This window comes from Pleurodeles waltl, chromosome 1_2, assembly GCF_031143425.1.
Source record: "Pleurodeles waltl isolate 20211129_DDA chromosome 1_2, aPleWal1.hap1.20221129, whole genome shotgun sequence".
Taxonomy (NCBI): domain Eukaryota; kingdom Metazoa; phylum Chordata; class Amphibia; order Caudata; family Salamandridae; genus Pleurodeles; species Pleurodeles waltl.
In genome coordinates this window covers 80,362,751-80,434,839 of record NC_090437.1, presented here as the reverse complement: position 1 = coordinate 80,434,839, position 72,089 = coordinate 80,362,751, and positions in this window count along the sequence as shown.

Below are 72,089 nucleotides of genomic sequence, written 5' to 3'. Positions count from 1 at the left end.
CCTTCATGGCCCAGCGGGGCTTTTGCTGGCGGTCCTTCATGGCCTAGAGGGGCTTTTGCTGGCGGTCCTTCATGGCCCAGCTGGCCTTGTGCTGGCGGTCCTTTATGGCCCAGCGGGGCTTTTGCTGGCGGTCCTTCATGGCCCAGCGGGGCTTGTGCTGGCGGTCCTTCATGGCCCGGCAGGGCTTTTGCTGGCGGTCCTTCATGGCCCAGCGGGGCTTTTGCTGGCGGTGGCCTCCTGGGCAGCTGGGTTGGTGCTGGCGGTGGCCTCCTGGGCAGCTGGGCTTGTGCTGGCGGTGGCCTCCTGGGCAGCTGGGCTTGTGCTGGAGGTGGCCTCCTGGGCGTGTGCTGGCGGTGGCCTCCTGGGACGCTGGGCTTGTGCTGGCGGTGGCCTCCTGGGTAGCTGGGCATGTGCTGGCGGTGGCCTCCTGGGCAGCTGGGCTTGTGCTGGCGGTGGTCTCCTGGGCAGCGGGGATGATGGCGGTCTTCTCCGCCGTGCTGCTCTTCCCAGACTTGCCGGGTTTCTTGTGGCCCTTCCCCACCTTGGAAGGTGTCACAGCTGACTCCACACTCCCACTGGGACCCCTGGGAGCGGCTTTGGTGGCTGGAGTCTTCCCCCTCTCCCGCCGGGCACTGGCCAACTTCTGATGCTTGACAGGTGGGGGACTGTCTGTGCTGTGGCTCCATGCCACACTGGCTGCGCTGGTGGCTGGTGCACTCCAGATTCCGGTGACTACAGGCACCACTGGTCCCAGGGAGTTGTGGCTGAGGTGCTAGTTCAGGACCTAGGAGACGGACGGGGTGGGGGAGGTGTGGGAAAGAGGTCAAGGTTGAACAGGAAAAAGTTTATTGGACACACTTGGACGGGTAGCTGGAGGGGGTTTGGGAGTGGAGGAAGAGGTGGTGGTTGTAGGAGGTGTTCGTTTGCTGACTTTGGGTGAAGGTGCATGCGCTGGAGGCTGTCATGAGGTGGATGGCTGTTGGGTGGGTGTGTGCCTGCGTTTGTGTATCTTGGGAGGGGACATCACGGATACAGTGGGAGAGGACACAGGGGACGTGTGAATGGTAGTGGGAGTGGTGACTGCACGTGAGCGGGGTGTGGTGGTGGGTGTGCTGGAGAGGGACGCAGTGGCTGTAGAGGTAGTGCATGCAGGTGTGAGTGTAGATGAGACAGGGAGGGACGAGGGAGACGAAGAGGAGGGGTCACAGTGGAGGCAGTGGATGTTGGTGTGTCTGCATGTGTGTGATGCTTGCTTGAGTGCCTGTGGGATGTGTGGTGCTTATGTTTGCCTGAGCTTCTCTTGTGTGTTGACGCGTGTGCATGCTGGTCTGTAGGTGTGCTTGGGATAGGCTGAGGTAGAGGGGATTGGGTCTGGGTTGAGGAAGTTGGAGGGAGGAGGCTAAAGACAGGGACAATGACTGCCATCAGTGCTGAGGCCAGAGTCTGAAAAGCTCGCTGAAGGGCCGCCTGACCAGAATGAATGCCCTCCAGGAAGGCATTGGTTTGTTTCAACTGCCTTTCGACACCCTGATTGGCATTCAAAATGGTAGACTGCCCAACAGTGAGGGACCTGAGGAAGTCAATGGCCTCCTCACTGAGGGCAGCAGGGGTGACTGGGGCAGGGCCTGAGGTGTCTGGGGCGAAGGTGATGCACACCCTCCCGGGTGAGCAGGCACGGGGTGAAGGCTGAGGGGATGCTGGGAGGGCGGTGCTGGAAGGGGGGGTGGCGGCTGTACCTGTAGATGGGGGCGGCACAGATGTTGCCACCACCACAAGGGAGCTCCCATCAGAGGACGAGTCTGTGTTACTGGTCTCAGCTCCTGTCCCCGCCGTGGAGCTCCCCTCGCCTTCAGTCCCACTGGTGAACTCCGAGTCTGTAGTGTGGCCCTCCATGGCCATGTGGGATGCAGCCCCCTGGTGCTCGGGTGCCACTGCTCCTCTGCCTGATGATGCTAATGCACACAAGAACAGGGAGACCACAAAAAGGGAGGGAGTGACAGAAGAAAAACATGTTGAGTGCATGCATTACCGCTACCGTTGGCGGACATGACAGACACAGAAGCCCCCTGCACTACGCCGCGCTCTTGGGCTCCACTGTTCAATTCCTGGGAAATCGCCTACAAGGCTATGGACGACATCTGCACACATAGATGACACAGGGGCATGACTAGGTGTACTTGGCACTCTACAGAGGTGGGGTGCGGTGCCACATGGCCTGCCTTATGGAGGGACCTTGCCTACGGAACTCGCCCTGGCCTAGGGAAACCCACAGCCCACCTCCCCAACCCATGCCCCTCCACTGCGCACAAAGTCAGCAGAATGAGAGTGTACTCACCCCCTTGTGGCTGTTGTGATGCCCGCAAGCGCCCATCCAACTCCGGGTAGGCCACCGCCAGGATCCTGAACATCAGGGGGGTCATGGTGCGACGGGCACCCCTCCCACGTTGGGAGGCCATCCCCAGCTGAGCCTCCGCCGTCTTCTTGCTCCAGCGGCGAATGTCCTCCCATCTTTTCTGGCAGTGGGTGCTCTGTCTGTGGTAGACCCCCAGGGTCCGGACGTCCTTGGCGATGGCACGCCAAATATGTTTTTTCTGGTAGGTGCTGACCTACATGAAATGTACAGGGGGAAGAGAAAGTTATTACCAACTGCACCGTCAAAGTAATTGTCCCCCATCCCTACCCTTGCCATGTGGCACATGCATTCACTGTTGTTTCATGCACGCCGCACTCTCCCCCCTTCCTTCTTACATCCAGCCCTCTCCACACAGGCATAGCCCATACATCATGCTCCCAGTGTACTTACCTGTTTGTCTGGAGGACCGTAGAGTAGTGTGTACTGGGGGAGGACCTCATCCACGAGTTTCTCCAACTTCTCCGATGTGAAGGCAGGGGCCCTTTCCCCAGACACTCGAGCCATTGTCTCTTCCAGACCGAGGTCACAGCAGCACTTACAGTGTTGGTCCTCTCCTGTCGAAGATCAGGTATCGAGTGATTGAACAGATAGAAAATGGCGGTCACATCCGCGGCGGTGCGTACCGTCACCGCCGGCGTACATCGTCATTGGCTCCTGGGACCCATAGGGTTCAATGTTAACCAATGCAGCATTGCGCTGCGGTCCTTGCACGCTGTTGTCCTTCATAGGCCCCATCCGCTGGGACATGTGAGGAGATGGCGACATCCTCCAGTGTACCGACCGTTGGTGGACGTGTCGACAATGGAGGAAAGACATGTGATTATCACACACAGGCTTGACCGTGCCACAATCCAGGAACTGTGTACCCAGTTGGAGCCAGACCTGATGTAAGCTATCCGCCATCCCACAGGAATCCCCCCTCAAGTCCATGTGCTGTCAGTGCTCCATTTCCTTGCAAGTGGGTAATTTCAAACAACAGTGGCCATATCATCAGGGATGTCCCACCCTATGTTTTCCAACGTGTTGTCCAGAGTGTTGTCTGCCCTTCTGAAACACATGCGGAGCTACATCGTTTTCCCTCAGGTGGAGGATTTGCCTACAGTGAAAGGTGATTTCTATGCCCTGGGACATATCCCCAACATCATAGGTGCCATTGATGGGACCCATGTGGCTTTGGTCCCCCCCCCCCCACAGGAGTGAACAGGTGTACAGAAACCGGAAGAGTTATCATTCGATGAATGTACAGATGGTATGTTTGGCAGACCTGTACATCTCCCATGTGAATGCCATGTTCCCTGGCTCAGTGCATGACGCCTACATCCTGCGGAATAGCAGCATCCCTTATGTGATGGGTCAACTCCAGAGGCACCGTGTGTGGCTACTAGGTGAGCACCTGGAAGCTAGTCAGTGGGAATGGTTGTCTGGGTCTGGGGATATCCTTCCAGGTTAGTGTGTGTCTAACAGTTGTCCCTCGCCATTTGCAGGTGACTCTGGTTACCCCAACCTGTCATGGCTACTGACCCCAGTGAGGAATCCCAGGACAAGGGCAGAGGAACGCTACAATGAGGCCCATGGGCGAACTAGGAGGGTGATCGAGTGGACCTTCGGCTTCCTGAAGGCTAAGTTCCGGTGCCTCCATATGACAGGTGAATCCCTATTCTACTCACCAAAGAAGGTGTGCCAGATCATCGTGGCCTGCTGTATGCTTCACAACTTGGCTTTGGGACGACAGGTGCCTTTTCTGCAGGAGGATGGTCCAGATGGAGGTGTTGTGGCAGCTGTGGAGCCTGTGGACAGTGAAGACGATAAAGCAGAGGAAGAAGACATGAACAACAGGGACTCAGTGATCCAGCAATATTTCCACTGAGACACAGGTATGAGTACAGACCTGCCTACTACATGTACTTAAACACTATTGCCTCTTTACTGTCTGTCGTTTTCACCCAGTGCATGGTCACTGAGTTGTCACTTTCCCTTACGATTTCACAGATGTGGGTCCCACTGTGTGACATCTGCTTTGATTCCTCATGGACTAGAGCTGTGTGACAAAGGTATGTTGACATTACATTTGAATTAACATTTTGCCACTGTAATTGCTAATACACTATTTCGAATTCACAGACAGACTCCAGATTGTTTTGTGCTTTAAGTGTGTTTATTTAAATGCTCAATATTGGAGGGGGTAGTAAAATGGTGAGGGGTGATGGTGGAGGAATATCCATGCAGAGTCCAGTCTATTAGTCTCACAGGTGCATTGTCCAAAGGGGCATAGGAAGTGGAGCTGGGGCAGTTTAAGTATGGACAGGGTGACAAAGTGGGACAGTAGGATGACAATCAGGGTGGTCTCATTTCTTGGCGGGGGTCTTGGCATCGTTCTCTGTCTTGTTCCTGGATCTCAGGGACCCTTTGCGAGGTGGTTCTCCCTCTACAGGGGGTGGGGTGCTGGTGTGGTGGTCCTGTGGCTGGGCGTCCTGTCCCCTAGCACCGGCAGAGGTGGTGGGCAGGTCATCATCCAGGCTAGTGTCAGGTGCCCCTTGTAGTGCCACAGTGTCCCTCCTGGTGTTCACCATTTCCTTCAGCACCCCTATGATGGTGCCCAGGGTGGAGTTGATGGTTCTGAGTTCCTCCCTGAAGCCCATATACTGTTCCTCCTGCAGGCGCTGGGTCTCCTGAAACTTGGCCAGTACCGTTGCCATCGTCTCCTGGGAGTGGTGGTAGGCTCCCATGATGGAGGAGAGGGCCTCGTGGAGAGTGGTTTCCATTGGCCAGTCCGCCCCCTGTCGCACAGCAGCCCTCCCAGTTCCCCTGTGTTCCTGGGCCTCCGTCCCCTGGACCGTGTGCCCACTACCACTGCCCCCAGGTCCCTGTTGTTGTTGGGGTGGTGGGTTAGCATGGGTTCCATGTAGTGGTGGACACACAGCTGATTGACGTGACCTGGGGACGGAGGTATGGGCCCGCTGGGTGGGTGCTGTGCTGGGGTTTCCAGAGGGGGGAAGCTCTGTAGTGGCCTGTGACTGTGTCAGGGGAACCGACTGTCCAGAGGTCCCCGATGGCCCGAGCTGGTCATCTAGATCCAGTTGGACAGAGGTGCTGTCATCACTGTGGGCCTCTTCTGTTGGTGGTGTGGACATGTGTAGACCCTCCTGTCCGGTGACGTTTGGTAGGGGTCCTGTAGGGGTATAAAAGGATGGTTATTACATCTGTGTGTGCCATGGTGTGCAATGGGTGGGTGACTGTGTACCCCAGTACTTGCATTCCTGTGTGCGACCTCGTGTGATGATGGTTTAGGGGGGTGTTTGGGTGTGTGCAGTGGGCATGCTTTAGTGATGGGTGTCCATGCTTTGTTGTTGCATGCAGGGCTTGGTGTTGGGATGGGTAGTTAGTGAAATTGGGACATTTGTGAGGAGTAGGAGTTCTGGGGGTGAGGGTGAGGGTGGGGGTATGTGCTGGCATGCAGGTAGGGTGGGGGATATAATAGTTAAGATTTGTCTTACCAGAGTCCATTCCTCCACCTACTCCTGCGAGGCCCTCAGGATGCAGAATCGCCAAGACCTGCTCCTCCTATGTTGTTAGTTGTGGGGGAGGAGGTGGGGGTCCGCCACCAATCCGCTGAACCGCGGGGTGGTGTCTTGAGACCACGGAACGCACCTTCCCCCGTAGGTCGTTCCCCATCTTCCTGATGCCCTCCCGATTTCTTGGGTGCTGTCCCACTGCGTTGACCCTGTGCACTATTCTTCACCATAGCTCCATCTTCCTTGCAATGGAGCCGTGCTGCACCTGTGATCCGAATAGCTGTGGCTCTACCCGGACGATTTCCTCCACCATGACCCTGAGCTCCTCCTCCGAGAACCTGGGGTGTCTTTGCCGTGCCCTGGGGTGGTGTAGGTGATGCGTGGGGTGGTGTGTGGGGTGATAAGTGTGCTGATATGTAGTGGGGTGTTGTGTGAGGTGCGTGGAAGTTCTGTGGGTGATGGTGTTGTGTGCCTGTGGATGCTAGTGTTCTTGCTGGTGCTGTCTCTCTCTGGCTTTCGTTTGTGAATTGTTGTCGTAAGGGTTTGTGGGTGATGCGGGTGTGTGTTTTAGATTGTATTGGGTTTGTGGGAGTGGTGTGTGTATGTGTATCAGGTGTGTGTATTTGGAATTGTCCAATATGGCTGTGTTTTGCAAATGTGTGTGTATTTTGAGCGCATCGGTGTGTACCGCCAATGGAATACCACGGTTGAAAGACCGCCACGTGGATTCGTGGGTCGTGATAGTGTGGGCGTATTTCTGTTGCCGTGACGGTGGAGGTTTTGTTTTCACCAGTTTATAACTGACCTTTGGTGTGGCGGACTTGTGTGGGTGTCTAGATTTTGGCGGATTCCGAACTGTGGGTCATAATAGCTGTGGCGGAATTCCGCTGCCGCGGCGGTGTGTTGGCGGTCTTCTGCACGGCGGTAAGCGGGATTTACCGCCAATGTTGTAATGAAGGCCTCAGTTTTTTACCCCACTCTTCTGTTTTTTTTGTTTATGTACAATTAATATTTTTTGCCGCTCAGAATTTACTGCAATCAAATTCCTCCGCAAATGCACTGCTGAATGCGCAGAGTGTTATAGTGCTGCTTTTCAGGATACGAATGCTACCATTAATTCTTCCATACAAAATACTATTTGAAAACTGTTTACTCGATAACTACAATGGAAAGTTTGGAAACCCTGATTTGCTAATCTTTAATTTCCACTTTGGGACACATTCTGAGCACAGTCTGGAGAGGTTTTCAGAAGTACAGTCCTATAGTTCCACTCACCCATCACAAGCACCTCTGCACAACACCGCCCTCCCCACCGAGGTGGGCACGGAGGGAGAACAGCTCCATGCTGACACCAGCTCTGACCAGGGTGCTGGGGTCTCTCTTGCTTCTCTGGCCCTTTCTCAGCTGTCTCTTCTCTCTCTCTCTCTAGCTCCTGTATTCCTTGGTCCCTGAAAGGGCCACAGGGTATAGAGTCTAGCCCTGTCTAGTTTCTCCTGTGTGCAGTAAATTAGTTAATGCATACCTTATCTTCTCCCCCGGGACTCACCTCTGTGGGCACTGCTGGGGTGGATCAGGTTTGTGTTGCGGTCTGGCATGTGGTGGTGGTTGTGGCTCCTTATTTGTGTGGCCCACCTCCATTATCTTCCTGGATGGTGAGCACCGGCCCAGGAAGTGTCTGGACTGGAGTAGTAGGAAGAGAAAGAGCAGGACCAATGTGAGGTGACTGCATTTTCACTGTCAGTTGGGAGACTGTTTCACAGGTTTCACAATGCCTAGCCAGGAAAATAATTATTTGGCTGGTCTTCGATGAATACTATGATCTCTTCCTGCAGATGAATTCGGAGGAAGCAGGCTACAGAAACAAACAGTAACTCAATAGAGAGGTACTGGTCCCGGAAAACAGACTCTGTACTACCAAGTAGCATAGAAGTGTTAATGGTCCCCTAGCGCATTGGTTTTGCAGGAACAGTAGCCCTCCCTCATCAATAGGTGACATGCTTCATCATTGCCTGACAGGCCCTCCTAGAAGGTTCTTTGCCGGAGATCTTTTGAAGATCTCTGGCACATCCATTCATTACATCCATCTATTCATTACCAACATTTTATTTTTCAAATGATCTCCGGGAAAGATCCCTCAAGCAGGGCCCATCAGGCATTGCAGTGCTGTGCCGGCCTGACGAGGAGCATGGCCCGATGATGAAGCATGTCAATAGTTTGTCCAAACACCGAGATATGAAGGTCAGCAAAGGGGAATATGCTATGTATCTGACACCTAGCCAGAGTCCGCAGTGATGGCTGTGACGATATGACGGAATGCATTTGAAGGGTTGACCAGGAACCAACTGAAGGGAAGTAGGATTGGGAAAGAGAGACTGATGGACTAAGACAACTGGTAAATGAGTTCTGACGGCAAAGGCTAACATAGGACATGTTTACTGAAGGGGTGGCAAGTGTGCCCTGAATGCAGGCAGCTAAAGTTCAAGGGCCATTAAGGGGCGTTGAGAGTTTGCATATCAACAGTTTAGCTCTGAGACTCTTAGGAGGTCTGAAGATTGACAGAGTTTGGATCAGGTATGATTTTCAAGTGGCCCTCTGTCTTGTGTGCGCAACATCTTTAGCTAGCCCTCAAATGGTAGTTTTAATTTAAACATCGATAACACTCTGGCACCCTTGGGTAATGTTCGTGCTGTATAAAATTGCAAAAGTAATTAAATAAATATGTAAACAAGGAGTGGCTGGTGATGTCTCAGATCACTGGAGTGTGGGGAAGAGCATTTGATAGTCAGGCTAAGAGACAGCAGCCGGGCTCTGGAGACCAGGGTGGAGGAACAAATCTGTTGGTTGCCTGTGGGAAGGCTCAGATTAAATGATGAAAAAACAATTGTCTGAGAATGGATAGACAGCATCATAAGGGCTCTGAAAGTTTGAATAGGGGAATTTAGGGGGGTAGAGAATGGGAAAAGAGAGCTGTTAGTATAGAAATGTATGGAATTGCTTCTGAAGTCAGGTAAGTTGCTCAAGGGTTACAAAAGGAGTTCTAGGGGCTCATTACTACAGCAGTGTGACAATTAGAAGAGGAGTCAGGGAAGTAGCATCTAGGCTCAGAGCGCCATCAGTGGTCACTCTAAGATCCAAGGCCATTGGTGATATCAACAGAGTGGTCAGAAGGGTGGAGGCAAATTGGGTTGTGAGGGGAGTGTAGAAGTGTTTGAAGACCAACAAAGTGTTTGTCAATTTCAGGGTTGACGGAAGTGTATCACGGCTGGAAGAGGTGGTGTAAGTGCTGGCTCTGTAGCCTGAAAAACTTTGATGGCCTGAAAAATGTTTACAATTGATAAAGAGAACAGAGGGAATATAGCCACCTAAGTGCTACAGATGAGATGGTCAGCTCTAATGGTGCTGAAAATAACTGTCAAAGTACACGTAGGGCCTGAAAGATAGAGTTGAATTGGAGGGATCAGAGTGCCGTCAGAGGGGCTGTGAGAAGCATTTGAGAAGTTTAAGGGATTCTTGGGTCTGTGAGGGCTGATAGATGGGATCAGGGGTCTGTGAGCACTGGTCAAGAGGCTCTCAGTCTCTTGAGCAGAAAAAGTGGGGTCTGAAGCCTGGCAAAGATGAGATTCTGGGCACCGTTTATGCAGGCCATGTGGGGGTAAGCGCTGACAGAAGGCAGTTTGAAACTCTGAGGGTTGCGGTCACCATCAGCACAAGCAGTGAACGGTAGTTAAAGGGTGTCTACAGAAAGAAGGGCCTCCAAAGGAGGGTCCAAAGGTAGATGACAGAGGCTCTGATGAGACGCTAAAGGGCTAGCAGAGGTGGCTCTGAGAGCAAAGGATTGAAAAGATTGTCTGAGCATCAGTGGAGACTCTAAGTGCTGACAATAAGGGTGAGCGGAAGGTTTGTAAGGTCTATGGCCTGCTGAATAGTTGACATACTAACAAAAAGAGTTGATTGTGCTCTGAAGAAAACAGAGATGCAGTCAACACTGGCTGGCTTGTTGTGATATGTGAAGCTGGTAAGATTGAACCAAGCATTGGCTGAAATTTTGGTCAAGTTCGGAAGGGCACGAGATGCCTTATATCCTGGCTGAGCAAGCAGGAGGTTGGATAAGCTCGTACGACTTGCAGAGATTGAAGAGTTCTCAATGCAACAGTAGAGCATTCCAAGGACCAATCCGGAAGGCCAATGTCTGTGAGTACAGTTCTGAGAATTAGTGGATGTTGGGGTTAGCAGAAGTGGTTAGAGACCTGAAGAAATGCATCTGATTGTTGATACGGTGAGTCAGAAGAGGTAGTTTGTGGCACTGGGGGTAATCAGAGAGAGCCAAAGTCACTAAATGACAATGTGGTAGAAGGGTCTAAAGGTTGATAGGTGACACTTGATGGGTATGATGGCTGTTAGAAGGTGACAAGAAGAGGTCTGAGGATTAGTGCTCTCCAAGGAAGTCTAAACACAGGTAAAATACTCTTTGCCAGTTAAAATGGCTTCTTTCTAGGTCACAAAGGAAGTAGGAGCTTGAGGGCATTTGGACAATAGACATAGGGAGGCGTTATATGATGCACAGAGTAAATTGACTCTTGGCCTCAGTAGGAAGACCAATGAGGGTATTGGCGTGGAAGGGCAGAGAGCAGGAACACATACATGGATAACTGGTGTTAGGGGAATGAAGAAGGGCATCTAGTGGACAGAAGGAGTGAGAAGCAAATGGGGTTTATAACAGCAGCAGTTGAGGAGTGGACATGGAAATGGGTGTATAACATACAGATGGAGAGGGGAGCCTGTGGGCAAATTGAAGCACCTGTTGTGAGCAGAAGGGAAAAATAGACTTTTGGGCTAAGGAAGGGAGCAGTTGGCGTTGCCCTAAAGAGGGGAATCTGAGGAACAGTGGAAGAGGCACCTGGGATAGTTGAAAGGACATAGAAGGGGCCTCTAGTCCCAGGGTGAGCACCTGAAACACTATGGCAAACATTAAGGGTGTTGAGAAAAGCCAGCTTCCAGGGGCTGGTAACTGTGGAAAAAGGACTCTAGCATCAGAAACAGAACTCTGGGGTTCTAGGGACTGTGTTTAGGAGGCAGTTGGTGTTAAGTGAACTGAACTGGAGAGAACTAAAGCTCAGTAGAACGTGGCACTCTCAGAGGGCAGTTGGTGGTAGGCCCATGCCAATGGTGGATTTAGTTACAGTGTAAGAAACAGTACTATATGACCCTTAAAGTGGGCAATATGATTTAGAATGCATGAAGAGGTGGCATCTGGGGCACAGAGGAACAGGTGGACTTCAACATTAAGAGAAACCTGATGGGATGTTGAAAAGATGTTGGCACCTCTGAAACAGACAGGAAACAGGTTCCGGTGGACACTCAGAGGATTATTGGGGTCAGGAGTCAGAGACTTTCAGCACCTGAGACACAAAGAGGACACAGGAAACACCTTCAGGCACTTAAAGATGGCAATTATTTCAGGGTAGCACACTTCTAGTAGCTCTTGAAGGGGATGCACAAAGGGGATACAGACTGAGACTGATGCCTGGGGCATGTGGAGGGGATACTCGGAGTTATAGACATGATACAGCACTTGAGGGGGCTAGTAAGGCAAGGCCATTTAGAATGGCCTGCTGGGACTGCAAGATGGTTAGTGGGGAGTATAGAAGGAGGGATGACATGACTGCACCAAACATTGCTAATAGAGGACCAAGAAGGTTGCATCTGGGATACAGAGAAATGTGGTGTCTGAGATAATTTATGAGGAGTAATTGAGGCTATGGGCATCGTGCTTGGCAGAACTTGGCGGTTACACAACGCACGGAGGGTGTATGTAGGGGCAATTGGAAAAGAGGCATAGTGCCTAGGGCAATTGAAGCTTGGAATAGAGGGAACCATGCATAGGGGAAGCTAGGGACATTTTATAGTACAGTAAGAAGGTTTTATAGTACAGAAAGAAGGTGGGAGTGTTATCTGGTGGCCCATGTTTTCTTTGTAAGCCGTGGTTGGGCACAATTGGGATGCAGACAGGGAGCATTATTTTATGGTAACTGATGGTACATACAAACCAATGTAGAGTGAGAAGACCTAAGATCTCATTCTAAGGTTGGTGTAACTACTACATCACTATTCCCACTTCTAAAACTACAAATATCATAGGTTGCAGCAATTTGGAAATACCACAGGAATCAGGGTCGCTGAACCAATTGCTGTGTTAATTCAGCATTTCTGACACATTTTCACCCAGAAATTTCACCAGCTTGCAGTGGAAAGGGTAAATTGGATATGTAGTAATCCTGCATGTCTTCGAAGATGCAACTAAGTCCTGGAACACAAATGTACAGGCATATTGAGGAGCACATGGAAGATGAAGACACTGCCTGGACAATGCAACTGGTGAAAAGGTTCATAGAGTCAGTCACATAAAAAAAGCAGTTGGTCCTGGCTCCATAGTGCCTAGGCAATTTACTGAAGGGTTTTGGGGGGCGAAGACACATGGGACCATTCTGACATGAAAAACAGCCCAGTGTGGCACTGAATAGATGTCTTTAGCATTGATAGGTGCCACTCGAAGGATAAGAACAGGACACATCTAAAGCTCAAATTGAGGAGGCACCAGGGGCCCATTGGAAGAGGTAATTAGATTTGGGACACAGCACCTCTGGGTACTGAGGTGGGATATTGAGGCTGGAGCTTCACCACTTGAAAGTATGTGAGGGGGCAACTAATGGTGTCAGTGGTGCTCTAGGATTCACTGTTCACTGGGGAGCACAGTAGAAGAGAGTTCCTGAGGGCACTGATATGCTACTCTGGATGTGGGGCAGGACGAGGTGGCAATTAGTGGCATATACTTGAGGTTTGACAGGGCAACAGACATGACGCACAGGTGCTACTTGAATGAGACTATGAAACTACAGCTCCAGGGTTCAAACAGAGGGGCAAATGGGGCTCTGGATCACAAAAGCAAGGGTGCAGTTTTGTCCTTGAAATTGCTATAGTATGAAGTGTGCTAATGACAAAACTAAATTATGTAGATGGAGTAATTGAGGTCATGGGACATCAGGGGTAAAGACAGAACCCAATAAAGGGCCTAATTCAAAGACTAGTGTGAGGCTTTTTACCTGAGCCCTGTAGCAGTCCAAAATTACCAGGCAGTAGACCTATGACTGCCACAACATGCAGGAAAAAGTCTGCACACTGTTCATTCGATCTACTTTAGGGACAGTTCAAAACACATCTTTAAAACTATTAGGCCCGTATTTATACTTTTTTTTGCGCCGCATTTGCGCCGCTTTTTGACGCAAAACGGCGCAAACCTACAAAATACAATGGCATTTTGCAAGTTTGCGCCGTTTTTGCGTCAAAAAACGACGCAAATGCGGCGCAAAAAAAGTATAAATACGGGCCTTAATCTTTAGTCCCTCAACACTCCTGCATGCACTACTTTACATGCTATCTCCTGTGGGGCTGATGCTTTATGAAATCTCTTCATATCCTTAAAGTGTCATGAAAGACTGTAGGAAGCTGGCTCTTTATATGATATATCAAAGAGTACAGGGGTTCCCTTACAAGTGGACAAGGGCTTGCTCTAGCAATCATAAGGTGCTCTTGTAGGGGGTAGTGTGGTCAACCAGCCTTAAGTTTATCAGAGAGGAGTGTGGGACATTTGCAAATACACACACAGTCAACAGATGAGACACACAACTCAAGAAAGAGATCCACACCAATTCACAAAAGTAACAAGTATCTTTATTTATGTTTGGCCCCAGAATCAATTTGTTCAGGTAAGTGCGTTTTACAAGAAAAATATTTACAGTTTTGAAAAGCCAACACAGTGCAATTTTTTGAAGCTGAAATGTTATCTTAAGAAGGACAGACAAAGACAGCAAAACAGGCACACTACAGTGACTTACGAGGCCAATCTCCTGGACTTTAGGTAAGTACTGGGCAAGGGTCGGGACCACACCAACAGGTCACACTGGGAGACATTGGGGCAGCTGGGTGCAGAGGTGTAGTATGGCGTTGGGTGCCCAATTTTATTCAGTGGAGATTGGTCTGGTTGAAAAGATTCTGCAGGTGAGGACTGGCAATCCAGTCGGGGACAACCAACAAGGGGACTCCACTCTTGAGATGTCCGGGGACGTGGCAACACCTTGGGTCCTCTTCTCCATGCGCCAGGGGCGAGGATACAGAGGTGTCTTGAAGTGTCAGGTTTTCTCCACAGGAGTACTCGTGGCTGAGGGGGCCTGCGTGCAGAGGCTACGGTGGGCAGATCCAAGATTGGCTTCAACTCTCGAGGGCTGGGGAACCACACTTGCACCATTGGTCCACGATAGCTCGGTCTGTGCAGCACAGGCGCAGTAGTGTTTTCAGGTGACGGATTTTAGTTAGTCTGAAGTCCTCACAGCTTGTCTTGGGATGCCTGCACAATGCAGGGAAACATCTCCAGCTACTCCACAAGAGTTCCTGGGCCTTTGTTGAAGGCAATCTATCCACCCAAGCTTTGGAGGGACAACAGCTGTAGGAAGACATGACTTTGGCCCAGTTTGGCAGGAGCAGCAGACAGGCCGGCAGGGCTGGGTCCAGGTCAGGTGCTTCTTTCTTTGCTTTTGCGGCTCTAGAGTGCCCTTCTTCTTAGGTCAGCAGAAATCTGCTTTCCTGGTGCCAGGGGCTCCCCTTAATACTGCATTTAGAGGTGTTTCGGGGAGTGTAGGGTAGTAGCCAATGGATTGGTTACCTCTGGGGTCACCACACCCTCTATCTGACCACTTTCTGTGGGGAGTGGGCATATCCCTTTCCCAGAGTTTCTAAATCTGCCAGCACCACAACTGAAGATTTCTAGACGCTGTGTCCACATCAGACAATGCACCTTAAGGGTGGGACTGACTTGAGGGGGGACACCCTTCACTGAATACTAAGGCCCATATTTATACTTTTTTAGCGCCGCACTTGTGTCATTTTTTGACACAAAAAGTAGTGCAAACGTGCAAAATACAATTGTATTTTGTAAGTTTGCGCCGTTTTTGCGTCAAAAAGCAGTCCAAATGCAGCGCTAAAAAAGTATAAATATGGGCCTAGATTTCCAGCCTGTCCAGATGCTAAATGGGGCATGGGGCAGGTGGTACGGTATCTCTCCTGTGAGTAAGGCCAGGTCTGCATACCAATGGCGGTAGGCTTCTTTGTAGCCCTCTTCATTGGAATGCAGTTTTGTAGCTCACCCTGTTGAGTGGGGTGTGTAAACACCTCTCCCATAGCAGGCTTTGTGGTTGGCCGCTTGAGAGCAAAGGCTCTCACCATAGGAGGTCAGACTCATGTCTGGTGGTGACAGGCTGGTTAAAACTAGTCAGTCCGCACACAGGTAATTGGTAGGTTTTCAGGGGGCACCTCTAAGGCACCCTCTGAGTGCATGCATTAATAAATCCATCTCTGGCATCAGTGAGGGTTTATTAATATGAGATGTTTAATACCAAACATCCCTAGTTTCAGTGAAGCCTTCATGTCATCACGTAGCTGAGGAACTCGTACTGACGAGTGTCCAGTACATGTACTTAAAATGGCTTCCCTGTTCACTCACTATGTCTGAGAATAGACAAAGACCTAGTATGGACATATCTGCTCATGCAGATATTTCCTCACATGCAATGTAGTGCACCCTTCCTTAGGGCTAAAAGGCCTGCTGTAGTGGTGAGTTACATATATTGCACACAATGTTAAGGGGCATGGCACACTGGTGGTGTGCCATGTCGTGTTTTCACTTTCAGCTGCAGCAAGATGTGCAGCTTGCAATGAAAGTCTTAGGGACCCTCTTTGGTACCCAGGCCCTAAGTTCCTGGGTACCATTTACTAGGGACTTAAGGGGGGTAAAGCTATTGCCAATCAGGGAAAATTGCACAGTTTTAGAGAAAGAGATCTGGCACTGGGGACCTGGTTATCAAGAACCCAGTGCACTTTGAGCCAAAATTGCATCAAATACCAGGCAAAAAGTGGGGGCTACCATTGCACTTTCCTACTTGGCCATGGGTTCCGGGCTCACTATGCCACTGGATTCAGGCTAACCTGGCTGATGAAGGGTGATACCCTGAAACCGGTCCCAGGATGCCTGTTTCTGGTCCAGGGAGTCCCTGGCCTGGCAGTTCGGGCTGGGCTGTTCCATGGGGAACAGGGTCAAGATTGATTTGCATATGGCTGGTTCCAAACTGGGGTGGCATGATGAGCAAAAGAATTGATTTATTAAACCCTGATCTGTGACTGGGCGTGAATGTTTGATTGGTTCCACATTCCATCCATCATTTGTGTTTGTTTGCTTTTGACAGTGAGGCCTGCGCCTTGCACAGCTTCAAGAACCTTGTCAATGAGGATCAGGTGATCATGCCATGTGGTGCTAAAGACAGTGATATCATCAAGATATACTGCACTAAAGGCTTCCAACCCAGCAAGGACTGTATTCGCTAACCTCTGGAAGGTGGCAGGGGCATTTTTTAGACCAAATGGCATAACAGTGAACTGATACTGTCCATCTGGGGTCGAGAAGGCTGATCTTTCTTTTGCTCCTGGGGTTAGACCAATCTGCCAGTACCCCTATGTCAAATCAAAAGTACTGAGAAATGTGGCTGCCCCAACCTCTCAATCAATTTGTCTGTCCTTAGAATAGGGTGTGCATTTGTGACAGCACTGATACCCCTATAGTCCACAAGAAACCTCAGCTCTGGTTTAGCTCCCTTGGAATGAGGCGTGGGGACTGTCAGAGGGCTAAATTACCACTAAATCCAGCATCTTGCTTACTTCAGCTCTGATGCTATCCTTCACTTGTTCAGGCTATCTGTATGTTTTGCTTTTGCCAGAATGTGTGTCACCAGTTTTCACATCATGGACACACTAGTTGGTGTGACCAGATGTGAGGGAAAAGAGAGTGGCATATTGCTGTTGGACTTACCTGCAGTTAGCTTGCTGCTGGGCGTTAGGGTGTCTGAATGGACCACTCCATCCACTGACCCATCTTTGGGGCTGTGGGAGAGAAGGTCAGAAGCTCACTCTCTTCTTCCAAATCCTCATCAGTGACCATCAGCATGGCCACATCAGCCCTGTCACGGAACAGCTTAAGGCGGTTCACATGGATAACCCGTGGGTGTTCCTAGGCGTGCCTATGTCAACCAGATTGGTGACTTCACTCTTCTTTTCAAGGATAGAGTAAGAGCCACTCCATTTGTACTGGAGTGCCTTTGAAGTCACAGGCTCAAGTACCCACACCTTCCGCCGTGGTTGGAGCTCCACCATGGCAGCCCTTTGGCCATACCTGAGCATCTGGAGCTCTTGACTGTTCCCAAGCTTTTTGGATGCTTTTTCCATGTAATCAGCCATCCTTGAACATAGGTCAAGCACATAGTCCACAATGTCTTGTTTGGGTTCTTTGAGAGGTCTCTCCCAGCCTTCCATCACTAGACACAGCGGGCCCTTTTCAGCATGTCCAAACAGAAGTTCAAAGGGGAAAAACCTTCTCCCTTCTGTGGCTAAAAGCAAGCATGGTGAAAGGATATCCCATCTGTTTTTTAGTTTTTCAGGAATTCCTGCAATCATGCCTTTCATGGTTTTCTTGAATCTCTCAACTAAACCATTTCCTTGAGGGTGATATGGAGTAGTGAACTTTTAAGTCACCTCAAATGCGTTCCACATGGCCTTGAGGTATGCAGACATGACGTTACTACCTCTGTCTGATACCACCTTCTTCGGGAAGCCCACTCTAGTAAAGATACTGAGTAGGGTCCTAGCAACTGCAGGAGCAGTGGTAGTCCTAAGGGGTATAGCCTTAGGATACCTGGTGCATGATCCACTATTACCAGTATAAACCCCCAATACTTTTGGAGAGTCTATGGGGCTAACAACTTCAACCCCTGTCCTTTTAAATGGAACCCCAACCACTGGAAGTGGATTTAAGGGGGTCTTTGGGTGGGTATCTGTCTTGCAAGTGGCTTGACAGGTGACACAGGAGTTACAAAACTCAACCTTCTGAGACATACCTAGCCAGTAGAAGTGAGGTACCAACTGTACATCTGGAGCACTACCACTCCCGTAATGGCACTGGGTTCGAGGTCTCTGGCCTCAGTATACAGGAGTCTCTCCTTCCAGTAGGTTCTATGTGAGCCACTGACATCTCCCCTTTCCTGGCTAGCAGCTTGCTGTCTCAGGCTCTCAAGAGTGGGCTAGATCCTCTGTCCCTGTCACAGCTCTTCCCTAGAGGGTCCCCCTGGGCCCAGACGTTCCACTGTGTTAGGACCAAGTTCTGGGTGCTCAGATCCCTCAAGGGCTGACAGGTCTTCTCCCTTAGGAGAGGGGACCTGAGCTTGGGGCTGCTCAGAAGCTGGCATACTAGACTTCTTGTCTTTTCTCTTGGAGTGCTGGGCCATTATTCTAGGCTCCAGCACCTTTTTTCACCCCGGGCTTTGCGCTGCACGGGTCTTTTTCTTTCAATCTTAGCCCATGCTGAGGACTTTTGATCATTTCCTAGCAGATAGGCTACAGGAATTACAAAGGATACCACCACCTTTTTCTGGCCAGTAACCTCTTCCCACTCTAAGGGCAAAATTGCCATGCAATGGACCTTAGCTTGGTTGGCAGCACTGATGACTGTGAAAGGTTCACTGGTCAGCTACTGTTCTGGGGAGATCAGTTTTTCATTCAACATGGTGATACTTGTACCTGTATTCTCAGTGCTTCAACTCTGATCCCATTAATATGAGGCTGTTGTCTGTTCTTCAGATTACTAGGCTAAACAGCAAGGACAGCTATATCCACCTCACCCTCAGAGAGTAGAGTCGCTTCTGTAAGCTCTCTGACATGGTCAGGGCCCACATGGGATCCCATCTGGAGGCTTACCACTGCAGCAAGAGCTGCAGGTGCAAAAGGGGGTTTCTTTCAGGGACAGGCAGGATCTCCAGTTCGGTGCCCATTAGCTTTACAATTGAAGCACCAAGCCTTCATAGGGTCGAAGTTCTTGTCCTGGTGCCTACACCTGGTCTGTGATTTGTCTAAGGCCCACCCTCCTGAACTGGTTTTCAGGGGTCTTTAGAAGACTCTTTGTTTTGATATCTTTAGACTGGTCACCATCTTTCCCTTGAGGGGGCTCATCAACCCCTTTTTTTGGTCACCCCCACCATGAGTTGTCTTGGATACCCTAGCCATTACCCAGCAGTCTGCCTTCTTTCCCAATTCTTGGGGAGAAATTGGTCTACCAGGTCAGTTAGTTAACAGATTCTCTTGCATACTAAGAGTATAAAGCCCATCATAGCCTTGCACATGGTTCCCTTTCAACCAGATACCCAGTGGTTTGACTGAGAAGTCAATAAAATCTACCCAGGATTGACTAGAGGTTTTCCTAATCTCCCCAGATCTAATCCTGCACTCTTTCAAGCTTTCATAAGACTCCACATCTGCTCCAGTCAGTGTCAGGAGTCTACCCCACACATCCCTGAAAACAGCTCTCAGAGTAGAGAACCCTGATACTTTTGGTTGAGTTTCCTCATGGCACAGGTCCTCCCAAAGGCTGTGAATCATTTAGTGATATCATCACCCTCTGAAAAGTTGGGGACAATTCCTTTGGGTATTTTAGAGTCAAGTGTTTTCTTTCTCACTATTTAACAGTTTGCTGCCACCAGAGATGGGTCCGAAGCCCATCTCAGATTCTTCTTTCTCTATACTCAAGAGACTAGAGTCTAACTCTGTCCTCTTGGCTAGATTCTGGAGTTCAGCATCTTCACCGTCTCCATTTACTGTGGTACATGTTAGAAGTGCCTCCAGTGGTGTTACTATCTGTGGGGTTGTGAACAGATTCATCATCCTCTTCCACCTTCTCCCCCTCCTCACTCTCAGGAGGGCTTACTTTGTTTGCCACGATGCTGTCATTTTCTGCAGGCAGCCACTAGATATGGGCTTTTGTGGGCTTAGGGCCCAAGGCAAGTTTCCATGCTTGGCAGAGGGCCTTCAGTTGGGTAACTTAAGGTTTGTGTAGGGCCCCAGGTTGAGCTCCTGAGATAAACTTGCTGCCTCAGTCACGATTTTAACAAAGTTGAGACCTTATTGGAACTTTAAAAAAAAATCTAAGTGACCTACTAAAAAAGGCCCAACTTACCTAAAGTATTTTAAATTCTAAACAGTTTGGACTGGGGGACTTAACACTAGCCTCTACAACTAATTTTAAACAATTTAGAAAAGATTGGAAAAGTGTTTCTTAACTAAAGACAATTTTGGACTCCTTCATGCAATCTCCTATTAACTGAGTTTTACAGCAAATGTCAAAGCCTTGTATCCCACCGCTGTGCCACCAAAGTAAGAAGCTGGCTTTTAATATGGTATATCAAAATGAGATATATTGTGCAAAGAGTCTAGGTGTTTCCTTACTGCAGAGGTGTTATGAGGCATCCGATTTTCTCCATCAAAGCACTAGTGGTTGAGTGGGCATGCATGCAGAGGCTGCTGGCGATGTCTGGGAGTCCACAGTTGGCAAGTCCAAGATAGGCTTCATGGGTGCAGAGGTGCTTTCAGGTGTTGGGTTTTAGGTGGTCCAGGGTCCTGGCAGTTTGTCTTGGGGTGCCTGTAAGATGCAGGGAAGCAGCTCTGCTGCTCCACAGGATTTCCTGGGTCTTTTTTGAAGGTAGGCAGTCCTCCTAATCTTTGAAGACACAACAGCTGCAGGTCAAGACAACTTTGACGTAATTCGTCAGGAGCAACAGACTGGCCAGCAGGACTGGGTCCAGGTCAGGTGCTTCTTCCTTTTCTTTCGTGGCTCTTCAGTGTCCTTCTTCAAAAGTCAGCAGGAATCTGCTTTCCTGGTTCCAGGGACTCTAATACATACTGAATTTAGGGGTATTTCGGGGAGTGTAGGGTAGTAGCCAATGGGCTACTTATCCCTGGGATCACTGCACCCCCTAAATCACCAATTCCTGTGGGGAGTGGGCATAACCCTGACCCAGAGTTCCTTGTCAACACAAAGATGGCAGATTTCTAAAAGTTGTATCCACATCAGGCAGCCTTGCAGATGGGACTGACATGAGGGTGGGGACACCACCTTGAATACTGAATTTCCTTCCTGTCCAGGTGCCTATTGGGCCCTGGGACAGGGAGGTCAGCATCTCTCCTATGACTGAAGCCAGATCTGCATACCAAGGGTGGTGGGCTTCTTTGAATGCCCCTGCCTTGGAATGCAGGTTTGCAGGGCATCCTGTTGGGTAGAGTGTGTAACCACCTCTCTCAGAGCAGGCTTTGTGGTTGACCGTCCGAGAACAAAGGCTCTCACCCTAGGAGGTCAGACTTGTGTCTGGTGGTGGCAGGCTGGCTAAAACTAGTCGGTCCCTACAAGGGTGGTTGGTAGAATTTCAAGGGGAAATCTAAGGTGTCCTCTGGGAGCATGTATCAATAAATCCATCACAGGCAACAGTGAGGGCTTATTAATTCGAGATGTTTAATACCAAACATTCCTATGTTTCAGTAAAGCCATCACATAGCTGGGGAACCTATAGTGACCAGTGTCCAGCACATGTACTTTAAATGTTCACTCACTATATCTGAGAATCGACAAAGACATAGCAGGGGGCATATCTGCTCATGCAGATATGTCCCCACATGTATTGTAGTGCACCCTGCTTTAGGGCTGGAAGGCCTGCTGTAGGGGTGACTTACATATATTGCACACAGTGTTAGGGGACATGGCACCTAGGCAGTGTGCGATGTTGTGTTTTCACTTTTAGCTGCACTAAGACATGCAGCCTGCAATAGCAGTCTGTGTCTGCTAGATGAGGGGTCCCTTAGGGTAGCACAATACATGCTGCAGCCCTTGGGTACACTCTTTGGTACCCAGGCCCTAGGTACTATGGGTACTATTTACTAGGGGCTTATGGGGGGCAAAGGTATTGCCAATTGGGGAACAATTGCACAGTTTTAGGGCAAGAGATCAGGCACTGGGAACCTGGTTAACAGGAACCCAGCGCACTTTCAGCCAAAATTACATTGAATACCTAGTAAAAAATGGGGGTGGCCATGTCGAAAAGGGAAACTTTCCTACAAATTCTGTTACACCATAGGACCACTGTGTCACACAAATTGAACAGGAAACCCATCTTAGGTTCAACAGGATGTCCACTGTCATCAGCATCAAAGATGTGTTCTCTGCAGCAATACCCCAGTTATTCACCCTTTTCCTCTCCACTCAGGTGCATACTAAGGTTGAGCTATGCGTGCCTCGGCTGATTCCCAGACTCTGTTGGTGCTATTCCCAGTGCTGCTTGCTGTGAGGAAGTAGGAGCTATGGTAGTACACAACAGTGCCCAGGAATAGGAAGGGACTAGGCTTTCATTTGTCATCACCACACGTCAACTGAGCAGCAGTCTTGGAACCGAGCAGAGGCTTACTAACAGTCTACTCGTGGATTACCAACAGTCTACTCTGAAGGCATCAGGAGGTAGTCTCCATTGGCAAAAGGAGAAAATGCCAGGGGTGTGCAAGGTATCAAAGCATTATCGCTAGCAATGTTCTGACGTTTTGTTTTACTTCTTCAAACTTTGTAGTTTCCTCTTTTTGCACAGTAACTATTCCACTCAGCTGTTTTTGATGAAACCTTTGCCTATAGGGAAAGTCTTTGATTACCAAATTTTGGTGATTTCATGAAGTTCAAAATTGTTGCCAGCAACCGTGTGAACGGTGAACAGTAGAGAAACCTGTACCCACATACAGGCTTAGCAGCCAAAGAGATTCTGTACTGTTTGGCTCGTCGCTAGTTAAAGAGTACAGCAGCCGGATAAATAGTGCAGTTCCTTTGTTATTTGCTTTGCTGTTTGCTTGGCAGTTGGTCAGATGGTACAGGATATCTTCCCTGTAGCCAGCAGTGGGTGCTATTTAAACGGTCGCGTGCGGTATAGTACATGATCTCTGTTGTTTAGCCAGCAAATAAGTAATTATTGAAGTTTCTCGGATTTTAAGCTGTCAGCACAGTAAACAGAGAAAATCTGGTTTTACGTCGGAATAGGTATAATGTATTACTCAGAGAATGAACAGAAGATGAAGCTACGGTGTAAAATGCCTGTCTGTTTTCCATAACTCTGTTTATATAGATCCTTTATAGTGCATGTACATTTGGTTCAAATCTTTTAATATACGATTTGTGGCCTCCGATGCTTTTGGTAATGGGGGCTGCAGTGTTAGAGAATATTTCATGGTGTGTCAAGAGTCAGGCTTTCCTTAGTTACTCATCCTGGCTCTACTGAGCACCTCTCACTAGAGGCTCGCTGGGTCACCGGGTGCCAACAGAAAACATCCCCATGTGCAAACTCTACGAACCTCATAACGAATGACTCACCGCAGCACGCCGAGAGTCCTTCTTAAGGCTTTTGTAGAGAAATTGCAGTGAAGTTTCTGGTAAATACTCTTCAAATCCACCGAAATTGCCTTGACCTTTTAAAGGGGATCATCCTGTCACTCAAACTATTCAGCAGCCGAAGGAATCCCGCTTTACTCCGAATATCTGAGTACTGCCCTCCTTAGCAAGACCCCTTTGGGCACCACGGACCGCCAGTGTTATTTTGATTCATGTGAGGATTATCACTGCCGGTTTGCATCACCTGAAATTGTTAGGTTACTGTCATCAGTGACAGGCCCATCCAGCAGTGCCTGTATATTTTCCATCGTTCACATGTGCAGAGGAGAAACCTCCGTGCAAGCCTTCATCCGAGTCCTACCCCTTCTCAATCTTTGACTGTTTCATTATTTCCTCCCACAAAGCTGTGCTGGCTTGGTTGTTACATCTTTACTCCATGGCCATTCACTGTCACTTCATGCTCTCCATTTTACACACTCCATTTTTTGTCTCATTACCCCAGCTTTCCTACGTGGTCCTGCAGATTCATCGATCAAAGTGTAACAGGATCCAGATATTCAGTAGATAAATGATAAAAAACAAATATCAGAATATCAACCTCTACAGTGTATTTTGCACAAGAATGGTAGCAAGAACTAGCAAAGCCCACAAGTCTGTATTGAATGTTTTTAAATGTGCAAATGCATTTGAGCATGTGTAACAATGCACATTAAATCTAGACATACTGGCTTTGCCACTATTTCAATACTTTAAGACACTTCCTAAGTGAAACTCGCACATTCTGCCCCTGCCTTCACACGAGATTGAAATCACCTGAAAAGGCCTACAGAGAGCTGGTATGGTTTGTTGATGATAGCGTCACACACCCACGAGCAAAGGAACTGTGGAAGTCTGGGGGATTTTGGAGTGAGGACACACTGGATTGGAAGTATAAACAGATGAATAAACAGTGGAGAGCATAACGAAGCAATGACATATTAAGGGCGACATGGGCTCTCATGCAAGACAAGCACTGGGAATGCCAATATGCCTGCCTTTAAAAAATATTGTATTCTAATGTGAATCATTACAAGTAGATAGCATGGGAATGGATGTGTATTTGTATGTAAGCAAAGAACTGTAGAATAATATTGATGTAGGTTAAAAGGACAGGTGTCAGACCTAAAAATCCATGTAGGTTAATGACCTCTCTCCTCCCATCTTTGCTGCTGCCTGAGAAACACACCATAAATTATCTAGTTAGCTGAGGCACTTTAGTAGCATTGCACTGTTATTTATGTGTGCACCCCCAAAAGTTCAACTTCAGGCAGCTGGACAAATAAACAAAATGATCACAGCTGTGTGGAAAGCAAGCACTTTTTTGTGTGGAAGCACACAACTTCTGTCCGAAGAACACATGTACTCAAAGCTTCTAACATGTGGGTGGAGCCAAAGTCCCTCTCCTTTTGATTTTTTTCTCACCTAATTGTCTATCAACACCTGCGCTGTCAAGCCATACTATAAATAGGAAATGTCTCCCCTTGCCACACTGTGGTAATAAAATACATCCATAATTGGGGTCCATATTTTTTAAATAAGTAACATTTTTAAAGACTTTCAAAGCAAAGAGGGAGAGTGTGTGTGCGTTCTTGTCTGTGTTCATGTATGAATTCTTGGTGAAATCCAAAAGACACTTCACCATACTGATGAAGCAGAAAAAGAAAGACTAACAAATATTCATATATCATGTAACAAAATCATATAAGGTAGTGTGATTTTAGTAAAGAAAAATAATGTACGTGGGAAATTGTGCCCACGAGGTAGTTCACCATTATTATAAACAAGCTTAATTAATCATGAAGAATCGATAAATGTAGTAATCTGTCATAATTGCAAATGTATTCTATGATTTTCTTGTTGAAACTGTTTTATGCTTAGCTTAAATTTAGCAGAGGCTTTGGCCTAGTTGCCTGGTCTCAAATCTAACTGCGTGGTTTTCACTTGTATTAACAAAAACGTATTTTTACTTTAAGGTTGTATTTTTCCAGTAAAAATGACTAATACACTTATCTCAAGGTTTCGTGTGAGGCTAGTTTCATCCCCTTTGAAGCAAGGTCAGTTTCTGCAGGTGCAGACAATAAAGACTCTGATATAGAAATAATTGGTAAACTTTGTTGCAACTTGTGTTCCAAGGCTCCAAGGACACCTTATGCATAAATGAGTACTAAGAGAAAGACACTATTCATTGGTCAAAAGGAAGCCACCCTATGAACCCTCCAATGAAAGACCCTGAAGAATTTGGAATGTTTCTTACTTAAACCCACCAGACAAAGAGAAGTCAGCCATTTTCTTCGATGCCATTTTGAAGCCAGATTCAAGACGCCATTTTAAATGACACTTTGATGCCTTTTCTCTGTCGCAGAGAAAGAGACTTTTATGAATTCTCACCCTAGAGACTTTAATTTTAATTTTGCCCCGTCTTGTCCATGCAGTAACTTTTGCCCCATTTTCCTTGCTGTCGCAAGGAAAATTTGCTTTAACTTTGCCCCTTTGAAATCCGCCCCATGCTGGTCGAACCGGTACCTGAAGGACGAAGACTTTTCCTTGATTGCTGATTGTATTTGGTAATTATGAAAGGATAATTGTATTATGCATTGTGTTTTCCTTCTTAGGTACCAACTGCTTATTTTGACAGAGCCCAAGCTAGAAGTTTTCTAAATTCATGTTGACTAAATTCGTTTTGCATGAAGCCCCACATGCCAATGCTAATTAGAGGTTAGTTGAGGTATTCATTCGATGCACCATGCTAAACTGAAATATTGTTATGCTGACCGATGTATGCAATTAGTCAAATTCAGTTGCTTATATTAGTGATTTGCATTGCTATAATCGAGTGCATTATAATCCAGATTGTGCGTAGATTGCGTTTCTTCCGTCGCTATGGACAGCTAGTAATGTTCGTATACGTATATCATTTGATTTTGAGACTCACCTATATTGTGCTAGCTTTGTTAATATAGGGAAATAAATTCATTAACTTTTAATAAACTGGTGTGGTTATTCATGACTGAAAGATCATGGTGTGTCAAAATACTGATTGTTATTGATTCCTAATGTGTTGTTTGATCTATTAATTAAGTATTGGGCATTGATTATAATGGTTATTGATTATTGATTCAAGTGATCCGACTATTCTTGGATGAGGAGAACCCAACTCGGTTAAAAGGTTCACCGACCTCCGGCGTGTCCAAGTATAAGAAATTTATAAAGACTGGACGCGCTATCAATACCCAACTGAAAGCACCTGCACCCAACAATTTGCCAGATCATACAATTATTAGGGGGGTGTAACACCCCAAACACCCCCTCTGAAGCTACATCCCTGGGACTGATCAACTCACGTCTGGATTACAGAAACCCCCTCTACATGGGGAATCTCAAATGTGTAACAAATCAACTGCAGGTAATCCAGAATGCTACTGCATGGATTTTTTACAAAATCCCCAATTGTATGTCTTCAGCACCAGTGTTAGCAGGCCTGCATTGGCTGCCAATCCAGAAGAGAATTCAGTTTAAATCTCTCTGCCTGGTCCACCCCGTCATTAACAAAAAATGCCCCTAGCTCGTTCAATGCCTGGTGACTCCTTATGTGCAAAGAAGATCACTACTATCCGAGGGTCTCAAGATACTTCAGGTTCCATGGGTCAAGACTTGAAGATGCGGAGGAAGTTCCTTTGCATGGCTGACACCCAAATCCTGGAATGGACTCCCAACACACATCAGACTAGGCAAATCAGAAATCTGCTTCAGAAAACAGCTGAAAACATTTCTATTCTATCTTAAGGCATGCAGACCGTACCAATAGCGGAGGTTTATCGCTAGCACTGGGAGGCCAAATGGGTAGCCATATGCTCTACAATTTCCAAAGAATGGAATAGAATAGAATGTATATCTGTTTATATGGTGTCATTTTGATGAAAGATGTAATAAGCACGTTTTGTAACTCTGTATACTAACACTAATTTAATATGAATAATTGAATAACTACACAAAACACCAACCTTTGGTGTTATATGGAAAAAAGAAGGATGTAACTCTACAGTCTCTGAATGGCAGTCCTGGACTCAAATTCCAGCTTCCCGGTTTGACCAAGTTGTATGATCCATGGCCTACCACTTAACTTCAATATGTATCATTTCCCTTAGCTATCTAGTTTGAGAACACATTGAAGTAAGTCGAAACAGCACCTGCAGGCTACAACAACCTCACTTATATATGGTTAATGTAAAATAATTTTGCTTCATATTTAGTATCGATATAGGCTATGTAAGTAGAGAACATGACAAAGAGACACATTTTAGGTAGGTCACTGCAATGTCATCAGAGCATGGGAATATTCTTGAATGTTTCATGTTTAAAGACTATTACTTTAAAAAAAAGTCACTCAATTTAGTAATATAATCTTGTGTGCTTAATTGAGACTGGCAAATGTTGAAAAATATATAATTTTTCATTTTAAAGTCTTTATCATATTTTCTTATTACATGTGTTGCCTGTTTTAAAACAATAATGACTCTGCTAGTGCTATGGCTCGTAGAGCCAAGGCAGATTGTTGCCTCTGCTCTCTCCAAGTCTGTTTAGGCCCCCCACACATTCTACCACACATTTGTAGTGTCTCCTACGCCCTTGCACACACCTGACATGTGGCTTCCAGACACTATGCTACTGGCAGACACTGACCCACATATTCTGCCTTCACTGAGCTGGGACACCATCTCTGGTTTTTATGGTGAGCATACCTTCAGATGAAATTAGAATAAACTGATAACCTAGATTTTGTCCAGCATTTCTTAGAATTATCCCTACCTAAGACACTGTGAACCATATTTGTTTAGAAACTGTGATGGTTTAAAATTAACACATCAGAACAAAGGTAATTGCATTGAATGTTCAAAGGGTGACTGGGACACCGAGGTACAAGAAAACGTCAATGACATGCTGTATTTAGAGTAAATTGAACTTTACACATCTATAAATAAATGTTCTATTGTATTTTCATTAAGCCAGTCCTTTAGATAGCTCCAATGCTTAATTTGTAAAAGAACATGTGTCAGTGCCCAACATTTTGCTCAGAAGCCTGCGGCCAGTGCTATTGAATGTCAGCATGTCAAATACCAAGGCTGCATGGTCTTGATTCCACCTCATGCTTCTCTAATCCACCACCCGATTCTCCCTTTCCCTTTGTCTCGCCCTTGTAGGTTCTTTTTCGTAGCTGATTTCTCTCTTTGTGAAGGTTTTTCTGTCTTTCTCTTTTTCCTACTTTTCTCTTTGTGTGCTTCTCTATTCTGCTCAATATCAAAGTCTGATGAGTAAACATTAGTGCCTGTCCCCAAAAATAAATGCTGATAGGCCCCTATGACTGGCTCAAATTAAGCAGTGGATAGCTCACAAACAGACACAATTTATTCTTTGCACTCAAGTAATAAAATGAGCACTTCTGGATAAAACGATTGAAGTTAGAACCCAGAGACCAGACCTCTTCTCTCAGAATACCATTTCATCAGTGCATTGTGTGATTCTGGGCAAATCACTTGGGGTGCTCAACAATGATGTGGTTTGTGCTGTCCAGTATTGTCCAATAACATTCTCATCTTTCTCTACCCACAAACGCTGTTTTCTGTGCTTATGTTTCAACTTTACCTCACATACCATAAAGCTCTATGCACAACACTTCATGTTTGAGATGTTCCTATTACAATAAAGGAAAGACTTGTAAAGCCAATAGGTCCGGAATTGGCTGGCACCTTTTGGCCTTTTCTATGATTGTTTTGTTATGGTATCTGCAAAACTTATAGTCGGGGAGTTTCCAAGACCTCGCTAACATAAAAAATGGTTGGAAATAAAAATAATTGTTTTGAGCTCAGAAAGCACGCCTTGCTTGTGGACATGCTTCTATGAAAGAACATAATGTTGTCACTCACAGTGAAGTGAGCAAGTGGCTGAAGTGGGATGATCCATTGCCCCATGCATGCTGTACACTGTAGTAAACTTAAAAGGTAGTGATTAATGCTAGATCTAAACAAATCCCCTGTAACGTGAGTCACTGTCCTCTGCCAGATCTGCACTAAATTAACTAAGCATATTTTATAATTTAATTTACTATATAGACCAATAAATAAATACACATTTAAAGTTTTTGCACATCCAGGATGAACCAAAAAGTGGTTGGGTGTATTATTGTGTATTTTAAGATATATTTTTTTAAACATAGAAAACAAAAACTCACAAAAATCATATCTAAAACAACTACTATTAATTTAGAAACTACTTCGCTCCACCCCTTTTTGATAGTGTGTGTATACCATATACCCATAAGAAACATATCTTACTTAAATACCTCTTCAGGGAAATCTACACAAGCACATTCAAGTTGACTGGCTGCTTGTAGATTAACGTTGGGAATTGAAGCCCCTAAAAAAATTTCGGTGCTCAGTCCGAGCCTGCACCGTTGGAACAGATATACTTTTTTTAAGGGATTTCGGCTGCTGCATGTGAAAGCTTGTACTGTGATGTAGCATAAGTGTAAAACAGTTGAAGGCTTGTATATGTGTCAGAAATTAAGTTATTAATATAGGGAATGGGTAACCCCTACTAACTTAATAAATAGAATCTGTTTATGCCAAAGCACAGGGGCATACTTAAGACCCTAGTGCCATTCTAACACCACATGAGCGTCATTTTTTAACACTAATGTTGTGTTAGAAGGGCAAAAACAAAAACACTGCACCATATTTACAAAGTGATGCAATGCATCCATGCACCAGGCATAATGTATGCAAAGGGGGGGCGATCCCCGTCAGGTGGGACGAAAAATGATCCAAGGAAATCTAACAGATTTCCTTGCATCATGTTTTTTCGGCACTTGCAGGCACTAAAAGGGGGCATGCTATTGAATACAATGGTCCCTATGTACTCTACAGGAATAGCAACAAAACTTTGGTGCTACTCCTGCAGAGTACATCAGTAGCGTAAAAAAAATGATGCTATTGACCCCCTGCCCTGCGCTATGGTGCGTCGTATTTTAAATCCGCCGCATATGTGTTGGCAGTAGGGGTGCAGTAAAGTGTGCAAGAAAAGTGGCAGTGTGCAGCACCACTTTTCTTTAATATGCCCCACAGTTTCTAGAGGATCTCTGCTCAACCCCTGGTAACTACTGCACAAGCAGCATGTGAATTCCCAGAGAAGTGCTTTAAGTTCATGCAATGGCAACAGTTTTAAAGTCTAGAAAACAACAGGATCAAATTCCTAAAACAATTTAGCCCAGTACAGAACAATGAAATGAGCAAAGTTAGACTAAAATGGATAGAAACTAATAAGGGGAACCACAGGTATGATTTTTTAAACTTTTAAAGCAAAAGGCACCTAAAACAAGTAAAGCACTATTGAAAAATAAATGTTCACGGTTGACCATGACCTAGATACAATTTCAGGCAGACCATGATGTTGCTTAAGTTGGATATACTAAGCAAGTTGTTCTGGTCAAAGTTTTATATCCTGCATAAGTCCATTTTTTCAGGAAGGTCAAATACACTATTCAGGTAAGGTGCAGGGCTGAAACTAGTAAGGGTCCCTCAGAGTGATATAACTCATCCTTGAATTCCTGCTAGAGCCGTTTACTTTAATTCAAAAGCTCTGTGAAGAACAAAGCTGCATTTCCTAGTCGTCTAGGTTGCATTGCTGCTACAATGAATTTGCTGCCTCTCCCTGGTCCAATGCTTTGCCTTCAGAGTTAGAGTCTGATTTAGAGTCTGGTGGATGAGTTACTCCATCACCAACATAATGGATATCCCATCAGCCTTATTACAAGTGCATTATATTCCATGGACGTTGTAATACGTCAGATGGGAAATCCTTTACATGTGTGATGGGTATCTGTTTGTCAAACTCTGAATCAGGCCCTTACTTTTTTGTTCAAAAGTCCTCAAACAGAGCAAGGGTGGCAGTTGTACACAAGAAGGACTCCACAAGACCAGATATGTTTTCTGCAATATCCTGCAGAACCTGTTTTCAGTGCTTCAGAAAGCTCAGAGTAGAACAAACCTAGTTTTCTTGCCTACCCAGGGTAAAACCTCCCCAGGAAGGATTCAGCACATCATCATAGTCCTCCAGGGGTGGAAAAAAGTACTATGTACTACTTTTCTACAGCTGTCAGAAAGGTTGCTTCTGGTAATCCCTGTAGCTCTCAGAGCAGACTCTTAATTGGCCAGTTTATTTCTTGCCAGGGCACCTACAGGGTCCAGTCCTCAATTGTCAGCTGGGTCTTGTTGGTTACAAGAATCCTTCTGTTTTTTTGTGCTGCTGGAGCAGGCAAACAGAAGGTCAGGAATGTTCACTCCACACATAAATGTCTATTGATTCTCTATAGGTAAGACGAGTGGCAAAAATGGTTGTAAAGCAGTTTTCGTTCATAAAGAACCAAATACATTTTTATCACGTGACGTTTCAACTTTTAATGTTGCTACTATTTTTCCAGCTCCGAATAGAATGTAAAGGTTTATATTTTTTCTTAATTGCTCTCGTGCTTCAGGAGAGTGTAGCCTAACCCCACAAAGTGAAAACAACCTCTGGGCATTCAGTTACTGCGAGGGTACACTATTTTAACAATGTAGTGTGTTTTTTTTAAACCAATATCAGGCAACCTGCCCTGTGGGCTTACAAGCCACAGGTTAGGAGTGACTTATTAATAGTTAGAAATATGGTTTCCTACATGGTTCAGGGTTTAATTTCCATGTATCACTGCAGTGCTTTTAAACTTCAGGTCATATACATTTAACATTTACCATGGCCCTATAAGAAAGTAAGACAGACCGATTCAGTGAAACCATTTCAAAAGTAAATTTTTTGTATAAGCCACCTGGAAGGTGGCACTGACTGGCAGTGCCACAGCACACTGAGTCGTATTACTAGCAAAGATGAGTCCAGAAGAAGGCACAAAATCCAGGGTGACCATGCTGAAAGGCAGATTTCCTACAGTAAAACTAACTTTTAATTGTTTGATAAATAAAGACTAGAGATGTGTAAAATATTCAGACATGTTTTTTCCGAGACTCAGACCTATACATTGCTCCAACGTAGCTGAAAGGTGTGTCTGAAGTGTCCTTAGCTCTGCAACTTTACTGAAACAAAAACTTGGTAAATAGTTGAGTGTATTAGAAAAGTGTCAAGTGATCTTCTTTTGGTGTTCATTTCTAAAACCATGTAGATAAAAAATAAACAATGTATACAAACACGATAAAATACATATAAAATAATCAGAACTAAGTTGATACTATAAACCAGACATTCCCCACACAAATACATAATCATTTTAAATGGTTTAAATATAAAACAACCTAATCAATCTTGAAAAGATTATTCTACAAGCAGTTAAAATCGAGATATAAGGTTGAGCTCACATGAATAGTATCCATAAGAAAACAAGCAACCGCCAAACATATATGCTGGTCAGACAACATTTTCAGAAAAATGAATGAGGTCTGGCCATTTTAAAGTTATTTTCTTTTAAAATATGAAAAAGGCACTGAGAGAGCGTAGTTTAAATATTACATATTTTAGATGTGAAATGCTTATACCTAACAATGCTGCATACAAAACGATCATAAAATCTTGTTTACTTAAAATATTCCTAACATGATTATAAGTGTGAAGAAATCATTGTACACATATACTAATGTCGATTATAAGAAATAATTGCTTATGATTAATGAAATACGTTAACATCTGCGAAAATTGTGTCTATTAGAATCCATAAGTCTTAAGTTAGCGTGAGTTGAAAACTTAGCAGTGTAGCTCGCATATTAAAGCATATTTTTTTCTGTTTCTCCAGTGTGCTGATTCGCAAAAGGCCATGACCCAAAATGTGTTCTTTTTCTTTGTTTCATGTTGCAAGTGAGGATCTTTCTCACCCGCACGCTAGTTGTTTTAGTATAAGTTTTATATGTTTTTGCAACATTAGTTGAAACATCCAAGGACAATCGACCATGGAAAAAGAGAACTTTTGACCCGAAGAACGTGCCAGAGAATGAAGTAACCCCGGATGTGCCACCTACGAAGACGTCAATTATGAAGACCAATCAGAGTGTTATAAATTATCATGAGGTGACAATTACATTACTTAATATATAATTTGATAGGTTGAAGATAGTGGGGTGTAGCGACTATCCAATAGAATTTTGGGGGAATGTATTGTGAAAAAGGGATAAAAACCCATGACACAGGAGACTCGAGAGAACTAGGTAGGGAATGATATTGATTGCATCGAGAAACTCTGTCACTCTGTTTATTTGAGACTTAAATAAACCATCCTCATCCATAGACTGCCCCTCTGCACTCCTCCTCCTTATGAGGGAAGTGTCCCCTGTCCCTCAGATAAAGTAGACTGATGGCGATCTAACTGATGTCCTGAAGATGAAGACTGATCCTGTATGCTGACTCAATCTGAGGAGGGTAATTATGACAATTGCTATTGTAATTTGTCTACATGCTTTTCCTTTCTAGGTACCAACTGCTGTATTTTTGGATAGAGTCCTTAGTTAGATGTTTCTAAATTGGTGTTATAAATTGTTTTGCATGAAGTCCAACATGCTGATGCTAATTAGTGGTTAGATTAGGTGTTCACTTTTGACTGACGCAAACGGACGTGACTGACATTGTGCTATGCTGAACTGAGATGTATACGTTATTATATGTATTCTAACCTATGTTTTTCTTATGTTGGTGTTTTTATGTTTGTGATCTTTGCATTGTCAAAATCTTATCACAGTTGCCATTGAGATTAATACTTTTGCTATTAGATTGTAATCAATAGGGAATAAAATTAAAAAAATTCCCATAAAGGTGTGGTTATTCATGACTGAAAGGTCATGATTGCGTCAGTAGTTTAATCAATGTCCAAAGTAAAGTATATTGTGGTGATATATGTTGATAATATCATTGATATATTGCTTGACATATTGATCAGCTATCTCGTGCTACGGTGTCTCACCACTGGGTCAAAAGATTCATCGGCATAAAACGAGTCCTAATGTGTATAAATTGACATAGAGGGACACGTTAACAGTTCTGGTAGCAGAGCGACGGTTAGGCCCTTGGGGGCCCTAGGACGCAGTTTCATTGTTTAATTTGTTTTTCTGTGATAATGCAATTCGGAGGTATGATGGGTTTCTAAGTTCACCATGGCTTTCCCGGGATCTCGGAGCCTGCCTAAATGAGTTGGGAATGTTCTCAGCGCCATAGTGTGTGTGGTTAGGGTCTCTGCGCTTGCCAAAGCTTATGCATCTTGCAGGTGATTGTGAAAATTTGTGTGTATTTAGGCCAAATTAAGTGTTGTTTAGCAGGAGTGGGCGTACTCCACAGTAAAATGTAACGCTTGTTGCTCAAAATTATCCACGTGGTTGGTTGTTGTGTACGGACCTGTCGAGGTCTAAGACTCCGGAGTGTGAAGATAAATGTGATTTATGTTATAATCTGTGCGGTTTAATAGGCCAATCGGGCGTGGTTGACAAGTCGAGTTGAGTTATAAGGTGTGTATGAAACCTTCGATGGAGATTTGACAAATTCTAAAGTGCACTTCAAGGAGTCATTGACAAGTCGAGAGTAGAATTTGCGGGTCGAATTCTGCTTGCGTATGCGGGAACTGATAAGGAGAGAGTAGCGGCTGAGGCTTCAAGTGAAATCTCTGTAAAGTTCTGAAGCAAATGTGTTACCCTTCCTGTAGTAAACCGACAGATTTGTGTTGTCATTTTAAGGTGCTCGCAATAATTTGTATTAGTTTGTGAGAGTTGTAAGGGTCAGTAAGGAGCGGACAAGCCGCAAGACTTTGTCAGCCGCAGTGTGTGAGTGTGACGTTAGTGGTGCCGCGCTGAGATAGGTCAGATGTCGAGAGGGGTCGCGCACGGATTGGCTGCCGTCCGTGAGAGGCAATTGGCTGAGAAAGGCAGGTGAAGAGTATCTTGGGAACTAAGCCATTTCTGATTAAATACGAAATAAGAGAATCGCAAAAATGAATTTTGTCAAAGCATTCAAGAGCGCTCTACAGGGAGATGTATATATTGTCGCAACCGATGGGGAACCTACACCACCTGAGGGCACACCAGCTTATACGGTTATGGAAGAAAAGGGTGTTGCGCCTTGTTTATGGATGAAACAGTGGCGAAAATTAACAGAGAAAGAGGGGTGTCTAGTGTTCCAAGAACATGGTACGTTTAATCCAAAGGTACTAGAAAATCTAAGGTGGATGTTAAGTACGCAGAAACCACCTCCAAGACCGGCACAATATGAGGCATTGCCGATTTGGGACTTGATGGCTCTGAAGCATAGACAAGAAAGGTTTCAGAGAAGACTGAGAAGGGCGGAAAAATCATATGCAGAGGCCAGATGGGATAATGAGAGCAAAATGTGGAGACGGGGAATTGTAGACGGGTTGAAGTTGTTCCCAGCAATAAGACAGGGAGAAGAGACGCAGGGAAAGAAAGCCTCCTGTAAAACCGACAAAGATTCAGGCATATCTAAAGAAAATAAAAGATCCTGGGAAGAGGAAGATGATTCAGATGATGAGGAATTTATGGATAGATTGCTGCATGATTGCCCGCCACCATATGCGGTGAGCGACAGCGCTCCAAGTACTAGTCTGGATCCTAGGAACCAGACGCAGGAAAAGGGAGTTGCTGATACAGTACAGACTAGCGATACAGCCTTGATACAGAATGGTGACAGTGTACCCACTGCACCAGACTTGCCAATACAGTTGCAGCATCCACCACAGATAAAGAGAATCTACCCTGATGTTCCAGTACTTGAGGCTACTACAAACTTGATAGTGTGCCAGACCCGATATACACAAAGCCAAAGCTAATACAGATTGAGTCAACTCCGAAATTAATGTCTCAACCGCAACCATGGCTGATACCAGGGTACAACCCTGTAGCTAGTCCACCATTAGTACCGGTTCCGGGTACATTGGAACAGACATATGGAGTTGAGGCTCCAAGAAGTCTGGGTCCAGGTCAGACACCTGTGCTATATCGTTACCCATTACTGTTGGTCCCCCAGTGCCATTGTATGCACAAGGTAAAACAGGGGTGTGTGACCAGGGAGTGATGACACAGGAAGCGATAAGAGGAGGGCCGATGGGAACTCCACAGATAATGGCCCCTGGAGAACAAGTAAGTGAACCACGCAGACCCTTAATGGACCTTAGTCCAGTGGGGGCACCTCTCGAAGCAATGCGTCAAGCAGAGTTGGGAGTTTTAACTCCGCAAACCATGAGTACGAATACCTCACATTCTCCAATGATACATGCAAGGAACATTTCACTGCAGGGTTTTACAGTGCAACAGTTAAATGAATGGTTAGAGAAAACTTATACTTCACAAAAGACCGCAGTAACTACAGTTGAACCTGAGAAAGAAAAACAAGATGAATACCTGAACTTTACACGACCAGGGGTAGAAGCTGCCGAGTTAGTGGAAGGGACAATGGGAGTAAATAGATTGGAATCATACACAGAGGCAGAACTAAGATACTTGTGTCCCAAGATTACCAAGGAAGTAGGTAAAGTACATCAGAGATTAGCGAACCTAGCAGACAAATACAATATCGACATCAGAAACACTAAGCATTTGAAAAGAAGTTACAGATTAGATTTTGATTCAAAAGATTTTGAACACATGAGGTTGGCAGGGATGAAGGCACATTTGAGAGAACTGTTGCAAAGAGCACAAATCTGGGGTGCATTAGAGAAATGGGAAGGCCGATGGGCAAAGAAAAGAGATAAGGGAAAGGGTGATAGCCCAGGGTCTAATCAAGCTAGAACCTCACCAGATTTAGAATCAGTAAAAATATTACCTATGAGAGAAACAGCTGGTGGTGTTTTAGTACATGTGCCATGGACTAGAGGAGATATTCTATCCTTTACTAATGATTATCCCAGATTGAGAGAGAAACCGATCGAATGGTATCAACAAACGGACAGGTTTGTGAAACTTGCAAAATGTCTTTGGGAAGACTTGAATACCTTGTTTGAGATCATTGTTCCGCCTAATTTGTGGCTCGAGTGCAAGAGATGGGTAGATTGGCCGGCGAAGGAACCGGCGAGAGATAAGGTGACCGGAGCGCCTTCAGAAGAGGTGATGAAATATTATCATAAAGTGATTGAGTTTTTGAAACAAAAGGTGTCACCGAAGGTGACTGATTGGCAGAAAATCGACCGGACTTCTCAAGAGGTTAAGGAGTCAATACATGCTTATTATGAGAGGTTGTTAAAAGCGTTCAAGCATTACAGTGGTACTGAGACTATCGAGCCGAAGGATATGAATCACCTTGTGTTTAGATTCGTCGAAGGATTGAGACCAGAGGTTAGCCAAATGATTAAGAATCATCTGATCAGTTCAGCAGAGTACTAATGTTGGTACATTACAAAACTCACGAGGTCCAAAAATAAGACATCAAAATCAAAATGTTCAGAATAATTTGGTACAGATGCAGGGGGTACAGCCCATCCAGCAGACACAAATGCCACGTTTTCAGTCGAAACAAATGCAACCAGTACAACAGCAGATTCCTATGGTGCCTAGACAGCAAATGCAATTGCCAATGGCTCCGATGGGACAGCAACAGGTGTTGCTTCCTCAGCAGGTCACAGGTCAGGTAACAAATCAAAACAATACTGTACAACAGATCCCACTACGAGGTAAAAATGGGATGAATGATGAGTGGTCAGATGATAGTTCAGACAGTTAAGAGTGCAGGCTTGCAGCATCCCTAGAGGTGGATCAGAGAGGCCCATATGTAGAGGGAAAGGTGATGGGCTATAAGGTTTCATTCTTGGTTGACACAGGAGCCACACGCTCCACAGTTCGAAGTGCAGAAGTTCCAAGATTGCCTCTCTCGGGGCGTACTATACGAGTGGTCAGAGTAGCAAATCGATACTTGACTAACCCGATTACCGATCCGGTACAAGTTGAAATTGGCAACTTCCAAGGGCTACATAGATTTGTTGTATGTGATTCAAGTCCAGTATCCCTATTGGGAAGGGACTTACTCTGTAAAACAAAATGTTCAATTACCTGTTCCAACAATGGAATTGGAGTACAGACAAATAGTGACGATGAGGGAGACGAAAGTCAGATTATAGAGGAAGAAACAGGGACAAATGAAGATTACCCTCTGACTACTCTTTTCCCAATGCATACCTTGATTGATCTACCTGTCGAACTACAAGGAACAGTAACTGAGAAAGTGTGGGATTTGACCGGGAAAGAAGTAGGATTAATAAAGGGAGTAGAACCAGTCAAAGTTCAGATAAAACCGAACGCGGTGTTCCCACAAGTGCCACAATATCACATGCCCCAAGATGTCCTCATTGAAGTATCACAGATAATTGCAGATTTTCTCAGACAGGGAGTTCTGAAAGAGGTCTTGAGCAGTCCATGTAACTCTCCCAAAATGGGTTTAAAAAAGCCCTGTGGAAAAGTTCGAATTGTGCAAGACTTGAGAAAAATAAATGAAATTGTGATAAAATGTTGCCCTGTGGTACCTAACCCAGCAGTAATAATGTTCCAGGTTCCCTGTGATGCTGAATGGTTTACTGTAGTAGACCTATCACAAGCTTTATTTTCGATACCTCTTCATGAGGACAGCCAATTTTTGTTCAGTTTCAAATTCCTGGATAAGGTGTACAGTTGGTGCAGAATTCCTCAAGGGTTCTCAGAGTCACCATCCATCTTCAATCAAATATTGAAAAAGGATTTGGAACCTCTTGCACTGCCTTTTAATTCAACTCTTGTGCAGTACATCGGTGATTTGCTTATTGCATCTAAAACAAGAGACAGTTGCAAATATGATACCATTGCACTACTAAATCATCTGGGAAAGAATGGGCACAAGGTGTCACCCAGAAAGTTACAATACTGTCAGAAAGAAGTAAAATACTTGGGACATTTGATTGAGAAAGGATCCAGAAGAATATCAAAAGAAAGGATAACAGCAGTTTTGCAAATGAATCCTCCAACAACAAAAAGAGATGTCAGGATGTTTTTGGGAATGGTGGGCTACTGTCGTCAGTGGATACCCAACTTCTCAATCATTTCAAAACCGTTAATAAAACTGACAGGGAAGGAAGTCAAGGATGAGCCATATACTATAACTTTGTCAAAAGAGGAGCTTGAGTCATTCATAGAATTAAAAGAATGCATGTGCAGAGCACCAGCATTAGGGATACCAGACTATGAAAAACCTTTTCTGTTGTTTTGTCATGAACGTGATGCTTGTTCTTTGTCTGTCTTAACACAGGTCCACGGAGATGCAAATCGCCCGTAGCATATTTTTCAGCTACTTTGGACCCTGTCGCAGCAGCCTTACCAGGTTGTTTGCGTGCAGTTGCAGCAGTTGGTCAGAGTCTTTTGCAATGTGAAGGCATAGTCATGGGATACCCTCTGACAGTAATGGTTCCACATTCAGTTGAAATTCTGTTGACACGAACTAAGACTCAGCATATGACAAATGCACGCCTTACTAAGTATGAGACGATCATACTGGGATCGCCTAATGTCACTCTTAGAAGATGCACTGTACTGAACCCGACAACTTTGCTACCAAATGAAAATACTGAAATTAAAGATGGGGAAGAATTTGAACATGATTGTCTTGAGGTGACTGAGTTGTACACCAAGCCTCGTCCTGATATTCAGGACACTCAACTAAAAGAAAATGACTGTATCATGTTTGTCGATGGGTCCTGTCTAAGAGATTCTGCAGGAACCCTGAGAGCTGGGTATGCGGTATGTACCATAACTGGCATCGTCAAAGCCTCCTGGCTCGAGAAAGTATTTTCAGCACAAGTGGCAGAATTAATCACCCTTACTAAAGCATGCCACGCAGCTGTAAATTTGAGAGTCACTATCTATACTGACAGCAGATACGGATTTGGAATTGTGCATGATTTTGGCCAGCTTTGGTCACAGAGGGGTTTTATGACTTCCTCTGGTTCTCCTGTGAAAAACGGTGAACAAATAAGAGATTTGTTGCACGCGATTCAGTTACCTCTTGAAATTGCCGTGGTAAAGTGCAGTGCTCACATCAGATCACAAGATTTTGTGTCTATGGGAAATGGCTATGCAGATCAAGTCGCAAGATTTTGTGCATTGAACTGTATATCGTTTAAGGAGCAATGGGAATTGTTACCACAAACTGAAAATGACACATGCTTAAACTTAGCATTACGGGTGGTTGACACCTTAGATGAACTGAAAACATTACAAGGTCGTGCGAGCAAAGAAGAAAAACGTTCCTGGCAAAGAATGCAATGTGTACCAAGAGCTGATGATCTATGGGTTTCAGAGGAGGGAAAATTAGCCCTGCCAAATAGCCTTTTGTCACAGTTTGCCCGGCTTTATCATGGGCAGGCACATCTGGGAAGAGATGCCATGATTAGATCCTTTAAGATTGATTGATTCAATCCAAAATTCAGACATGTTGCAGAAATCACTTGCCACAGGTGCGTCATCTGTCAACAGATGAATGCTGGGAAAGGAACTGTGGTAACTTTGAGCCACATTGGGAGAGCTCGAGGTCGATTCAACAAAATGCAAATGGATTTTATCGAAATGCCTGTTTGTGGAGGATTGAAGTATGTGTTGGTGATTGTGTGTGTTTTCAGTCATTGGTTCGAGGCATATCCCACACGTAGGAATGACAGTCTTACAGTTGCAAAACTACTACTTAGGGAACTGATACCAAGATTCTGGTTTCCGGTTTCTATAGAATCAGATAGGGGTAGACACTTCAACAATGAGGTAATTAAACTCCTGTGTGCCGCACTCAACATTGAACAAAAGCTGCATTGTAGCTATCGCCCTGAAGCATCAGGATTAGTAGAGCAGATGAATGGTACTTTGAAATCAAGGATGGCAAAAATGTGCGCAGCAACCAATATGAAGTGGCCAGATGCCTTACCTCTAGTGCTGATGTCAATGAGAAACACCCCAGATAAGAAAACTGGACTGTCCCCCCATGAAATCCTCATGGGCAGAGCTATGAGATTACCAGCAGTACCTGCAAATGCACTAGTGAATATTACAGATGATATGGGGTTGGATTACTGCAAAGGTTAGGCTGACGTAATGCGCTCTTTTTCTCACCAGGTGGAAGCTAACACATTGCCTCCGATTGGTGATCCAGGTCACTCTCTACAAGCCGGTGATTGGGTGGTTGTAAAGAAGCACGTGAGGAAATCGTGTCTAGAACCACGTTGGAAAGGGCCATATCAAGTGATATTGACAACTACTACCGCTGTGAAGTGTGCCGGGGTTCCCAACTAGATACATGCCAGTCATACGAAAAAGGTAACGTGTCCCGTTGAAGAGGAACTTGAAGTTTCCGGCACAGCGACTTCAGGAAGAGAAGTCTCAGGGTCAGAGAACGGTCAAGAAGGAACTGAGACTACCGGAGAGCCCACTGAGAACAGCCTTGTCCCTCAAACTATCAATGAGTTCGAGAGAGGTGACAGAGTGCCTATCTCAGTAGAGGCAGCAGGAGAACTAAATCAAGGAGAGGTTCTCCCAGAAGTAGACAAATACGGATTAGAGTCTGAACCCAACATAGAACCGGAAGAAGAAAGAGAAAGAGAAACCGTAGAGAAAAACCAAAACGTATCAGAGTCCCCTGAACCAATTGCAGGTCCGTCAAGAGAAAACACCATATCACAAGAGGAGGGTGCTGTCCAACGTCCTGAAGGAAAACCTCGAACCAAGACACATAGAGGTGACAATTGGCCAGACAAGCCACACTCTAAGATAAGAGAGATATCAAATGACACAATAATAGAAGAGAGTGATACTTCACAAGCAGATGATCTGAGTGAGGGAGAACAACAAGGTGAACGAAGATTAAAAAGAAAAAGAATTGCAAACAGAAGATATACAGGTCCTGAATGGGCATACGCTACAACTTCTGAATGGCAACAAGAATTCCTAGCATTCTGTTTTGATCGAGAAGTACCAGGCCAATACTACGGCACCTGAATGAATTCGGAAAATTTTGGCTAAAAATTGAAAAACTGGAAAGAAAGAGAGTCTTTAGAAACTACTGGAAGTGACACTAAAAACCGATTTTGACTTTTAAAGAAACCTGATTACGACAAGCTGCTAACCTGACTTGACTGAAAGGGTCCTGGAGTGAGTGAAGACGCTGTAATATACGAAAAAGAAAAAAGAAAGAGTTTATTCTCAAGTTGATTGTCGATCTGCTATTCTGATTCTATACAAACATGGCTTACAATAGAAATAGTAGTAAAGGAAGTAAGGTGTGTGGTTGGTTAGGTCTTATAATAGGTGTTGTGTGTGCAGTAATAATTGTAGGAGTGATTGTGGGAATGCCATGGAGAGAGAAAGAAACTATTAACGCAACTTCAAAACCTGAAACTACTACACTAACACCGTGGGAGAGATTTGAGCAGGATGCAAGACATATGCATGAAGGAACTAATGCAAAGGGAGAACTATCTACTAATGTCTTCTATAGCTTACTAAATGAGTATGTAGAAACCATGGATGCGAAAGATTGTTATGTATATACAAAAATTCCTTCATCTGTGCAGGAGGGAGTTACCTATCATAGTCTCCCTCTTACTTATGGAATTAGTTGTAGCTTGCTATTAACAAGATTCTATAATCAAGAGCATGTGCAATATTTTTATTCGAATTTGGATGTTGTGTTTTCCTTTGTGCCTGTGATTGAGTTCTTAAATAAATTAGCTAAAGAGCACGATATAAAAATAGTTAGGGGATTCTTTCAGCCAACACTTACATTTGGAACTGCTTACGCACATCGCAATAATTTGACTTGCTTACTGTCGTCTGTAGAGAAAAGCTTTTTAGATCACACAGATGATAGACGCAAAGCATTAAAAGAAAGATTAGAAAAAGGATTAGAGAAACGCACATACGCAAATGATTATGCTTATACTGCAATCAAAACGCAAGGCAAGTTAGCTATAGATGCATTACACGTAGGTAGGCTTTGTGTATATAGGCCAAAATCTGATCAAGATAATTTGTTTGTGGGTACGAGTGAGTGTAGGCATGTGTTTTTGTTTCAGAGTAAATGGACCTTTCTGTTGAATGGACAAGATCCAGCAATCCCTGGAATCTATTACATCTGTGGGCTAAATGCTTATTACCGTCTCCCTAAGGGATGGTATGGGACATGTTATTCCCAAAGATATACCAGATTGATGACTTAAAACAAATACCTAAAACGTCTGAATTACAACATCCTAGACAAAAACGAGAATCAGTGGCGGCTGTCATTGGTGATCTATTTGGAGCCATAATCCCATCAGTAGGGGTTATCTTGAATTCTATGAAAATCCAAAGGTTGTCTACCATAGTGGATAACATGTTGACCAATTTTACAGGGGCTATACTCCTGATGGATACTGAACTTGCTGCAGAAAGAGCTATGACTCTTCAAAATCGGCTTGCTTTAGACATTCTTTTAGCAAAGAGTGGAGGGGTCTGCAAAATGCTCAATGAGCGTCATTGTTGCTCATTTATTCCAGATAACAGTAAGAAAATTAGAAGCATGCTTACTAACCTTACTAGAGATAGTACAGATTTGAAGGATTTGAAAGAACTTGGTGTTTGGGAGAAGTTTGGAAAAGGAATTGCCCGAGTTGGAAGCTGGTTCACCAACATTTGGAATGGGGTACTTGCAAAAATTCTGATGAGTTTATTAATTGTCTTGGTTTGTCTATTAGGATTATGGGGGGCATGTAAAATTAATGACAAAATATAAAGAAATTGGACTAAAAGAACCAGAAGAAATGAAGAAAGTGAAAGAGAGAAAATGTTCAATGAGATATGGGAAAGCTCACATAAAGGGCAAGATGTTGAAATGCGTATTATGCGCAAGGTGAAAAATTAGATCAAGGAGGATTTGTGTGATGACGAACGTCATCAGAGGAGGGACTGAGAGAGCGTAGTTTAAATATTACATATTTTAGATGTGAAATGCTTATACCTAACAATGCTTTATACAAAACGATCATAAAATATTGTTTACTTAAAATATTCCTAACATGATTATAAGTGTGAAGAAATCATTGTACACATATACTAATGTCGATTATAAGAAATAATTGCTTATGATTAATTAAATATGTTAACATCTGCCAAAATTGTGTCTATTAGAATCCATAAGTCTTAAGTTAGCGTGAGTTGAAAACTTAGCTGTGTAGGTCGCATATTAAAGCATATTTTTTTCTGTTTCTCCAGTGTGCTGATTCGCAAAAGGCGATGACCCAAAATGTGTTCTTTTTCTTTGTTTCATGTTGCAAGTGAGGATCTTTCTCACCCGCATGCTAGTTGTTTTAGTATAAGTTTTATACGTTTTTGCAACATTAGTTGAAACATCCAAGGACAATCGACCATGGAAAAAGAGAACTTTTGACCCGAAGAACGTGCCAGAGAATGAAGTAACCCCGGATGTGCCACCTACGAAGACGTCAATTATGAAGACCAATCAGAGTGTTATAAATTATCGTGGGGTGACAATTACATTACTTAATATATAATTTGATAGGTTGAAGATAGTGGGGTGTAGCGACTATCCAATAGAATTTTGGGGGAATGTATTGTGAAAAAGGGATAAAAACCCATGACACAGGAGACTCGAGAGAACTAGGTAGGGAATGATATTGATTGCATCCAGAAACTCTGTCACTCTGTTTGGTGATTTGAGACTTAAATAAACCATCCTCATCCATAGACTGCCCCTCTGCACTCCTCCTCCTTATGAGGGAAGTGTCCCCTGTCCCTTAGATAAAGTAGACTGATGGCGATCTAACTGATGTCCTGAAGACGAAGACTGATCCTGTATGCTGACTCAATCTGAGGAGGGTAATTATGACAATTGCTATTGTAATTTGTCTACATGCTTTTCCTTTCTAGGTACCAACTGCTGTATTTTTGCATAGAGTCCTTAGTTAGATGTTTCTAAATTGGTGTTCTAAATTGTTTTGCATGAAGTCCAACATGCTGATATTAATTAGTGGTTAGATTAGGTGTTCACTTTTGACTGTCGCAAACGGACGTGACTGACATTGTGCTATGCTGAACTGAGATGTATACGTTATTATATGTATTCTAACCTATGTTTTTCTTATGTTGGTGTTTTTTCTGTTTGTGATCTTTACATTGTCAAAATCTTATCACAGTTGCCATTGAGATTAATACTTTTGCTATTAGATTGTAATCAATAGGGAATAAAATTCACAAAATACCCATAAAGGTGTGGTTATTCATGACTGAAAGGTCATGATTGCGTCGGTAGTTTAATCAATGTTTAAAGTAAAGTATATTGTGGTGATATATGTTGATAATATCATTGATATATTGCTTGACATATTGATCAGCTATCTCATTCTACGGTGTCTCACCACTGGGTCAAAAGATTCATCGGCCTAAAACGAGTCCTAATGTGTATAAATTGACATAGAGGGACGCGTTAACAGCACTGATGAAGTAAACATTTAAAACATTTACAAAACATAAAATGCAATGTGTTTTTGTGGATACAGAACCACAAGGACAAGGGAGAAACTCTAACCAATGACCACATTTTAGGAAAGAGAACGCTTAAAAAAAAGATATGAACTAGATTCACTCTAAAAAGGGTAAGCAAAAAACAGTGTCTGCCATTGTTTGCCATATTCACATGAGGCTTATTATCAGAAAAAGTTTTAACAAAATGTGTGATCTGACAGTTGGTGTCATCAATTCGTTCTCCTCTCTCAATATACTCATAAGATTCAAAAATCGATTTTACCCACTGCTAGTCAGATTTAACTGTCAAATCAAGTTTTTAAAGCAAGCGATGTCTTCCCAGATCCACAACAGCATTTTTAATTTAATTCGGCAAAGGGCTTTTCATGATCTGACCCTGGGTTAAACAGTGTTTGATAATAACGCGGTTAAGCTCAGTATTCCGTTTGATCCAGAAGGAATGGCATAACAACAGGGGTTATAACTTGATAAAGTCCTAAATAAATCTCAGTCCCAGCTCTTCATGGCAGATATATGATCAACTGCTTGGGGGCAGAGCAAGGAACCAACTTAGGAACCTATTTTCCTCGATTTGTAAATGAAGTACATTAGTATAACCTCACATTGGGACTATGGCCCTGATTTAGGAGGGTCTAGCGGCACTTTAACGCTACTTTAGCACCACCTACGCGTAACTATTTTGACGCTAAGGTGTCGCTAAGGTGGCCTTTTCCCCACGTCACAGTTAAAAAGTGGTGCAATCTTAAATCTGGCCGAATGTGTCCTGCTGGCAGATAATAGAATGATGCCCAATAAAAGATATCCAGTTATTGTTATCTTTCTTTGTTTGAATATTCAATGAAAGGATCTCCAGGGTACCCTCATAAAAACACCAGAAATTAAAGGGGAAAACTTAGGGTCTGATTTATGAAAAGTTAACGCCGCCTTTACGCCATTTCTTGATGTAAAAGCAGCGCAAACTTACAAAATCTAATTATATTTTGTAAGTTTGTGCCGCTTTTGTGTCAAAACATTGCGTAAAGGCGGTGTTAACTTTTTATAAATCAGGCCCTTAATGTGAGAGCTCCCACTGCTCACTGTTGGTAGAATGGTCAAGTGGTGTCAATCGTTTGTCTTCAAATGGTTTAAGGGTTGAGACCTGTTCAAGATAGGAAAGCCTAAGTGATTCTTGATGGGGGGTTAATAAGATCTGTCAGAGGCTCAGACATATTTAGAGGAGGGACATCACGTTGCTGTGAATGCAAGGCATAGTCAGAGAACATGGTCATAGGGCCCAGGGAACTCTTAAGCTGTATATAAAACTGTGGTCAATAGAAGAAAACAGTAGAAAACCCCTAATCCTACTGGACAAGAGCAAGGGATTAGTCAAAATACCCAACAAACCAGTCCTTTTTAAAATTCACAACATTGCAGTCCCCAGGGAATGTTTTATCCCCATAACTAATCCATAACACATGAGCCATGATGATTACCTTATAAAAACCTTCATGACCTATCAGACGATTAATCCAGAGAACAATTTAGGGGCATATTTATACTCTGTCTGTGCCGAATGTACATTCGGCGCAAACCTTGCACCATATTTATACAATGACGCCCGAGCCCGCGAACCCAAAAGTCCACCGTGTGCATCATTTTCTGGATGCGGGAAACCGCCTTGCGTTAATGACATGCAAGGTAGGCGTTCCTGTCCAAAAAATAACTTAAACACCCGTGTGCCATATTTATGCTACTGCGCAAAAATCTGGCACGGCCGGGAGGTGGAGTCAGATAATGACACACAGGCCGATTTGCGTAAAGAAATAACGCCTGGGTCAGGGCAGGCGTTAAACTGGGGCAAACACACCAGTACTTAAGGAAAACACACAGAAGCAACAGCAGAGCTCCAAAAGGAAGACATGGAGGTGCTTTTCATCCAGCATGCACGCAGAGCACAGGACCAACAACAGCAGCCTCCACAACACCAGCAGGGACCCCAAAGGCAACGCAGAAGGCAGGAGAGGATATTCCGCACCAGGACAACCCTTCTGGGACTCCAGCAACAAGACATCATCCAGAGGTACAGACTCAACTGGCAAGCCATTCGGCAGCTGCTGCGCAACATTGTGTCACAGTTGGCACCTAGCTTGCAGACACCCCACACCATTCCACAGAAACCAAGCTGGTATCTGTCCTCCACATGTTGGCAAGTGGCTCCTTTCAAACCACTGGTGCCCTGGTTGCCGGGATCTCACAGCCCTCATTCTCTGCCTTCCTACCCAAGGTATTGGATGCCATCATCTCCTTCACACCCCGCCACATCAGCTTCCCCAACACACAGCAGAAGCAGCAGGAGACCAAACAGGGCTTCTACCAAATCAACGCCTTCCCACACGTGCTTGGTGCCATTGACTGCACACATGTACGCAATGTGCCACCTGCTGCAACCGAACATCTATACCGCAACAGGAAGCACACACACTCCAAAAATGTGCAGGCCATTGTCGATCACCGGGGATTTATCACCAACATCGTGGCAAAGTATCCTGGAAGTGTCCATGATTCATTCATCTTCCGTCACTGCACCATCAATCAACACTTCCAGGATGAACGATATGGAAATGGTCTACTTGTTGGTAAGTACAGAAACCCAGTTATATACACACTGCACAGCAACCCTGTAGGACACACAACACATACACCACTACATTGACACATGGCCAGGAAGACACCGAGGTTGTGACACTGCTAGGCATGTTTGATATCCTCACCCAATGGGATACACACCTAGGGACAAATGACAGTTCCAAATAACAACAGATGCCACTCCACAGACACAAGGGAACAATTTAAAAACAACACAATGACAATGACATGGCCTTAACTGGTAGTACAACTTGGAAGATGAATCTTTCAATATCACATCAATAACACTCAATCAAACACCCTTCTGTAGTGCTTTCCTCTTATTTAGTTTCTAAGCACTAACATAACACACCAGAAATGCACTTCTGAGGTCAAAGAAGACTTTTATTGTTGTTAATTCTTCCCCAACCCCAATTTTTATGTATGACGAATTAGTAGCTTTCAAGTCCGCGTTAATCAAACAAAATATATCAGTTTGCAATATACACAGCAGGTTATATTTATAAGATATTGAATGCAAAGCAAAACAAATACTTCACCGTGTGGGAAACTATCTACAGCTTCATCTTTCTAAGGTCTGCAAGCTGATGACCCCTGTGAGCCGCGAGAAAGAGATTCATCTACACACACGGGATTGCTGGCAGCTGGCGCCAAGCTCCAGCACGAGGTCCGGCAGATTCGAATCTGACCCTCTGCAGCCTGTTACATTCGTTACAAAGGTGTGCCCCCTCCTCTCAGACCTGGGAAACTGAGCAAGCCTTTTGGAGACTGGCCAGGTCTCCAAGACTACTCCTGTTCCCAAGCTCAAGCGAAGAAAAACAACACCCATGTACTCTCTCTTATCATGTCTAGTCTACTGTGAGAAAAACATCTTGGTTCTCTGGTGCAAAAACACAGCTTGGAAAAATACGGCTTGGATTCTCAACTGCAATGTCTAACGCCACGTTAAAGGCAATGGGCAGCTAACCTAAATATCAAATGCAATGTCTAGTGTCATGTCAAAGCCAATAAGCATCTAAGCTGAATACAAAATGCAATGTCTTATATCATGTCAAAGCCCATAGGCAGCTGAGCTGAATATAAAATGCAATGTATAATATCATGTCAAAGCCAATAGGCAGCGGAGCTGAATACAAAATGTAATGTATAATATCATGTCAAAGCCAATAGGCAGTTAAGCTGAATACAAAATGCAATATATAATATCATGTCAAAGCCAATAGGCAGCGGAGCTGAATACAAAATGTAATATATGATATCATGTCAAAGCCAATAGGCATAATATCTAATAGCATGTCAAAGTCAATAGGCAGCTAAACTGAATACATCATGTCAAAGTCAATAGGCATGCAATGTCAAAGCCAATAGGCGGCTAGACTGGATACAGCATGTCAAAGCCAATAGGCAGAATACAGAATGTAATGGCTAATGCAATGTCAAAGCCCATAGGCGGCTAAACTGAACAAAACATACCATGTGCTACTGGTGAACATTGAGCAACTAATATGCGCAGTGGTGAAACACAAAGTCATTGGTCAAAACAAACTCCATCAAATGGCAGTACATTCCGCCCTTTGACCAATGAATTTTTGTTTCACATATCTCCTGTTTCAAACAAAAACAAAAAACATCAGCACAAAAAAAAAACATTATCAGCAAGTCAGATTTGAATGATCAAAGCAATCCCTGTAAAGCAATAGAAGTGGATTAACATATAGATGCCATAACCTTTCACCTCAGATACATCTACATAGAAAAGACTGGGCAATTTGTACTCTGAATTAGTCTCTAATTCAACAGTGTTAGCAATTTGATGTAGCATGAGTACTACTCATGTAAAGGTGCACGGTCCACTTGAAAGGTTTTCTGGAAGATAAGCAAAAGTCAGAGTTCCATACGAGAGGGAAAAAAAAAAACACAGCTTAGTTCCAGTGGAAGAATGCAATCAAACAAGTTGAACTTGAACTGAAGGCGCAGTTTGCGCAAAATGGATCCATGGTGCTGGCACTTTACTCAGCCAGGTTCAGGTTGGGGATTCGGTCCCTTCCCCGACCCCACACGCACACACCGGAAGGGGGACCACACAGCAAACTCAGGGACAGTGGCGAAACGTGGTAGGATCTGCAAAAGAAACAAGTATGACTTTTCTTGCAAATAACATTTTTCATTTAAACTGCACCCTTCCTCTTTCTTTCCCTGTTTTATAATCAGCAGGACGTTTTTGAGGCCCTTTGTTATATTTTCTGCAGGTTCTGGAGGGTCACTTGGGTCTTCAACCCACACACCAGCACTGAGGTTTTTATCTGCTGCACCACAGCTTCCCTTTTCTTGCACTGTCAGAAGGGCTGGGGCAGACTCCTTCTTTACCAAACCTCCATTCACTGCACTTTTGCCAATTTGGGCCATTCTGTCTCCAATTTGTATGAATAAATCAGATTATTTTCTAGGTATCAGCATAATTTCGATTTTTCCTTGGTAATCTGCAGCAATCACTCTCCCTAAAACCTGATCACTTTGCCATTTCTGTCCTGGTAACTTTCCTCTCCCCAACTGCTCTGTGACTGCTTGCATGACAGATTGCTTTTGGGCGTACTGCACAGTTTTTATCAAATCTAGGGGAATGTGCATCTCTCTCATCTCTGCCCACCTGTAAGTGGCTTTTTCTCTCAGCTGTTCACATTTCTGGGGCACCCACTTAGCCATCCCCACTAAGGCAGAATTCTGGGTGTACACTTCTCTCTCTGAATTTTTCTCATTAACATCTGCAAGGTAATTGAACCAGTTAGGTGCTAAAACATTAGCAATGAACCAAAAATCAGCGTAAAAATGACACATCTCACGTAGCTCTTGCTTTAAAATCTGACACACATTATACAACTCCATTCCTTCTCCTGTGCCAGAAAACAACATTTCAGTCAATGAATCATTAGTAAAACAAACATGCTTTTTATCTTCAGTAGACACGAATTCAAATGGTGCACACAACTTCATTGGTAACTCTTTTACCTGTGGTACTCTAGCCCTGTCTTGCAAGTACCGGATCCATTGTATGATTCTAGCTAGGGGCACTATTTTCTTTCCTTGTTCTTGAGTTACATGTACATCAGTATTTCCTTCTTGCACTGCGCAGAAACCTAAAGTCTGCATTATTTCATTTGCCAAATCACAAGCGCGCAGCTGCATATAATTTTTCACAGTGACCATATACAAAAGTGTTAGGATTTCACTCAAATGAGAGCTATTCTTTTTCCAAAAATCAAACAAGCTAATGAAAGTCGGCTCTTTCTCTAAAATCTTTGGTTTTACTTGTGCATTTTGCAACGGTAACTCGTAAATCACATTCTGGTCTCTCTCGTCCGTGTTATCAGTTAAGGAATGCATTTTGGCTGCCAAAAACCCTGGCTCACACGAAAACTCAGTGCAGCTCGGAGCTGTCTTAACCCCCTCATTACTGGAATGGGAAAAGAAAGAACCAACATTTTTATAACTTTCAGCATTATTTTGAATTATTGTATCCTGGCTAATTTGCTCACGTAAATTCCTATTTTCATGTTCCAACTTCCTACATTTCTCCTGCATTTCTCTGTAAGCAGATAAAGGTATCCAGACCTTTCTGTCATCATTACTTCCAAAAGACACATTTTCTACATATGTACAACAGAAATTATTTCTCAAAACACTATCTGTAATTCCCCAAACAGAAAACAATTCACAGTTTTTCCGAGCACCATCGGGCAGTTTACCAACACATGCATTCTCAGACATGGTCTGCCGTGCTACTGTGATTCTCCAAAAAAAACAATTTCTGTAATTCTCCAAACAACAAAAACAATTACACTTTTAAAGTGTGCACTTAGAAATCTACCAACTCGTCAACACCCTCTTAATCACCTCTTAATGACCGACCCCACGACTTCTGGTACCCATTGTAGTGCTTTCCTCTTATTTAGTTTCTAAGCACTAACATAACACACCAGAAATGCACTTCTGAGGTCAAAGAAGACTTTTATTGTTGTTAATTCTTCCCCAACCCCAATTTTTATGTATGACGAATTAGTAGCTTTCAAGTCCGCGTTAATCAAACAAAATATATCAGTTTGCAATATACACAGCAGGTTATATTTATAAGATATTGAATGCAAAGCAAAACAAATGCTTCACCGTGTGGGAAACTATCTACAGCTTCATCTTTCTAAGGTCTGCAAGCTGATGACCCCTGTCAGCCGCGAGAAAGAGATTCATCTACCCACACGGGATTGCTGGCAGCTGGCGCCAAGCTCCAGCACGAGGTCCGGCAGATTCGAATCTGACCCTCTGCAGCCTGTTACATTCGTTACAAAGGTGTGCCCCCTCCTCTCAGACCTGGGAAACTGAGCAAGCCTTTTGGAGACTGGCCAGGTCTCCAAGACTACTCCTGTTCCCAAGCTCAAGCGAAGAAAAACAACACCCATGTACTCTCTCTTATCATGTCTAGTCTACTGTGAGAAAAACATCTTGGTTCTCTGGTGCAAAAACACAGCTTGGAAAAATACAGCTTGGATTCTCAACTGCAATGTCTAACTCCACGTTAAAGGCAATGGGCAGCTAACCTAAATATCAAATGCAATGTCTAGTGTCATGTCAAAGCCAATAAGCATCTAAGCTGAATACAAAATGCAATGTCTTATATCATGTCAAAGCCCATAGGCAGCTGAGCTGAATATAAAATGCAATGTATAATATCATGTCAAAGCCAATAGGCAGCGGAGCTGAATACAAAATGTAATGTATAATATCATGTCAAAGCCAATAGGCAGTTAAGCTGAATACAAAATGCAATATATAATATCATGTCAAAGCCAATAGGCAGCGGAGCTGAATACAAAATGTAATATATGATATCATGTCAAAGCCAATAGGCATAATATCTAATAGCATGTCAAAGTCAATAGGCAGCTAAACTGAATACATCATGTCAAAGTCAATAGGCATGCAATGTCAAAGCCAATAGGCGGCTAGACTGGATACAGCATGTCAAAGCCAATAGGCAGAATACAGAATGTAATGGCTAATGCAATGTCAAAGCCCATAGGCGGCTAAACTGAACAAAACATACCATGTGCTACTGGTGAACATTGAGCAACTAATATGCGCAGTGGTGAAACACAAAGTCATTGGTCAAAACAAACTCCATCAAATGGCAGTACACCTTCCCAGCAATAAGTACTGTGTAAGGTGTGTGCAATGTGTTTTGCTGCAGGTCAAACACCATTAGACACATAGCATGATGATGATGACTACAATGAAGGTAAAATGGAATCATTGAGGCTGTACCAATATCTCACATCACTCCAGCTCTGACATTGTCCACTACCAATAAGCAAGTGGACTGTGCTAAGAACACATATTGATGTGACAATATTGAAAGTGCACATTCCTACACATACGGATTGAGACACTTTCACACACACACACAACAGATGTACAGGCATATGGACCTTCTGACACTCAAAACGACAACCTCACAACCAAGTTAGTCAGCTGAACGGGACCAGGTTCAGTGGTATAGGTACATGTTTGAACATGAGTCGACTCAGCACACGCAGAGAAATAGGTCTGCAGAGAACTTGTCACACATGGGATAATTGTGCATTGTCAATTGTCAACACGTCAGTGCTGACAATTTATGGAGATGTGTTGTACATTGTCACCTAGCCAAATCAAAGGGCCTCACTGATGTTTAACAAATTCTATTGCATATGTTAAATTGGATGGGATGTCCAGGCCATATAAATGCAACCGTGTTACCACCACTGTGGAATTGATTCTGTGTATGGAAGTATCATGTCACCCCCAGTTAAGACACATGGACACCTCTTTCACATGACATAATGCAAGGGAGTACACAATGTACTGCAACTCTACAAAAATACCGTTGACATCGGGTCAATCAGCCAAAGACCAGTTCAGATAATGAAACAACCCATGGCTGATGGTACATCCTAGAAGCTGTGGATTCCACACAATAACACAAACACAGATGAGTCACAGACAACACAAGAGAACAACTGCCATGCAAAGTGATAATCATGGTGCTAGCAACATCAACATTTTCTCACTCATTTTCTCTTTCAGCTGATCAGGGGTATGGGATCCAGCCATGGATCATGCCTCCATTTGCAAACCCAAGCACAGCATCAGAGCGTTCCTATAATGAGGAACATCGGAGGACACGCACCATAGTTGAGAGGACTTTTGGCATCCTGAAGTCAGGATTCATGTGCCTCGACATCACCGGAGGCAGCCTCCTATACTCCCCAGAAATGGTCTGCAAGATCATTTTGACTTGTGCCATCCTGCACATCATGTGTGTAAGGAGGAACATTCCCCCTCTATGAACCAGACCCACAAATGGCTGAAGAGGAGGAAGAGGAGGACGTTGTCCATCAACATGAGGGGGACCATCCAAACACAGTTGCAGGATTGAGTCGGAGACAACGCATAGTCCAAAACTTCTTTTAACTATAGTCACCATCACCACTGTCTTATCATATGTCATTAAACACCTATTCTAATCACTAAATCATGGTCTGGGTAATCATTTTTGCATCACATTATCCCTAAGATTCATAATCAGAGAGTAGCCTTATGGAACATTGCAGAAATACATATTAGGATACTGAAAAATCCACATCACATTTGATGGGTATGAATGTACACCCAACTTCACACACACTGTGAATGACATATATCCTGTCCATTTCACATTTGAAGGGCAATAGCAGAGGACCACAGCTATTTCACACATACATGTTGGCAACATGGTTCATTGCAGCATATGGCACATAACTAAGACACCATTATTCACTAAGGAAAAAAATGCCTCATACATGAGGAAGTGGATGTGCTATAGCATTGGTAACAGGAAGGTATGACCAGACCCTTGACAGCAGTAAGTGTGACATCAGCTATCTTTGCAAGGAGTATGTGACAGGAAATCCATGTAAGCAGCAAATGGATAGCAAGATTGCCCCAGGTATAACTAGCATTGCTGTAGGAGGCTGGACTGGCTTGTAGTGAGTACCAAGGGGTACTTACACCTTGCACCAGGCCCAGTTATCCCTTATTAGTGTATAGGGTGTCTAGCAGCTTAGGCTGATAGATAAGGGTAGCTTAGCAGAGCAGCTTAGGCTGAACTAGGAGACGAGTGAAGCTCCTACAGTACCACTAGTGTCATATGCACAATATCATAAGAAAACACAATACACAGATATACTAAAAATAAAGATACTTTATTTTTATGAGAATATGCCAAAAGTATCTCAGTGAGTACCCTCAGTATGATGATAGCAAATATACACAAGATATATGTACACAATACCAAAATATGCAGTAATAGTATTAGAAAACAGTGCAAACAATGTATAGTTACAATAGGATGCAATGGGGACACATAGGGATAGGGGCAACACAAACCATATACTCCAAAAGTGGAATGCGAACCACGAATGGACCCCAAACCTATGTGACCTTGTAGAGGGTCGCTGGGACTGTAAGAAAACAGTTAGGGTTAGAAAAATAGCCCACCCCAAGACCCTGAAAAGTGAGTGCAAAGTGCACTAAAGTTCCCCAAAGGACATAGAAGTCGTGATAGGGGAATTCTGCAGGAAAGACACAAATCAGCAATGCAACAACGATGGATTTCCAAACGAGGGTACCTGTGGAATAAGGGGACCAAGTCCAAAAGTCACAAGCAAGTCGGAGATGGGCAGATGCCCAGGAAATGCCAGCTGTGGGTGCAAAGAAGCTGCTACTGGGCAGTAGAAGCTGAAGATTCTGCAGGAACGACAAGGGCTAGGAACTTCCCCTTTGGAGGACAGATCCCTCACGCCGTGGAGAGTCGTGCAGAAGTGTTTTCCTGAAGAAAGACCGCCAACAAGCCTTGCTAACTGCAAATCGTGCGATTAGGGTTTTTGGATGCTGCTGTGGCCCAGGAGGGACCAGGATGTTGCCAATTGTGTCTGGGGACAGAGGGGGCGTCGAGCAAGACAAGGAGCCCTCTCAGAAGCAGGCAGCACCCGCAGAAGTGCTGGAACAGGCACTACAAAGTGGAGAGAAATGGTGCTCACCCGAAGTCGCACAAAGGAGTCCCACGTCGCCGGAGGACAACTTAGGAGGTCGTGCAATGCAGGTTAGAGTGCCGTGGATCCAGGCTGGACTGTGCACAAAGGATTTCCGCCGGAAGTGCACGGAGGCCGGAGTAGCTGCAAAAGTCGCGGTTCCCAGCAATGCAGTCTGGCGTGGGGAGGCAAGGACTTACCTCCACCAAACTTGGACTGAAGAGTCACTGGACTGTGGGAGTCACTTGGACAGAGTTGCTGGATTCAAGGGACCTCGCTTGTCGTGCTGAGAGGAGACCCAGGGTACAAGTGATGCAGTTCTTTGGTGCCTGCGGTTGCAGGGGGACGATTCCGTTGACCCACGGGAGATTTCTTCGGAGCTTCTAGTGCAGAGAGGAGGCAGACTACCTCCACAGCATGCACCACCAGGAAAGCAGTCGAGAAGGCGGCAGGATCAGCGTTACAGAGTTGCAGTAGTCGTCTTCACTACTTTGTTGCAGTTTTGCAGGCTTCCAGCGCGGTCAGCAGTCGATTCCTTGGCAGAAGGTGAAGAGAGAGATGCAGAGGAACTCGGATGAGCTCTTGCATTCGTTATCTACGGAAATCCCCAAAGCAGAGACCCTAAATAACCAGAAAAGAGGGTTTGGCTACTTAGGAGAGAAGATAGGCTAGCAACACCTGAAGGAGCCTATCAGAAGGAGTCTCTGACATCACCTGCTGGCCCTGGCCACTCAGAGCAGTCCAGTGTGCCAGCAGCACCTCTGTTTCCAAGATGGCAGAGGTCTGGAGCACACTGGAGGAGCTCTGGGCACCTCCCAGGGGAGGTGCAGGTCAGGGGAGTGGTCACTCCCCTTTCCTTTGTCCAGTTTCGCGCCAGAGCAGGGCTGAGGGGTCCCTGAACCAGTGTAGACTGGCTTATGCAGAAATGGGCACCATGTGTGCCCATGAAAGCATTTCCAGAGGCTGGGGGAGGCTACTCCTCCCCTGCCTTCACACCATTTTCCAAAGGGAGAGGGTGTAACACCCTCTCTCAGAGGAAGTCCTTTGTTCTGCCATCCTGGGCCAAGCCTGGCTGGACCCCAGGAGGGCAGAAACCTGTCTGAGGGGTTCGCAGCAGCAGCAGCTGCAGTGAAACCCCGGGAAAGGCAGTTTGGCAGTACCCAGGTCTGAGCTACAGACCTGTGTGATCATGGGATTGTGCCAACTATGCCAGGATGGCATAGAGGGGGCAATTCCATGATCATAGACATGTTACATGGCCATATTCGGAGTTACCATTGTGAAGCTACATATAGGTATTGACCTATATGTAGTGCACGCGTGTAATGGTGTCCCCGCACTCACAAAGTCCGGGGAATTGGCCCTGAACAATGTGGGGGCACCTTGGCTAGTGCCAGGGTGCCCACACACTAAGTAACTTAGCACCCAACCTTTACCAGGTAAAGGTTAGACATATAGGTGACTTATAAGTTACTTAAGTGCAGTGTAAAATGGCTGTGAAATAACGTGGACGTTATTTCACTCAGGCTGCAGTGGCAGGCCTGTGTAAGAATTGTCAGAGCTCCCTATGGGTGGCAAAAGAAATGCTGCAGCCCATAGGGATCTCCTGGAACCCCAATACCCTGGGTACCTCAGTACCATATACTAGGGAATTATAAGGGTGTTTCAGTAAGCCAATGTAAATTGGTAAAATTGGTCACTAGCCTGTTAGTGACAATTTGAAAGAAATGAGAGAGCATAACCACTGAGGTTCTGATTAGCAGAGCCTCAGTGAGACAGTTAGTCATAACACAGGTAACACATTCAGGCACACTTATGAGCACTGGGGCCCTGGCTGGCAGGGTCCCAGTGACACATACAACTAAAACAACATATATACAGTGAAAAATGGGGGTAACATGCCAGGCAAGATGGTACTTTCCTACAATTGCTCACAAGACATCCCCTGCACATGCCATCCCAGGGCATAAGTCCTGCCACTGCCATGTTCTCTGTCTCTCCCCACCCTTCTCGAGGGGGCCCTAGAAATGGACTATTTGTACCAAGATAATTCCTCATCTACACACACCCAGACTCACATTCTGACTTCAGTGTGCTTCCCTCTTTAGTATGGTATGCCATAGTCATTGTTCATCTGTCTGCATGGACTTCTGGTCGGATAATGCACTGCATTTTAGTATGTAGGACCTGTAATCACCTGTCCATTGCTTCCCATGTGAAAGGTACTGATGGCCCTTTGAACTTGATTCTCACCTACAGGACTTGTGAGAGACTGAAGATGCACACACCTGTGAGCACCTCCATGCAGACCAGCCATTTGAACATGCACTGCCCTTGCAGCTGCCTGGAAAGGCATATAAACTGCCATTATACGTATAACACTGTTATGCATTGCCGTATAAATCACTTGTGTAACACAGGCCTTGGATTATTGTGTAACGTTGTAGCACACAGTCCTGTGTGCTGCAACGTTTACGTGTGCTGAAACATTTTACATTTTCCACAGTGTTGTTCCAACTTTGACCAGTCTCAGTCTGCTCACTGTGTATTTGCCTTGTTCATTTTTGTTCCTGATTGACCCTGCATCCTGTTAGCCTGACTGGATCCTGTCTTTGCGTTACCATAAAGGTTCTCTGTGGCTACATTTGTCTCATAGTTGCTTTCCATGCCCTCACTCTCCTCGTGGGGTATTGTATCAGGTAGGTCTAAAATTAATACTCAAATACATTGTATAGAGTAATCAGTTTACTTATCGTATCATGGGGTGTAACTTGTCTTCAAATAGCCTAATCATGGCCCATCCCTTGTCTGGGTTTCATGTATGCATGAGTGACAAATAGTGACAGTTTACCATGGCTGTATTCATGGATTGGGTAAGGTGCCTCCAGCACAACAAACAACGTTAGATAATGTGCATGAAATGTCAACACATGTTTGTACCCTGACGGTCCACACACTGATTCACATCGCCCCCAAAATATTGATGGGGCTTGCGTGGTGAATAGCTGTGAGATTAATCAGCACAGAGGCACTGATGTTCCCGGATGCAGTGGGAATTTTAGAGGCCACCCTGTGTACAAATGTTGTGAGGAAACCTGCTGGTTTAAAATTACTGATTCATTAACTTTGTGAGGACACCAAGGTTGCCCTGTTGTCAGTCTCATAAAACCTCTACAGTGCCATAGCTGGACTATCCCCATTTCTGTTGTCTATTCCTCTTTGGCTTTCGTTCAATTCAGCTGTGAAGGATACTTTGTTAATGCAGGGAATGGCTCCACAGACTCATGGCTAGACCTGTACGTAACTGTGACAACATGTACCCCAATAATGATACATGCTACACATTGGCCCACACACTTGATCTGGACACCTTTGTGCAATTAACCACTGGAAATATGTGAACACATGCTGCTCGGTATGCTGGTCCTCCACTGCCACAGGAGAAACATAGGTCATTTATACGACTCAAATTGTGGAGTGACATTACATTTGTGGATTGGTTTTGGGACTCGGTGTCATAAACACCGTACCCACATAGCATTTTCCAATGCCTGACTCATGGGTAGTATACAAACAAGTGCCCAGGAAGTGGTATCTAACATTCCAGGATATGTGATGGCTTAGTCTTGGAACATTACCATGATCAACCCTCTTCTATCTATACTGTGCATGGTTTGTCATTGGAGATGCTTATGTCCCAAAAATCTGGGAAGTTCACACAGCATTTGTTGCTACGTGTATGACAGACACATTTCCTTTCTCATTTCCACACTGAATAGCATCTGATGGTTGGCCACATTGACAACACATGCGTACAAGCACATTTATGAAAACACGTCTTGTGATGTTCACACAGTGGGACAACTACATTTGTAAGAGCCAATTCAAACACATTGACACACAGGCAATGAGTTACTGTATTGAGTTGCATAGCCTTGCTATCCTCTATTGACGCACAACCTGTTCAAACTGGGTAATACCAATTTGTATTCCACACGTTTGGGCATCTATTGCGTCAGTGAAGAGTGCAAATCCGGTACAACAACTAGAGGATCATGGTCCACATTAGTATGATCTGCCACATGTGCCCATACACCGGAATGCACAATGTGGGTGCAAACAGCCTATCTCTGTATAGTCACACCTGTCATGTACTATAAAATTTGAGAAATGACCCAAACCCAGTAAAAGACAGAAATGTTGACGCATATGCGTAAAAAAAGATGCACATGCGTCAAAAAATTCTGCATATGCATCGAAAAATGATGCTCACTCCCATGATACATCCATTGGCCTTGAGCGGTAATTCCCACAGTGTACCCCATGAAATTGGTTAACTATGAAAAATATTTGAAAATATGGATATGGGGTCTAAGCATGTGCGTAAAAAAAAAATGTCGCACAGACTGTAAGCGTTATAATATTATGACGCATAAGAATAAATACGCACCACATTTGAGGCAGGAAGTGATGTAATAGGATATCCTATTTACAGAATTGGTACAGTGGGTGTACTTTCACTTTTACTTTGCAGTCTGTGATTTTTCTTGACTGTGTAGCTGTGTTTGGACTTCTCTCTGTGAATATTGTGAATTTGTCTCCTGTGTGCTATTTACATTGTCTTTTGGTGTTTCCTAAGTGTCCGTGGTATCCTGTGTAAGTGTATTTTTGTCATTTCTGGTATCTAATTTTGTCTTTGTACTGTTGGGAGTCTGTTGTGGGTAGTGTTAGTTTGGGGATAGTTGGGCTGTTGTAGTGTTATTTACTTTTCATTTCCCTCTCCTCCTTTCCCTTCATTATCCTCTGTACCCCTTTATTCCTTCTTTTTTTTCAAGCATGTTGGGTAGGCCACGTCTTGGTAGAATGGGAGAGGAGGAGCTGGGGGGATTTATTTGGCTGGTGTGCCACTTCCTCCCATTAATGATAGAAGCAGGTGGCCGGGTGATACAGGGGTATCACACAGAGGCAAGGAGGCTCCAGTGGGCAAAGGTCCTGTACCATATTCAAAGAATATACAACACACCACGCAACGACCACCAGCTAAAACACCATTGGGCTGACCTAGTTGCCAGGGAGAAAGACCTGCTGGACCACCTGGGGATTGTGATTGGTGGCCCAGTTGGTGAGTACAATTCAGAGTAATGTGCACATTTAAATGCTCTGTAGTGACAGTAGCAGATTTGTCCATATGCTGCTGGCAATGATTTTGGGCATGTGGAATGCAAGTTAAGCATACAGTGGCTGTGAGTTATGCAATAATTCCTACACATTACCGTTATTTGTAGATGCAACAGCTGTACTGAGTTACAAAACACAACTGGAGCCTGTAAATTAGTGCTGTTTTCACATCAATAGATGATGCAAATGTGGCTCTAACATGTGCTTTAGGCATGGTATGTGAGTGTACCAGGAAAGACATGTTTTTAATCCAGATATTTTCAAGAATTAATGTGTCCCAGAATTATTTCTGATACATGTCTGAACTGGATTCTGACACATACGTAACAAGTTATTTCTGACCTCAGGTAACATCTTAGGCTGATAGTTTGACTTGGTTGTGCTTCAATTAAATTATGGATGGATGCCAAAAGTAATGCACACGGGTTCATATCTATATGTTTGGTGCTACTTTTCATAGCTGTGGCACATAAAATGAAGCAAATGATACAAATTGAGGGGTAACAACTGTCCATGGCCCTCTGTTCATTGTACCTGTGTGTTTTGCATTGGTCTTAGTCACAACAGCTGGAACAGAGCTAATGCATTTGCCATTGGTGTTATTCTATTGCCATGAACTTCTGATAAGTTATGGGATCATCATGGGATACCTGACGTTGGGGAATGCATGATCACAATGTATTAAGTGCATGATGTCGTGCAAGGGACCCCTGACCAATTCCATCATACAGATAAAGTTCACTAATACTTTGCTAGTTTAGTTTGGCACACCCATGCTGATCTAGTGCAGCATATGTTTAATAACTAACCTCCCAGTATGGAGGCTATCACTGACATAGGCGTATGCTAAGATCAGAAGACCAGCATTTCTGTAACTGCTGTCATTCCGAAGGTACATACAAATTCAAACCTACATCATCATGATTGACACAGTGGTACATTTGCTAAACCATGTGTTAATAATATCACAGTGTCAGTTTGCTGTACATCCTCTGATCAACCAACTCGGCAAATGTAAGATGATGAATGTGGCTCATCTGTGATTTCCTAAACCCATAATGGGTAAACAGGGCAATGAGTGACACATTTCAGGTGCAGTGACCACTCCTGTGCCCATGCAGTCTGTCATAAATGACTACAATATACACTGTCAACATACATCTCCTTGATGTATCCAAATATTAAAACTGGTCAATCCATGGCTAACCTCAAACTGTCACCAAATAATGCACAGGATCCCTGCCATTATGGTGTCATAAGGGGCATATGTGGCTCAGGGTACACTGTTAATGTAGCATATGTAATGTAGACACAACACAGGCCCTACATGTAAGGGACCATAGAAAGCATGATAAATCATGACCTTAAATCAACCCACAGGTGCGTCACACAGTAAATGATTGTCCTTTGATGCACAAGCCACAATACCTGAGTGACTGGTATTGCAGTGCTCCAGGAAAGTGGCTTTGCATGTCTCTCATTACTACAAATGATAAGAGGAGTACACTCCATAAATGAGTCTGCAAACAATTGATGGAGCATGTTTGCCATCAAATGATAGTTATGGCCACTGCATGTGTGTAGATATGTGTGTATCACTCACTAGAGTGACCGGGTCTGCACATGTTTGCAGTGGTAATTCTGTTGCAGTATCATCATGCCTGAGAGGCTGGACTTTCATATTTAATGTTACACACAGTAATTGTATTTGGAAGTGTTGTACAGCGCACCGACATTGAGCACATTTCTCCCTTCCATGCTTTACAGGTGGACCTGCCCCCTACACAATCGGAGAGGTGGCTCAATTTGCGGACCCAGACATCTCCAGTAAGTGTTGATATTTCTGTTCTGTGTTGTGTTTGCAGCTGTTGTGTGATTGACTCCTGTGTGTTGGACACATAGCAAGGTATGATGTGCTGGGAAATTATCAGATATGTGACTTGAGTGGAGTATCACTTTTTTCCCATCTTTGAGTTGGACAATCATTAGCGTATAGTCATATTTTGGGATTGTAGTGCAGCCCTGCAGGCATGGCCATTTGAATAGGGTGACATTTGTTGATAAAACTTTTATTAAGAAAATTTAGCAGAGGGCCATATTTATGATTTAGTCAGCAAGTAAGACCCTGAATCTCACAGAATAGAGATGCCAAAGTCTTACCCACAGACTTGAGCCTCCCTGTTCACTAATGAACATGTTCAACTGTATGTTTGACTTCCTAGCAGTATGTAGCTCCACATGTTGTGCTACGTGTATGTGGCACTTGAGTACAATGTCATAGGTGTGCATGCAGCTCATGGCCAGATGTGTGCTTGCATCTATCTGCTTGTTGTAAAACATGTATTAGTGGTATTAAATGATGTTGACAATTGTCTGCATTTCCAAACATAAATGTGGATGGGATTGTCCAAGGTTTGGGTGTATCCTAGTTGGACATCCTCCTTACCTGTGGTGGACTGCCCAAACCCATGTACAGCTGTCCAAAACTTCCTGGGTGTCATAGATGTTGGAACGTATTTGTTGCTTGTCCATCCCCCCCCCCCCCCCTCAGGCACAGGCTTAGGGTTATGAAATATGTACCTAGGAGTGATGATCCAAGTTTAGTACACAGACATGTAAATCTGTAAATCACTTGTCCAAAACTAGGATACCCACTCATGATTAGCAACTGCATTCCATCCTCGCAATTCCATTTACAAATCACAGATCTTGTGGCCCTTGATTGTCATCCAGAAGATAGTCATTAGTTGGCCTGTCACATGTAGAGGACTTGCAGCATTTTGTACGTGACAAATGGCTGAACTATGATGCATAGGTCATTTAAGATATTACACATCTTTTAGAGCATTGCTGTGCTGTTAGATAGGACATGTGTAGGCTGCGTTGGCATGTACTTCCTCAGGGACAATCTGTGATCTGTATGATGATATGGCCTGTTTCTGCTACATGAGATGTATTGTCTGATTTACTTCAGTAGCTATATCACACAATGAAGCACCTAATGTTTGGTTTTATCTTTTTTTAACAGCAGCCAATATGAATGCCATCCAGATTCGGGAGTTTCAGCACCGGGTGATACGTTACTGCCACATTCTGAATGTGGAGTCTGGGTTCCGCCACAGGGCACAGCGTTATCGCCATGAAAGAGCCTCCGGAGTGTGGAGGGCATTTGCCCAAGGGGGCCCTTCGGTGTCCACCACAGCCGCCACCACCAGCACCACCACTACCACCCAGGTGGCACCAACCATTTCAGGCACCACTGCAGGACCATCAACCTCCACTGCTCCTGGACCTATGTCAGCACCACCTGCACCTCCTCCTACAAGCATGGCACCGACAACCGCACAAACATCTTCAACTGGCACCCAGACCACCCCTGCTGCAGTCATTGACCCTGCAGATTTCCAACAGATGCAACGTGACATTGAACGTAAGTTAATAAGAGGGTGCATGCCATCAAGAAGACCCTGCGGAGGGAGAACTTGTGAACAATATACCCTCAGCAATGATTCCCTCCCCCCTCTTTCCTGGTTCTTTAAATTAGTGGGTTTAGGGGGCTTAGTGTTAGGTTAGAATAGGCTGTTAGTTTAGTTAGTAGTAGTGGGTTGGGGGTGGGGGTATGATAATTTTAATCTCTTTTTTTATTATGTGTGTTGGATGATGTTGGGGTTTTGATGTTGTAATTAAAAAAATATATATAAAATATAAAATACAAAAAAATATATATTTGTTTAGTATAAGATAGTATGTGTTTAGGTTAGTAAATGGTTTCCTCCATGTGTCATGTCTTATAAGGGGGGTGAAGGGTTGATGTTTAGAGTGTTTAGTTAAATGTGATAAGTACATTTAGCTTAGGTTATTTAGAGCCTGTTGTGGTAATGTGTAGTTAGGATAGGTTAGGTTAGGTAAGGTGTTTCCCCAGGTTTTATCTTCCTTTTTTACTATTAAATAAATATTTAGGTACTCCTTTACAGTATTTGTCACATGCTTGGGGATCAGGGCCTTGCCATGGCTGAACAGTGTCTCTTTAGTATTTGTATTTGTGTCCCATCCTGCAACCAATTCCCAATTGAGCTGTTACATTAGCAGCTACACCAGAGCTACTTTGTTAAGATTCTGCCATCCATTGCACTAACCAGTCAAGGTTACTATGGATCCCAAAGTGTTGTTAATTTTTGATGTATGTTTTCAATCTCACATACTTTGGTGCCAGATTTGGTATTGAGGACACTGTGTTACGTCTGCCTGCAGCCTGATGTTCAAGTGAAGCCTTATAAGGTGAATGGTGGTATGATCTTATGTAGTATGGTATACATAACTCACACCTATCATTTGTTACATTGTTCAGCCAGGTTACTTATTTGTACATACACTCATACACATCTATTCCTGCTGTATGGTGTGTGTTAGGAAAAATTTGGGTCAAATGTCACCTATGTAAAGATTGGCTTGAAGAAAAATTTGAAGGCAATAATTTTTGGCTTAGACATCCCTTGAGGAAGACTTATTCTGTCCAACACTTCATTATACTGTTTAGTTTCTATTTCCCTTAGAATGAACCCTCAGGAAGGGCAGATGATGGTACAATCCAGACCACAGTGCATAGTTATCAGCACACATTCTTTCAGGGCAGTTGTTCTGACATTCTATCATCATTGACATGAGGCAAACATCACTGATCTCCCTCACGGTTGATGTGTCACATTACACAGAGACAAAGTGGTTGTGTAAGTGCTATTTATTTTAAAGTGCTGTAGGGCTATATTTACATTGTCCATGATTGTGAGTCCATTAGTGTGACACCTTCCATTGTGATCGTACACAAGTGCAAAAGGACATGTCATTGGACATGCTGGGGTGAAGTGTCAGACAGTGCAGAGGGACAGGATTTGCCAATGAGGTAGTGAGAGACAATCACAGGGCAGAGTGACAAAATAAACAGTGGGCTGGAGAACAGTGCTTGAGAGCAGCTGTTGCAAGACTGGCATGTTACAAAGCACATGATCTTGGTTATAAGTGGCCAGGTGGCAGGGACTAGTGCTACCGGGTACTCTTACGGGTGAAGGTGATCTGTTCCACGTCTTTATCTTCTGATGTGTGTGTTGCTTCCTTTGCCCTTGGTGGTGGTGGTTGTGAAGGGGCAACACACCTCAGTGTTTGAAGACGTGGAGTCAGACATCCCGGTAGCTGCCAACTGTGGGACTATTAAGGGCAGTACTGCAGCAAGGAGGAGCTGCTGGTTCTTAAGAATAGCAGCCACATCACTGTGGTAGGAAGCCAGGTCGGCCCTGAGGGAGTCAATATTACATTTGTGCATGCTTTGAAAAGTTTGTTGTTGGAGGTGTTGTGTCAACTCTCTTACAGCTATGCTGATTTCCTTCACACTTTTTTCAAGTTTATGCAAGATTGATGTTCGCCCTTGCATGGCTGCTGCCTGTTCTGCAGTTGACATCATACACAAACGTACCCCCTCTAGGCTGGCTGCCATATTTTGCATCCCCACCTGCACCTCCTGGACAGCTTCTGCTGTACTCCAACTACAGTTCTCTCAAAGCTGGTACCAGTGTCGTCAGAGTCCTCAGCTGGGTTGGAGCTGGCAGGTCGTATAATTGGGGTGGTGGGTGGGTCCTCTGTGATGGCTGCTGTATCTGTGCCCCTCCTTGCGACTGAAGGTGGGGTCAGGAGGGTCCCAAGGACATCTTGGAGGGTCTGCTGGCTGATGTTTGTCAGCTCGTCATCCATGTCATCAGGGTAGTCCAGGACAGGCATATCCCCAGGAGAGCCATCAGCCTCTGCAATGAGATATTATACAATTTGTATCTGTGTTGTGGGATTTGTAATGTGACGTGCCTGCCTTCCTATTTGTTGCACATTGTGATCTTGGTTCCTGTTCATTACTCCTGTCTTTAATATTAGCATTCTCCCAGGCCTATACCCCACCTGCATGTCACATGAATTGTGGTCAGTTTGGGGACTTGTCAGCATCACATCCTCTAGGTGTTGGTTCAGGCCAAATTGTATATTGCGACCTTCTTGTCCTACTCAACCCTCCGTCTACTTCCATTCTCATGGTGAGGCCTTGCACTGGCTGTGGTTGTTCTGATGGCACTTGCACCACACTTAACTATCTGGAACTGAGAAAGTCTCAGATATTTCACATCCAGCTATACGTTGCTGAGACCTATCATATACTATGTAGAGCATTGGCATGGCACACTACAGATGTCAGCATTGGTAGTGTGTAATGTTGATGTTGGGGAATGTGTGCTACATTGGATTGCACTGATGGTCCTAGCAGTGTTCAATTTCCTCTTCTGACCGTGAGGGTGTATTTTACTAGTCAGTGACATATGTCCTCCCCTTCAATGCTGTTGTCTGAGCAGTATGACATTTGGGATGTTGCATGGTGTCATTGGGGCTATTGTGACCCAGGCATAGGGTGGACCCTGACATATGCAGCATGGGTATGACATTAGTGCTGTGTACCTCATAATGTTTATGACAATGGCTGATGTTTGTAGCAACTATGGACAATCACATTTGTCAGGATTAGAACATTTGTATTACATTACAGGGGATTGATAATGTTGTCATCCTGAACCCTCTCATTTGGGTGTGTTTGATCCATGGGGACGTTACTGCCATTAGCTACTTGACCTGCACACACAGCAGAGGTGGTAGTGGCAACTGTTGTCAATGTTAAATTCGACTTGCAGATATGGCCTGAGACTGTTAATTGAGCCCTAGTTCATGTAGGGAGAATACCAGCTGTCGTGTGACAGCAGGGCAGTTTTACGTTGTACCCTAACCTCCTGGACTGGCTTTACCTTTCCAACATCCTTGGCATGGCAGCATACCCCCATGCAAAGGTTGTTGGTGTAGGTTAGTACTGTGCCCCAGGTTTCCTCTGAATGGGCCATGCCCCCATTCTGTACCCCTTTACCCATTCCACTCCATGAATATCATGACTTTCATGCATTGTGTAGTAGATATGTCACCCCCTACTTGCAGTTAACATTTGTGCTTTTTAATTCCCCATGCAACTTACCCTACATCTGTGTTGTCTCCTGGTAGTCTGCGCTGTCCTGTCCTTGAATTCCTGTGACGATCTCCTCAGGGATGATGGCTGCCACCTTATCCTCCATGTGGTCCAGGGCCTCTTGCGGTGCAGGACTTCCACCTCCAGTCTGCAGTGCTGCCTTCCTGTTCTTGGCCATCTTTTCCTTTGTCCTTCGCTTGCAGTCATGCCAGCGTTTTTTGCACTCAATGACTGTTCTCCGTACTTTTGGTGCACTATTTATCTTGTCAACAATTTGTTGCCAAAAAGTTGGTGCTGGTGTTCCGTCACCTCTTTCACCAGAATTTCCTGCTCTTCTGCACTGAAGCAACACTTTCTTTTTTCTTCTCCGTCTCCTGGGTCTTGTGTGGGTCCTCATGGCTGGTTCCTGGTCTGTTGTCATCTTCCTGGGGTCTGTCCAAGTAGCTAGGATCCATTTTGGCTCTCCTTAGCACATTTTGCAGTGTTTGTGCCGCTTTTTGACGCTATTGCGTCAAAAAACGGAGCGTATCTGGTTTGCGGCTCCGTAAACCGTCTCACAGTCATTTTCGCCACGTTAATGTTTTTCTTTACGACGTGACGCTTTGGTGTGTGTTAAAAAAAATGACTTACACCTGTGGTTTGCGCCGCCGTGCGTCAAAGTATAAATTTGACGCCCGAGAGGCGGAAAGAAATGGTGTTAGCCGGCAGTAATAAATTTTGACGCAAAATTGCGTCGGCGCAGTTTTGCATCAAAAAATATAAATATGGCCCTTAATTTTTGCACTGAGGAAATATTTCAGAACATTTGAGAGTTCAACGGGGGAACACTTGTTAAGAACAAAACTTAAGATTTAGTATCATGGAGAACATTAATTCTATTTAGTAAATAGGGTGGGGAGGGAGAAGGAGGAAGGACTTGTTTTAGATAATGTAGCAACCTGCAAAGAATGGAAAGTTCCATTTGAAAATCCTGAATTTGGCCTGAGGAGAGCAAGAATAGCAGGGATTACTGGCGTTGGAATATAATCTGAAGTAGAAAACGGGTTTATAGCTTTGGATGGAACCATACAAATGGATGAGGCCTAGGTCAGGAGACGAAGTTGAATGTCGCACAGTGACGAGTTAGCTGGTTTAGGGATGTAACCTTAGATAAAATAAGAAAAACATCTATTTTGATTGCCGAAAGCTGTTTGTTCGCAGGATCAAACAAGTTAACAAGTAGAGTCTCAGGAGTATTCAAAGGAGTCTCTGAAAATAAAGTTGCATGAGTGGCCTTCATCACTGAAGAATTTGTCAATTTACCACCACTAGCTAGCTCCGAATTTTTAAAACCAGGTGGCACACTCCTAATGGAGAACCTTTTATTTTATTTTAAGCCTGGGGTAACAAGACCTGTGAGCCTGATCAAGCTGAGTTGCGTATTTCGTAATCAATAGTCAAACGTTTATTAGAAATTTCTGAGTTCATTGATCCTTAGGGTGCTGTAGTATCAGTATTAACAGCAGCAACTGCTGAGACCCAACTGTGAGATACTTTAGGAGCATTATTTAATTAGCTCAACTGCTCTTAAACGGAAACAATTTATTTCTTCAGGGCATCCACCGCATAGGTCAGAAAAACACATGCTACAAGTGGATGAGGACTGATCCTTACCCTTAATGAACACTATGGCTGCTTTCCTTTTCTCCATTTCAAATTAAGGTGAAGAGAGGGGACAGGGCCGACCTAATTCGGATGTAGATGTGATTAGACAGTCCTGGTCTTGACCTGGACACAACCCGGCGGTGTCCCACTCAGCGGGAACTGGAAAAGCGCTAAATAATGCTGAGGGTGTGCTTTGGAACCTTCTTCATTCTTAAAGCACCAGATGAAACCAGGGAGATGTAGTGCTCACCCTCCAAGGCAGAATCCAGAGATCACAAACAATGTTCTGTGCAGCAGGAACTGGAAAAATTTGAAAAAAACTTAACGATGTGGTGCACCTCCTTCCTCCTTCCTAATGCTCTGATGAGGTCTGGAATATGTAGCCCTTCCCCTCCCAGGGCAGACTCCAGTGTTCACAACATAACACTGAGGGGGTGATTCTGACTATGGCGGACGGCGGAGGCCGTCCGCCATAGTACCGCCGCCGAATGACCGCTCCGCGGTCAAAAGACCGCGGCGGCCATTCAGACATTTCCTCTGGGCCGGCGGGCGCTCTCCAAAAGAGCACCCGCCGGCCCAGAGGAAATGCCCCTGCAACGAGGACGCCGGCTCAGAATTGAGCCGGCGTAGTTGCAGGGGTGCGACGGGTGCAGTTGCACCCGTTGCGTATTTCAGTGTCTGCAAGGCAGACACTGAAATACATTGCGGGGCCCTCTTACGGGGGCCCCGCGGCACCCCCTACCGCCATCCTGTTCATGGCGGGTTTCCCGCCATGAACAGGATGGCGGTAGGGGCTGTCAGAATCCTCATGGCGGCGGAGCGCGCTCCGCCGCCATGAAGGATTCCCCCGAGCAGCGGTAAGTCGGCGGGAGCCCGCCGACTTGCCGCTTCTGACCGCGGCTGAACCGCCGCGGTCAGAATGCTCGTGGGAGCACCGCCAGCCTGTTGGCGGTGCTCCCGTGGTCGGTGGCCCTGGCGGCCACCGGCCGCCAGGGTCAGAATGACCCCCTGAGTGTACACTCCACTTCCTCCTTCATTCCTCCAACAACATATAAGACCCAGGAGGTGTAGTCCTCTCCCTCCTAGGCAGACCCCAGATAAAGACAATGCTGGAGAACCAACGGAGCATGGGAGTGGATGCAACGATAGGCACTGGTGTACTAATGTAATGTGATTAACACTTAATGAATGTAGGATATTCTGTTGAGGAGGTGTCTTTATTTTAACAGTGATAATGTAAGCCTTTCAAAATGGTTGTTGCTAACCGCAGCCATCTTATTTTTAAACATAGTTGTTCTCTCCCTTCTTCATCTACCATTCAGTGTATGTTAGACCCGACAGCCTTAGGGTGGTCTTCTCCAACTTTTTGCCTGTCTCCTTCCATTTTTCTGATCTCATTTTTGCTGGTTTTAAGACTCTGTGCACTTTACCACTGCTGATCAGTATTAAAGTGCTTGCGCTCTCTCCCCTAAACATGGTAACATTCTCCAATACTCAATTAACATATTTAATTTACCTTTAAGTCCCTAGTATAATGCAATAGATGTGCCTAGGGCCTGTAAGTTAAATACTACTATTGGGACTGCAGCACTGATTGTGCCACCCACAAAGGTAGCCCCTTAACCAAGTCTCAGGTCTGC